The sequence below is a fragment of the Aulonocara stuartgranti genome, assembly GCF_965226115.1.
Source record: "Aulonocara stuartgranti genome assembly, chromosome: 7".
Lineage (NCBI taxonomy): Eukaryota > Metazoa > Chordata > Actinopteri > Cichliformes > Cichlidae > Aulonocara > Aulonocara stuartgranti.
In genome coordinates, this window is record NC_138945.1 from 62,649,572 (window position 1) to 62,721,660 (window position 72,089).

The 72,089-nt window shown below is 39.8% G+C and overlaps 3 protein-coding genes across 4 annotated transcripts in view; 2 read left to right on the top strand and 1 right to left on the bottom strand.

Annotated features, from left to right (window-relative positions):
- Positions 1 to 4,719, top strand: part of accs (1-aminocyclopropane-1-carboxylate synthase homolog (Arabidopsis)(non-functional)) — a 12,862-nt gene extending 8,143 nt beyond the window's left edge. Inside the window, exons 15-19 of one of the 2 annotated variants that reach the window (XM_082539337.1) lie at positions 1 to 723; positions 833 to 891; positions 1,035 to 1,237; positions 2,845 to 3,036; positions 3,376 to 4,719. The exon at positions 1 to 723 is cut by the window's left edge and continues 715 nt beyond it. The gene's annotated coding sequence lies outside the window, so the exon portion shown is untranslated. Of the gene's footprint in view, positions 892 to 1,034; positions 1,238 to 2,844; positions 3,037 to 3,375 lie in introns of both variants that reach the window. The other variant, XM_082539338.1, reaches the window with a different exon arrangement.
- Positions 4,720 to 18,830: 14,111 nt separating this feature from the next.
- Positions 18,831 to 22,106, top strand: rag1 (recombination activating 1; the record flags this gene model as incomplete). Its single annotated transcript, XM_082538107.1, has 2 exons — positions 18,831 to 19,552; positions 20,359 to 22,106. Exons 1-2 carry the CDS (start codon positions 19,543 to 19,545, stop codon positions 22,104 to 22,106), a joined length of 1,758 nt encoding a protein of 585 aa, XP_082394233.1. The 5' UTR covers positions 18,831 to 19,542.
- Positions 22,107 to 24,803: 2,697 nt separating this feature from the next.
- On the bottom strand, positions 24,804 to 27,546 carry rag2 (recombination activating gene 2). The gene is made up of 2 exons (XM_082542595.1): positions 27,411 to 27,546; positions 24,804 to 26,733 (listed from the first exon to the last, which is right to left on the bottom strand). Exon 2 carries the CDS (start codon positions 26,717 to 26,719, stop codon positions 25,118 to 25,120), a length of 1,602 nt encoding a protein of 533 aa, XP_082398721.1. The 5' UTR covers positions 26,720 to 26,733; positions 27,411 to 27,546; the 3' UTR covers positions 24,804 to 25,117.
- Positions 27,547 to 72,089: the final 44,543 nt, after the last annotated feature.

The window sequence follows — 72,089 nt, forward strand, 5'->3', positions numbered from 1 at the left end:
CTAACATCAAACACTACAAGTCTCTTTTCTTATGAATTGTAAATGTTTCTGATTTTCATCTTACGCGGTTTATTTTGTCAAAATGAATTGTACTTGCTGTAAAGTTAATAGTCCACAAATAAATACAGGACGTATTATTTATTTTCTTGACTGTTATTCATTTAGAGTTAGTAGCCTTTAGCTGGAGATGTGTTATTTTGTGTGCTCTTTGTTTGTTTCAGTGTGACATTATCTTTTGTTCTTTGGCATGGGTGGGCTGTGGGCTCTGTTCCGCTGCTGCAAAGGAAAGTGAAGGTGGTGAGAGTAGAGTGACGAACAGGGGGAGATATCTGATGCTGAAGACGCTATTGGCTGACAACACTTTGTAGCCCACTGTCTGTGACAGCGAGTGGGATTTCCTTAACCGTTTCGTGATGCGTAATGACCCGACGACACCCCCCACACACTTTCTACATGACAAGGGTCTGATTTGTTTATTGCAGTCGAACATAATCGCTGAACTGTTAAGGGACTTGTAGATCGAGCTTTTCGAACCTATTCAACTCTGTTTGCTTTTAGACACATAAACTTCTGCTTCCTCAAATATTGAATGGCTGTTGCTGGAGCTTTCACTTTCTCTATACAGCGATTCGGCAAGTCACAGTGGAGAATTCAAGGGGAAATTTCAGCCCTGATGGGTGGGAGTTTCCACTGCGACGGTGGAGGGTTTGATCTGTTGTGGTTGTAAGCATATTATCTCATATGTCAAATGAGTGCTGGAAGTGTTTGTACAGTAGTTTTGGCACAGCACTACTTTTACACTTTCTTCTACTTTTCGGCAAACTCAAATCAGAGTTTAACCTCACAGCTTGGTTCCTGACAGCTTTTTTCCCTTCAACAACAACAACAAAGGTAAGCCAGGGCTTTTATATTTGTAAAGCTCATTTAAATAATCTAAATGCCAAGGTTACTTTTAAGACAGATTATCCCTCTGTCGCTGAACTTCAGCACATCCTAATTACACTCTTGTTTATCCTCGCCCCTGTCTCTTTTAGCGGTGTCAAAATGAAGTTTCTTGAGCTGGATGACTCGATCGGTCGCTTCAGGTTTTCACAGTCCTGTTTGGGATTAGTGGGGTGTCTGTGTGTGTGCTATGCAGTCTGGACACCTTACTGGGTGAAGGACAGGGGACTGTGGACGGAGTGGAACGCCACTGAAAGCGACCAGACGAATCCTAAAGATGATATTGGCATCAACGGTGAGCCAAACGCTTCTCTGACACCACTCTGCAGTCAACAAATCTCGTATCTGTCTTAAGCTTTCACTCTGTGTTAGGTTAAAGGTTTGACTGACTAAAATGTGTTAGGAAAGGCAGCACATTTAATGAGACTTAAGCACATCTTTGCTGTGCTGTTTTGATAAGACTGCTTCTGCTTGCTTCAGCCTTAGGAGAATTTATTTTTCTCAAGAGAGGATCAATATCAAAAGGGAGATTTGACAAAACGCTGAGTTACAGAAGAGATTCTCTGCAGCAGTAAACAAGTTTGAGCTTGCTTCTGTCCGGGTGAATTGCATTCTTTGTTAAGGCTCAGTTCTGTACTGAATGTGCTTGCGAAATCTTTAGTGAGCTAAAACCCGGTCTTTATCATTCAAATCTCATTTCGTGTCATAAACTGACATAAACTGAGTTTATGCTCTTAACAATTAATCTAATATTGTATAAGTCCTCTGCTCTCATACACAAAGAAGGAAAGCAAATGAGAAGGGACTCAAGATAGTTGTTGTCTTTTTGCTTGACAATATATAAAAAAATAACAGTAATAATGGTGATTAGAAATGATTAATGATACAACGAAAAAATATCAGTTATGACAACAACAAAAAGTCTTTTCCTCATGCTGAAAAGAAACTCTAATGAATGAGTGATCAATATTAAGATTATTAAGAAGTACCACAAAATTATTAATTTACTAAAAAGATAAAAATATAGTAAATAGCTGTTAACTGCAATAGTTCAAAGTTGACTTAAAGAGATATATTATGCTGTGTCTGTTCTAAAATTAAAAAGAACGATACTAAATATTGAGTTTCAGGTAAGGAGATAAACATATAAAGGTTATCCCTGAACACTTGGTTTCCTGCAGTTTTCATCAGTGACATTAGCTAATGACATCATTTATACATCTGCTCCTGGCCGAAACCTTGTTTCTTCTCAGGAAATATTTATACACATTCTCGTCAAGCATCAAATCATCTGCCGGAGTAGCAGAATAATAGTCATTTGATGTACTTCATTTAAAAACCAACAGTGCTGGGAAATACAGTCATTTGGCAACAGCACAATATCATTTTTCTAGGTACTCTTTTAGCGCATCCCACATGTCTCCCCTGGGGGTATTTCTAGAAAAAAAAAAAGTATATAAGGCTTGTGACAAATTTGTGAAACTTGGCCAGACAGAAGAAAGTAGACATTTAAGAAACAGGGTTTTTTTTTTAAAAAAAAAAGCCCAGAGCTAATAGGTTATTACCTTTTTCCAGTGGACTCTTCAAGTGCTGCAAAACAGCTGGTATTAAATAAATAAGGACTTAATTGAATAGTGAAGTATGGACAGTTACTCTGGTGGAGTGCCAGAATAAAAGTGTAGAGGTGGAAAACAGCATAATCCTGTTTTCCAAACATTTAATCCTAAGTGCACTCACAGATCATTCTCTAGCAAAGGCATTCGAGGATAAAATAAGGGATATATTGTGGGAAATTTGACATTGTGTAGTGTTTATCATGCTCGTAGTGGAAATGAATGTGTAAAAATGAATATAAGTGTAGTTACCCATTCTAATTTTTGTCTGTTGTTTTTTGTCCTGCAGCTCTGGAAGCAGAGAGGGTCTTTGGAGTTCTCTCCTTCCTGATGGCCGTGAGCACGGCTGCTCTGTGTCTGGTGTTTGCCCTCTGCTGGACATCCCAGACGGTGCGCTCCTACTCAAACACTCGCGCTCTCCTCATTGTACAAAAGGCGCTCTACCCCACTACCCTGCTGCTGTTCACCATGGCCCCCACAGGTGTGTAACATATATTCATTTCCTATGACATCCACATATGTAAACACGGTGTTTCTTGGATTTCTGTTATTCTGTTTCTCCATTTCCAACTACCCTCCAAATGGCCTTTTGGTTTATGTCATTCATGTCAAGCTCTCACCTACAGAAGTTGTTTCATGTACTAGTCATTTATGTACCCCGCTGGGGAGCGCACAGAGACTTTATTTTCTTTGGAATTGCAGTTCATTATCATGCAAAGTCTTTCCTAAAGCTCCAGGCATGTAATAATTGTGCTTAATACCTTTTTTCTTTTAGCGGTAATCATACTAGAGTTGACTCATTTTCACCATCTGTCTACAGGTTTCTTCTTCCTCCTGAGCTGGTCTTTTTTCACATATCAGCACCGTGAAGAAATCCGTCAGGACTTCTCCAGTCTTGGCTCCTCCTATTGGCTGGGGGCTTTAGGTTGGACCCTGCTGCTCGTCGTGGAGCCGATCGTCTTTATCGTTGAACAGGCTGTCGTGCCAGACATTCTACCTGACTTGGAGAATGCTGTGGAGCCATGGCGGATTTCCTCTCCATCTGAGGCCGACGAACAATCTCTTAGTCAAAGTTCTCATCCTTTTAGCCCCAAAAGCAACAAGGGTGTGATGAAATATATGTCTGAATTTTGAATGGAGTTCAGAAACAATAAGGACATGAATATGAATATGACGCTAAAGGACTGTGCACTGAAAGAATCCTGAAGTCAGAAGAACTGAAGTTTCCTGCTGGGCTTACTGTGGAAGTCATTTTCTGGTTTGTTGACTGGTTCACTGGTTTGTTGATTGAAATGAAACCACAACACACTAAGGACTAATAACATACCAACTAGTGAAATACACAACTAATGATAGGTTTGTGCCTCAGCCAGGATCAGATCCAGGTATAAAGGGCTCTGAGTTCAATCTACGTAAACAAGACATTCAGTTAGTACATTTATCTAAATAGTGCTGCTGCGATATATCTTACCTGAAGTCATTGTTATGGCCATGTGACACTTCAAATAGTAATTGTCATGTAAAAGATGATAGGTACTGATTAATGTTGACAGATTTACACATTACAAGCATTTTTGGTCTGTTACATATGTTTTTCTTTTTTTGGAGATTTAACTTGGGTTTATTTATAAACAGATGAGTAGTTCTCAGATATATTCGTGAGCCCAAACTATAATTTCAACTACAGCATTGTTTTAATGCAGAGCTCCATGAGGGCCTGAAGATCATGGCCATTCAGTACTTGTTTTCAGCCGTGTCCCTTATGCACATTTCTTTTAATAGTAGATTGCACTGTAGTTAAGGAAATTCCCACTTGCAAATTCTTTGCAATTTTTACAGTAAGAAACATTGGTGCGCATCAACAGAATTCCAACTATTGTCAGCTAGCTGTCATTTGGCAGGACGTGGGGTACATCTTTGAGTGGTTGCCAGTCCGTTGTAGGACTAACAAGAAACAATGTTCTTGAACGGTCTGCCTGCACTACCTTTCACACTGGTGGACTCTTCTCCTTTAGACTTTTGAAACACTCTCTTTTCTTTTCTTTTTTTTATACCAAGTCTTTATTAATTGTGAATTTTGTTACTTTGTTGTTTTTTGTTGTTGTTGCCCATTTTGTATTTTTTTTAATGTTATCAAAAAACAATAAAACTTCTCGGTATAACACGTATCTTGTCTTTAAGTTATTTTCAGTAAATACAAGTTTTCATTTAGTTGCAAATGATTCGATTCTGTTTTATTTACACGTAGCAGCTTACATGTTTTTTTTAAAAGTTAAATAGCAGTTGTGTGTGTGTGTATACATTCCTGTGTATACCATAGAAAAGAGCAACAAAAAAGATCTAGGCACATATCCAAACTGTTTTTGTACTGTAACTGTTCAACAAAACTTCGTCTGCCTGTGGTAGACTCTAGCTTTTATCCTGACTAAGCAACCCTCAGCAACTCACAGTTTAAAAAGCGTTGTTCCTTTTAGAAAAGTATCTGGATGTTTTTAAGGGAAGCAGAAGCTTGTGTGGTTGAGCGCTATGGTTCTTTGTTTGGACAGTTGCCCACCAGCCCGTGGGTCTTGAATGTGTAGTGAAGCAGAGTTCTTCCCTTGCAAGTCCTACATCTGCTTCCTTTTTTGAAAAACTCTTTCATTTCTTGCATGCAGCTGCTGGTTCTGCAGAACATTTGGGGCACCAGACAGCAAACTGCCTCCCAAGTCGTTATTTACTTTCTTTCACACCTTCCCAAGAGGAAAGGAAGCGCTCAGATGCTGGACTGCTCATGTTTATGTTCTCAACCTGCCAAAGTGGGGGAGAATTAAGTGGCTCTGGCTTTGTTAATTGGGCGTTAATCAGGTGTTGCTCTAATTAAAAGGCAGTTCCGCCCTGTTGGGCCCTGGTAATGAGTTTGTTATTAAATCCAAAGAGGATTTTTGTCTCTTTTTCAATTTACCAACAGGGTAGTGGTTAATTGCTGTGTAAATGAGGGGAATGTCCTTGAAGGTCACGTTGCATCAGCGTGCGATCCATGAACAGAATTGTTCCAAAGAGCTTCCTCATTCTATCTTCAAATTATTTAAATTCACTACAACCTCTTGTATCCAGCTGTGCCTCTCTTGATTCAGTTGCTATTTTTGAAAGAACATTTTTTTTAAACATTATTTGTTAAAATGAGAGACTTAGTAACCCATTTTCTTTGTAAATAAAAGCACTTCTAAAATTGATTTTCTTTTAATCTTAAGTTGCTTTTATTTCCCTTCAGTAGATGCTGTCTGGGCACTTGAAAGAACACAGTCTTTCATGGCTGCCAGTGTCTCATAAACAAACCCTAGCCTTTTCACCTTCCACCACTACAAATGCTGCTCTTTTACCCTCCTGAAAGCATCAGACTAAAGGTTGCGAATGCCTTCAGAGAAAGGCAGGACAAATCAATATGGAGATAGAAAGAAAGAGATAGTGAGACAGTTAGGCACAAAGTAAGAAATGACAGATGAATAGCAGAAGATGTTACATACAGATAGACAGGTGGCCAGATAGTCACAGAAAGATTGCGGGTGTTGATTGTTGAAGGGCATCTGCTATAGAGACATCAATCAGAAGATGGCACCAAGATTGAGTGTTTCCTGCCTGTGGCTGGCAGCATGTGTACAACATAACCTGGGCTAAACCACTGCTCTTCATATCAATTAGAGTCCAATTATACAGCCATGTCCTACTAATTATGCTCCACCGCCACTATGCCAATCCTCAGCATAAAGTATGTGTTTCTCCATGCTGTGTGCCTGTGCTTGTGTTCATTGAGATAAATAAATATCGTCACAGAGTGCCAAGGCGCGCATTCTTAATCTGATTTTCAGAGCTATAAGTTTGAATTTTGCAGAGGAAGGAAAAAAACAAACAAAAAAACCCCCAAGAGAGCAAGAATCGCCAAAAACTGTTATTTTCTCTTGTACCTTTTGGTGGTGCTGGTGTAACACCTATCGTTTTGACTTTTGCAAAGAATTCTGGTGAAATGGGGGAGACACTGCTTTCATTTGATGAGTAATGTAATCACAAAAAGTCTGTGCATGTCTGCATGTGTGTGTGTGTGTTTGATTTTGATTTGCAAGGTATACAAAGTGTGATTAATATTCTCAAGCATATTTTGCAGGGTTTTGAGCCAGAATGTGCCGGACTACTTAATAAGTCAAGTTTTATTTGGCTCGATCTGGGAGCGTGGTGAATTATGAAATAAAGCTAGGACTCCATGCTTTTTGCAGTTTTATTTCTCCGTGGTTTGCATAATTCAGTCAGAACATTTGTAACTTTCCTGACAGGTTAATGCTGTTGGGTTCAAAGTGAAGACACTGAGGAAATACACAGAAAGACAAGACAGCAGGGAGAAACAGACATAAAGATCAGAGGAGGCGAGAACAAAGGGGGAGAGAGGATTTGAGATGTCACAAAATAGTTTCACACTGTCCTTGTATTCTGTGCGTGTCGTGTAGTGTCAGATTTAATGAACTTTGCACCTTTCTCTCCATCCCTCACCACCGCGCTCTTGCTATAGCTCTAAATCTGAGTTTGACCACTGCAGTGCTGTGCCCTCTACTGCATTGTCATCAGTATAAGTGGACAGTCTTTGAAAATGGAAAAGTCAGGAAATTTGATGTCTGCAGTCCTACAATCTCATAGTAAAGCAGGGAGCGAGTGGGAGTGAGAAAGAGAGAGGGTGCATGAGAGTGCACCTTGTGTCCTTCAGTTATTTTTCTCGCAGCCGCTCAGTACGTCTTGCCTGCAGAATCTGCAATGAGACATTGCTCTTTGTGACTGGACCAGACCACCTGGTTACAAGAAGACATACACAGTAGCAGAGCTTAGAAAAGGGAAAAAAGGGAGTTTCTTGATCATTCTGTGATCACTGAATTTAAGTGCAAGATGTGTGTTTGGGGTTTTCTTTTTGTATTGTCAGACTCTTTCTGCTGTCTCTGCCACCAAGTTTGCTTTTGTGTCTTTGAGTTTGGACTTGTGATGTCTGTGGGCTTACCCCTTTTGCCCAGCGGTACCCTTGTTCGTAAGTGGTGTCGCCTTGGACATTTCGGTCTAGACAATAAAGCCGTAGTCACATTCTCGTCACTCTAGTCATCCCTGGCCAGCTGTATCCTCTCTCTTCTCTTATCTCTATGTGATCAAGGAAATTAAATTACAAATATAATCACTTGGCTCCAGTTTCTTTAACAGTGTGTTTCTGCTTTGCATATAGAGTGAGCTTGCACACTCTATATGCTTGCGCACTCTATATTCTATCAGCCTCCAGGAGACGTTGTGTGAAGTTACTTACTGGCCTATTTACGATAATGGGCTCTGCTCTACTTGGGAGTCACACACCTTTTCACAATGACAATGAATGGCATGAGGTGGTAAAGGAGGTAGAGGAATGTAAGACATGGAAACCTTGTTGCTTTAATCTTTGCAAAAATTATTGTGCATAATTACAAGTCTAAAAGGCAGGCAGCGATGATAAAATAGACAAAAAAACTCACTATCTTGACACCTCATGGATTTTAATGCAGTATATGGAGCAATAACAAGAAAAATATGTCATGAACTTTACTTTTAACCTAGCAAATAATGTGCTATTAACCCATTTAATCCAGAATTTTTCAAAATTTTCAGTGACAGTTTTTTGTATTAAATGGAAAAGTAGGTGAAAAAGTGTAAATAATGTTTCAGCTGTGAGACTCGAGTGTGGGAATTAATATATTTAAACTAGAACACTATGACAACCCCTCAAACTCAAACTCAAAAATTTAAATTTATTTTTTAGTCCTGATATGAATACTGAGACAAAACAAGAAAAAACACAAAAAGCATTATTACATTTTAGTACTGAACATAAATATTGGTGGTGGATGGAGGATGCTGGACAGGCTTGGCATGGTGAAACACACAGTAAGGGTCCACTGATAACATCTAGCAGATGCACAACTTTGAAACATTCCAAGGAATGCTGGGGACATTAATGGACCATGAGCCATACATCTACTGATGTACAAAGTTACAGTTGTAAAGCGGTTAATGGCAGTCATGGAAATAGCATGGCAACCGGATGCTGGACGCCAGAGATGAAGGGAGCTGTCAAGCTTGAGAAGGAGTCCTATCGAGACTGAATAGCTTGAGGGAATTGGGAAGTAGCTGACAAATACAGAATGCAAATCTGACAATAACTGAAGCAAAACTTGTGTGGGAAGAGTTTGGTGAGGCCATGGAGTGGCCCTTAGTTGGCTTTAAGGTGATTCTACCAAACTATATAGCAACACAGGAAGGCATGTCTTCCAATTTCAGGGACATCACACTCCTCAGCTTGTTCAATAAGGTCTACGCGAGGGTGCTGGAGAGGTTTGTTATTTGAACCTTGGGTTCAGGAGCAAATGTGTGGACACATCTTAGTCACAGAACACTGGATGAACTCTATATCTTATCAACAATATTTGAGAGTGTTTGAGAGTTTTCTCAAACAGTCTACATGTAACTTGTGGATTTAAAGCAAAGAATTTGAACATGTCTCCTGGGGTGTCCAGGGCAGTGCTTCAGGTGGATGAAGTTTCAGGAAGGGTGTTGGTGTATCCAGTGCTCATAAGCCCCCATTAACCATGTACAAGTTTGGTTCACATTGCTGACTATAAGTCAGACTTGGTTGCTGGACTCAGTCAGAACTGCCTTTTGTCACCATTTCTGTTCATGGTTTTTATGGACAGATTTTCTAGGTGCAGGTTGCAGGTGCAGAAGGTTCAGCAGTTTCAGGGTTTCACCTCTGCTTTTTGCAGACGATGTACTTCTGCTTGCTTCGCTGACCAAAGACTTCTAGTTTGCACTAAGGTGTTTTGCAGCTGAGTGTGAAGTGGCTGGGATGGAAATTAATACCTTCAAGTGTGAGACCACAGTTCTCTGGTAGAAAAGGGTGGAGTGCCCCACTCCAGGTTGCGAACAAGCTGTTGTCTCAAGTGGAGGAATTTAAGTATCTCGGGGGCTACCTGCAGCTTTTGTGGTTGGTCCCTATGGTAGATAGAGGCTTTTGGCACTTCATCACTTACAGTGGAGAGGGATGGGGGAGAAGGTGTGGGGAGGGGGACGTCAATGTCACTGATAATGTTGTTCCTGTCATGATCTTTTCACACGAATTTGGCATATGCATTCAACAGCCTGGTTGGCAAATAGCCTGTCTCCCCTTCATACTCCATATTTGACCCAACACTATCACAATCGCTGTCCTTGGTGATTGTGATAGTAAGAAAAAGAATGATCAGTCTGTTTAAGTGTGTGTAGGGTGTGCTACATTATCCTGCCGGCCACTAATGATAGCCAATAAGATGTTTAGTCATTCTACAACCACACAGAACAAAGTCAAACATGATGTGCACAAAAACAAATGGTCCCATCTTTATGTAACGTGCTCTAATAAACTTTTGCTTTGGGGGCTTTGATGGAGACTTTTTCTCATCGTTCAGACGGCGAACAAACAACTCTGGTCGTGGGAGAATATATGCTAAACATGTGACACTGCATATATTTCACGGAGACACTTTATTATTTCAATATTTGCTTAAAATGCATCAGTGCATAATTCAGAAACATCTTTACGACTTTTTAACTGCTTAAGTGTTTTTCTGGGTCACTATTGTTGATAACCTGTTTAGCCATTCTGTGACCACACTGAACGAAGATGAATCACTGTAACTATAAACATCAGTACTAGATTTGATGTGTACCAAAACAAATGCCCCTATCTTTATGTTAACATACTTTAATAAAGTTTTGTTTGGTGGCTTTGATGGAGATATTTTCCTTTCGTGGCACTGTCAGGGAATAAACATTTATTATTTCAATATTTGCTTAAAAGGTGTTGATGCATAATTCAGAAACAATTTTTAAAACTTTCCAAGTGCTGAGGTTTTTTGGGGGTCGCTATTGTGACCGATGGGATTAGTGTCTGCTTGTCAGTTTTCTGCCCACCCAACATTTTTGCTAGGATAAAAATACCTGGTTTGCCATAAAAATTTTAGACAGTCAAAGCCCACAGATTCCTTACATTAGTGATGCCCTGACTTGCTCTCTAGAGAGAGCATGTGGAAGTTTTCACACTTGTAGATCTGAGTATCTCATCAGCTACACATTTGAACACATATTCCACAGACATGGATCATTTCTCTCCATATCTGCATACTGGAACTATTACACAGCATGGCTTCATAGTGGCAGAGTGTCCAGACTTTTCACCAGTTAAAAACATTTGGTGCATCATGACACAAAAAACATGACAAAGATGACCCAGGACTGTTGAACAGCTAAAATCGTCAGACAACAATGTGACGATATTTCCTCTCCCAAACGCCACACGAATGGTCTCCTCAGTTCCCAGGTGCTTGCACATAAAAGAAGATGAGAGAGTGGTAAACATAGCCCTGTCCCAGCTATTCTGAGATGTGTTTCTGGCATCAAAATTATAATTATTTTTAAATAAAATGGTACATTTTCTCAGTTTAACTGTTTTATATGAAACATTTAACATAAGAAATATGAATATTATTGCATTCTATTGTTATTTACATTTTACACAGAGCCCCAGCATTTTTCAAAATGGGGCTGTGTACAGTATGTTTCACCATAATAGATGTGCTATCATTACGAAACACTCTACCTATCAGTGATGAGGATTATTCATAAGCATCTAAATTGTCGGTTTTTAATCTCCGCAAGTTAAGCATGACGTTAATGTTGAAGCTATTTATGAATGAGGGAGTAACTTCCGAGACAGCATTGTTCATTAAATCATTCAGTCATCATCCTGCATTATTTCCTGGTGGCAGCTGCCACCGTGTAGATGGCCTCTTCTTCAGCTCAAATCTGTTCTGCACACGTTAGATGATCTGACTAAATAAACAGTCACAATCGCTCTCTGTCCCTGCCTATCCCGCAGGTCTTTCACAGAAAAGGGACAAAATGAAAATCTGTGTATATTACAATGATGTGCATCCCAGAGGAGTCAAAAGGGAACGCACGTTAAGGAAAAGTGAGGGGAAAATGAATAGAAGAATTGCATTTTTATCATCCTTATTATGAGGAGCCTTCCAGAGGTCTGCCTTGCTTCTTTCTGTTATTCCCTATTCACTTAGGAATTTATTTGCTTATGCAGAGATTGTTATACTTGCTTGTACCTGCCAGGCCAGCAAATGAAAAACTGTATCAATACCTTCTACAAGGTCCCAAAACAGTTGCTGAGCAGGTGGATGGTCTGTTTATTTGTGATCTTTATGTATTCAGTGCAAGTTACTCTCCCCCGCAACTACAGGGACCACATGTTTGTCAGTCCCTACCTGAGGCATCTCTGTGTTCTGCTACAGTGAAATGCCATATGCCCCCAAGTTGGGCTTAACTGCTCATTTTTCCCCACTCAGTCTAGTCCAATCCACAGACTACATATGAGTCTTTGAAAAGAGATAGGACTTTCTAAACTATTGTTCTCAAACAATTACTCTATATGTCTGTTCCTGTGCTTATAAAGCCCATAGCTGTCATCATCCTTGCCACTAGCAGGTTGCCTTGAGAGACTGGACTGGTGAAATAATGGCTCCCCACTGGATCATGTGAATCATTCTGATGACTGTTTGATAAATGTTCCACCACCCAGGCTCTGGCTCGAATAGTAATTTCTCTCTCCAAGTGGACTGGCTGCCAAATGACAACAGCCTCCATACACATGCCCCCACCTAACCACAGCATCTTTAACAGCCCCTCCCTTCAACTCCTATAATTACTGTACTCTATAAGTCAGGTTTAAGACCAGTCACTCTAAATCAGCCCTGAATCAGCGTGTGTTACTGTGTCCATTGTTCCCTTGTCTGAGCTCTGCCAGAGCTGGTGCAGAAAAGGGCATGGCTGTCCTGGCATTTTCTATAATGGACTTTTTAGTTAAAAGACGGGGAAATAATAAGCAGATCTACGTGTGGGAAAAGACCTCTTTGTGTTTGGTTGGAAGTTAAGACCAGGGACAGCTGGGGGTTAGAGTTGACAGACAACAGCGCTGCTCTTTTCACACAGCTTGACACATAATGGGACCAATTTTTCTCTCTACATCTCTCCCTAGTGGCCATGATTTGCTCATTACATTGATGTAGGGGGACTGAGGGAGGGAGGTAGTGAGGAAGAGAAACAGGGAGAATGACCAGGAAAGAGAGAAATGGTGTGAAATTTAGAAGCGGAGAATTCACCACTACTCTCATTTCTTTTAAAAAGTGTCTGGATGTAACCCACTTATGAAGGTGTTTAACAATTTGCCAAGAAATCCTCCCTTTGAGGATGCAGAACGTTTGAAATCTTGAGGAGTTGTTTGCGAGATACTATCCTTCAGCTGACAGACCTTCTGTGTAAACCAGCACCAGACAGTTTGGGAAAAGAGAACTAATGCATGGTTAAACAAGACAAATTCAGTGAGTAGATATTTATGTGACTGGAGGTCCCCTGGCATCAGCAGCACTGCTCTTCAATCAGGGAAATCTACATTTAATTAACAAAGAATTAAAGAGCATTGTTATTCTGATTAAAGGCACTGGTCTTGATTTTCCACTCGTCTCTACTCCTCCTGAATCTGGCTTAGGGTTTCTTTTGATTTTCTGCAAGTGGATCAACATCCATTTGGATTGTCTACTCAGGTCTCACTTTTCAGATTGCTATACTATATTCACACTGCAATCTCTGCATATTATTGACCCCTCTCTCTATCCAATATTGGGTTGGTAATAGGATTAGCTTCCCCTCCTTTGAAAAATGGTTCTTAAATGTGACTCTCAATTGTTTCAGCTTAAGTTCTTCTTCACATTGTTTTTACTTACCAGAACAAAAGAGACGAATGGAACTGGTCCAAAACCAAAATAACTGCAGTGCCTCAGGGTACTGCAAGACTTGGAATGAACTAATATGGTCCCAAGACTAGACTATCCAATAAAATGAATATTTGGAAAGCAGGACATGGAAGATATTGGGGTGTCAGGTTGTCAGCAGCTTGTGGGGGATGTTATTTGTAGAAGCTGTGATGTTGTTGTGTTTCTCTGCTCTCTGTTAAAGCTCCAGTAGTCGGGATGAGCCAACAACAAATGCAGGCGAGCAATATGAGGTCACATGAGGCCTTGAGGGAGATCATTCAGATGGCTGTCACTCTGTGATTGCAAGCACGTTAACCTGTGGAACAGAGGGAAGGGTGGGTGGTAATTAATCACCTCATTGGAATAATAACACATTTGATTATTAACAAAACCTGAAAAGAGAGGGCCAAGCAGAGGAAAACAAGACATTGAGTGGGAGAGACAGCGGAGATGAACGAGGGGGAATATGAGTAGTGGGGAAAAGGGTTTGTTCTGGCAGGTAGCTTTGACGAATAGCTCCGTACTGAAGTCTACCTCTTTGAGTATTAATCTACCCAATCATGTCTCCGGATGAGGAATGGAAAAAATGGACAGTAGGAGGTGACTTACTGAGAATCGGCTTGAAGAAGTTGTTGAACGTGCTTTGAAATTTCAGATAAGAATTTGCATACTAAACGCTTAATATTCCATAACACAGTGGGAATATGGGAGTGAAATGCCCCCTTTACCTCGATGCAGTCACAAAGATGCACACATTCTTCATGACATTTTGAAATATCATGCAGTAATTTTGGTTTAGTCTATTCAAATGTGGACATTGCTGACATTTTATTCCCAGTGAGGAAAGTAGGCTACCAGTGCTTCTGCGGAATTCATCTATTGTCCATCTTTGCTATTGACACTTTTCTTTAAGCTGCTATGTGGCTTGGGCTGTCAGGGGATCTTTTTTGGACTTTTGGCTTATATAGTTCTCCTGGAAGGTTTGATCTCTTTCCCCCTTTCCTTGTCACAGCATGCAATCAGCCCTAAGCCCTTTTGTGTTCTCCATTCTGAGCTAAGCCTGTTATCCTGTGCAGCTCCTTTACACAAGATCACTACTATATCCCCTTTCTCTGTCTTTCACCCAGTACACGTTCCCTCTTGTTCTTTTGTCCGTCTAGTTCTCTGTGTGTTCTTGTGCTTTGTACACATAGATCCATAAGTAACGATTCTGATTCTGATCATTCTGAAGTTTCTCAGGATGGATTAGTAGGAAGTACTTTATATTTATTTGAACTGTTCTTCGGCATAATCCCCCAAACACCAGAGCAAACTCACAAACAGACGCACAGCAGCCCCTCCCACCCATCTTCCCCCACCACCTCCCCTTCTCTCAAATATAGAGTATATAGCGGCCCAGCCATATTTCTGCTCACCCCTCCCTCAGCACACACCTGCTTTATGGTCATTCAACTGCACACACACACACACACACACACACACACACACACACACACACACACACACACACACACACACACACACACACACACACGCTGTTGTTGCATTCTGGAAAAAATGAAAAACAAACAAACAAACAAACACCCCCACCAACTGCAAGGTGTCAGTTCAGTGGTGCATTGCAAACTCCTGTATGTCCTCCTAAACTGCAGCCTCTATGTCTCCCAGGGTTTGCTCCTCACATTCATAACACTCTGCTCCATGCCAGGTGGCTGTCTCCACAAGTCCTCTTTCCCATAAATCAGACTGTCTTTGAATTGATCAATAACAAGTCAATTAGCAGGCGTAGAGAGATGAGGGTCTCAGGGGGTGACTGCTTGTTTGTCAGGCAGACATCTGCAGCTCTGTCCCTGTCTGCCACAGAGTTAGGTGTGGCGTTTACCTTGGAAACATGTGGCTACTTGGCTATCATAAATCTAAATATCAACTATAAATAGGTCTGGAACATCTTGCTACAATCCATCATTTGCTTGTTCTTGGATATATAATGAATCAAGCATTGTGCACCTCGGATCTCTCAGGTGTGTCTGATAGATATGAGCAGGCCTAGAAAACAGCACTTTTGTCGCCAGCTTCGGTCTGCGTAGTGGCTCTTCAGCATTTGCAGTAAGTAGGTGTACTCATCAAACAGAAAGAAAGAGACGGACGAACAAAAACTGCTACTGCTCTCTGAGGTCACACTTGGACATATGCGCCAAATATAAGCTGCAAAGCCTGCCAGTATTCATCCTGCTCCCCTGTTAAGCTGACAAGAGTGGGAGAGACCCAACTGTTGTTTGGTGCCCACTGACTGTGTATCTAATGACTTGGCTGGCAAAGCCAATGCAACAGCAACAGGCTCCTGTGGTGAATACACCAGATTAATCCCCTGGATAATTACAAACAAGAATGATCTTGGGCAAATACTCCCCATACCTGCTGAGAAATTACATCAAATGATGCTGTCTAATTAAAACTCATTTTGAATGGTGACAGACACTGAATATTTGAAAAGATGAATAAAATGTGCTGCTTTGATGCTGACAAGTTATAGGTAAATGAGGTGCTGATCAAAAGAATTTGTGGACAAAAACCATGAAGCACAATGCAGTTTAATGCACAAACAAACCAACCGACAGACAGACAGATCAACACTTGTTGGTTTGGGTGTGTGCAGTTTCTATAAGTCATCATTTGAAGCATTATTTTTAAAATAGTAACCACCACAGTGAGTGAGCACCCACACTCCAATATGACACACACACGTTTGCGCACAAATTGATATTCAACCTAATATGACTCACTTGTGTCACTGGCTTTGTCATTTGGTTTGTCACAGCAGCCCCCATTTGGACTGCTGAGGCAGAAGTCACAAACACTTAGACATGCCAGGGGAAAAGAAAGATGATTAGAATGAAGATTACAACAACAAGTCTTTGTTATTGTTATAGTTCCTCCCGTTTCTTGATTATTCAGATATTTATGCTGTTAAAATCCCCCACCATTATTCAGTTTTGTTTTTAATCTTGACCACTTATCCTGTGATCTGCTACGTCTCTGCACTTTCAGCCTTTTCAAAGGTTTAACAGTATTGCTCTTTCTGTCACAGTGAGGCCACCTGGATGAAGATAGCTAGACATGCAAGTGTGTCTAGCTGAGGATAAGTGTGGTGTGGTAAAAAGTTGTTTGTTTTGGGGGTATGCTGTTGGATTCTCAGCATGCACATGTTACAACTGTTCTTTGGGGTTGACCTTGTTTTTTTTTTCTTTCCTCAGCTGCCTCGATCAGGTGGCAGTGGTTGACTGTTGGGATTCCACCAAAGGATGGGTATAAATATGAGGCCCAATGAGACAGTCAGGAGCATTCCCACTTTATGGAGCCACGACTCCTGGTAACAGAAGCTTCAAGCTGTGACTGGCTCAAACGTATACAGTATATGTAGGGTGTAAGGGCCTAGCTCCAGGGCTTTCCTTGTGCTCCCATGCAGAGAGGAGCCCCCAAGGGAGCTGACGCCAGCTGAGACTGAAAAACAAGGTAAGAGCCCAGCTGACACACATGCACACAGGCTCAGCTGTTTGTCTCAAAGGGGAGTTCAGCATGAGAAGTACACAGAGAGAGAGCTGAGAAAATAAGGAGACTGACAGATTTGAGCCTCCAAGGATGAAAATGTAGTGAGATCATTGAAAGATGGATAGACAGAAGATTCAACTGTGTGAATGCTGTAGGTGTGAAATGGTAAGAGCAAAGATTGAACTATTAGTTTCTAAGATTGTTTGACTGCTTTATTGTCAGAACTGGTAATAGAACCTAGATAGTATGGGAGAAGATGAAATAGGGCCCATCAGTGTAGCACCGTCATTGATCTTACCTGTGCTGTATCATAAGAGCATTTGGCTGCTGAAATTGAACAATCTTGTGTTTGGAATAATTCTTTATGATGTTTATTCAATATGATGGTTTCTCATCTTCTTTTGCATCTGGTTTGGTCAATATCTATGTAATATGTAATAAGTTTGCTGTGTTTCCGATTTTTCCTTGCATTAAAAGTGCCAGTTGGAAGCTTTCAGGGCTCCAGCTCTCCTGCCAGCCAAGAAAACAACTAATATAAATGATTGACAACCTTGCTGGGATAAGGTTTCCCATTTAGCAAACTTGCTGTGTCAAAGAAAAAAAAAGTCACAGTAGCTTACTGAGTGATGGGCTTGAAGATGAGTGAAATGAGGATTTTGGTGTTGTATCGATCCCCTAGTGCTTGTCTCATGCATTTTACACAAGATCTAAATGCCACTTATGGTATAATACAGCAGTCTAGGTCAAGGTTTGCTCTTCTCTATTCAGTGGGAATTTCAGGGTGTTATGAGCATAAATTCAGCAGGAATCAAGTAAAGCTTTTGGATTGTGTCATGGTCTCAATACTGAGAAGACACTACTGGCTCAACCATCCCTGTGAGGATTTTTAACCTTCAAACCTTTTCTCAATATCTATCATCTTATACTACAGATGGCTGAAATTGTTTTTCATGCTTTTGCAGTATATCAAATGACCTCCTCATCTCTTCTCTCCTCTCCTTGCCTCTCCAGCACCTAAGCTCTACATCTCATCATGGCAGCAGAAAGCCTGGAGACAGATGGTCCCAGATCATCCATGCCGCCAGAGCTCCACCATCCCCACTCTGAGTATTCTCAGTGGAAGTTCAAACTCTTCAGGGTGAAGTCCATGGAGAAAGCCCCTCTGCCCAGTGAAACACGGCCTGAGATTTCACCTACGGCAGCTCCAAATATAGAAATAGATCATGCTGCGGGTCCAGGGAGTGTTATGAAATTATGCCTAGGAGGGAAAAGCAAGGAAAATGTGGAGGGCCCTGGCAGGAGAGTAGATGTGAAGCTACAGGAGATGGAAACCCACATGGACCACCTCAGGTAATCAAATTGTTACATTTTGTGAATGATGCTATGTTATATTCATTTGTTTCTAAGGATCTGACACTATTTCCCTGGCTCTTTATAGGGGTTTGTGTCGTGTCTGTGGAATGGTTCTGAGGAAAGTCAAAGGACCAGTGCACGATGTTCATGGAGATCTGGATGAGGTGAGCAAGTGTGCCTTGCGTAAAATGGGCTGCAAGTTCCCAAGCTGGCCAGAAGTCATCCTTAAAGTCTTCAAAGTGGACGTGACAGAGGACACAGAATCTGTCCACCCCCTTTCCTTCTGCCACCGCTGCTGGATGGTTGCCATTCGAGGTGGGGGGGTCTGCAGCTTCACCAGAACAAGAGTGCCTGAGTGGAAACCTCACTCTTCCCTGTGCCACCTCTGCTACCCCAAAAAAACATCATTCCAGAGGACTGGAAGGAAGAGGAGGAAAGTCCTTCCAAGAGCACAGAGCCTGGCAAAAAGGACCAGATGGGACTGCGACGCCATCGCTGTTGGTGAGAGGAGAGTTCTGAGACCATTTGGAGACCGTCATGGTCCTGCTCTCAGGGCCTGGAAGAAGTTCAGCATCCAGAGAGAGCAGTGGGTGAGGAACATTACACGCTGCCAGAAAGATCACCTGAGCACCAAGCTGCTCTCTGAGAAGCTCCCTGTGGACTTTGTTGCATCGTTCACCTGCCTAGTGTGTGACCACCTGCTCTCTGATCCAGTTCAGTCCACCTGTGGGCACCTCTTCTGCCGTGGCTGCATTGTAAAATTTACCCACGTTCTAGGACCTCACTGCCCTGCCTGCAACTCGCCCTGTACACCCGATAATCTCACCTCACCTGCCAAAGTCTTTTCATCTGCCCTCCATTCCCTACCTCTGCTCTGCCCCAGTGAGGGATGTCGTGAGCAAGTGAGGCTGGACTCATTTAAGGCTCACTGTCTGAGCCACGAGCTGAAGGAAAATGAAAACCTGAGTCTGTCAGAACTTGATAACTTCCTACTAACCAATAAAGGGGGAAGACCTCGCCAGCACTTGCTCTCGCTAACCCGTCGTGCCCAGAAGCATCGACTGAGGGATCTGAAGAACCAGGTGAAGGTGTTTGCAGACAAAGAGGAAGGTGGTGATCTGAAGTCTGTGTGTTTGACGCTGTTTCTGCTTGCACTGAGATCTGGGAATGAACACCGTCAGGCAGATGAGCTAGAGGCCATGATGCAAGGTAAGAGGCTATTATAAGGGTTTATGTTCAATCAACACAGCCCTCCGTGGCAAAGAAAGGGGGATACAAACAAATGAAAATCATGATAGTGTTTGCTCATTAATATTTCCACCTACCCCCGAGGAATACAGTCGTCTCATGAATAACAATGAAGAAAAGTCCAATATTTCTGTGATTTTGATTGAAAAGCATTTAATTATTGTCCATTTCTGTCTATTGAACCACTGCTGCTGCACATTCAACCCCTCCCTGATTTTCTCCCACTTTCACTCATCTTGTCTGTCAGTCTCTCATTCTCACACTCCCTTTAATGCACAATAACAACTCTTGTGAAGGGGCTGTTAGAATCAAAACAACATCAGCAGCTCTTGTATCTGCAAATTACACAGACAGCACCATCCTCCTCTCTGGGGAATAGAAGGCAGCTGGTGTCTGTTTTCATCTACAGCCAATACATCACTATTGCCAGCTTCACTGATTCACCCTCTGTCCCCTTATAACATTTGAAATTTAGGAAATATTGGATTTTGTAATCAGCGGCTTGTGGGCTTTTGACAATGAGGCATTCACATTTGGGTGTGAAATTTACGCTTCTGTCTGTCTCATTGTAGAAATTACTCCAAATGTGGGATATCAAATGAGGAAATTTTAGATACTGCAGTATTTTCAAAGCACTAGAAATAGGCTTCTGTGGGTTGGTATTAAATAATTCTCTTCATGTGTCAATCCTTTCTTTTTATGTTGAGACTGTGCCTCTTTCTGTCTCTCTCTGAAACTTTATCTCCTCTCATTTTCTCTCTCTGCAGGCAGAGGCTTTGGGTTGAGTCCTGCTGTGTGCCTGGCCATTCGGGTCAACACATTCCTGAGCTGCAGTCAATATCATAAGATGTATCGGACTGTCAAAGCCACAAGTGGCCGCCAGATCTTTCAGCCCTTGCACACTCTTCGAGCTGCAGAGAAGGAGCTTCTCCCTGGTTTTCACCAGTTTGAATGGCAGCCAGCTCTCAAAAACGTGTCCCCATCCTATAATGTTGGCATTATTAATGGGCTCTCTGGATGGTCTTCCTCAGTGGATGACGTCCCAGCTGACACTATCACTCGGCGCTTTCGGTACGATGTGGCACTTGTGTCTGCCTTAAAGGATCTGGAGGAGGACATCATGGAGGGGCTGAGGGAGAGTGGGATGGAAGACAGTGCCTGCACATCAGGTTTTAGTGTCATGATCAAGGAATGTTGCGATGGCATGGGTGATGTCAGCGAGAAGCATGGCGGGGGACCAGTTGTTCCTGAGAAGGCTGTTCGTTTTTCTTTCACTGTTATGTCTGTCTCTGTCCTGGCAGACGATGAGGAGGAGGAGGTTACCATTTTTACCGAGCCAAAGCCAAATTCAGAATTGTCCTGTAAGCCTCTGTGCCTGATGTTTGTGGATGAGTCAGACCATGAGACACTCACAGCTGTCCTGGGGCCTATAGTTGCAGAACGTAATGCAATGAAAGAAAGCAGACTTATCCTGTCCATGGGTGGTCTGCCTCGATCCTTTCGCTTCCACTTCAGGGGCACGGGATATGATGAGAAGATGGTGCGTGAGATGGAGGGGCTGGAGGCCTCTGGGTCCACGTACGTCTGCACTCTATGTGACTCCAGTCGTGCAGAGGCCTCTCAAAACATGGTGCTGCACTCCATCACCCGCAGTCACGAAGAGAACCTAGAACGCTATGAAATATGGAGAACCAACCCCTTTTCTGAGTCAGTAGATGAGCTGCGTGATAGAGTCAAAGGTGTGTCTGCAAAGCCCTTCTTGGAGACGCAGCCAACGCTAGATGCATTGCACTGTGACATCGGCAATGCTACTGAATTCTACAAGATCTTCCAGGATGAGATCGGAGAGGTGTATAAAAAGGCCAACCCCAGCCGGGAGGAACGGCGCAGCTGGAGGGCGGCCTTAGATAAACAGCTGAGGAAGCAGATGAAGCTTAAACCAGTAATGAGGATGAATGGGAACTACGCCCGCAGACTAATGACCCAGGAGGCTGTGGACGTGGTGTGTGAGCTGGTGCCCTCAGAAGAGAGAAGAGAGGCCCTGAGGGAGCTTATCAAACTCTACCTCCAAATGAAACCTGTGTGGCGTGCCACCTGCCCAGCCAAGGAATGCCCTGACCAGCTATGCCGCTACAGTTTTAACTCTCAGCGCTTTGCTGACCTCCTCTCCACTACCTTCAAATATAGGTACAATGGAAAGATAACAAATTATCTGCACAAGACCCTAGCCCACGTACCTGAAATTATAGAGAGAGACGGATCCATAGGAGCCTGGGCCAGCGAGGGGAACGAGTCAGCAAACAAGCTCTTCAGGCGTTTTCGCAAGATGAATGCACGCCAGTCTAAGACCTTTGAACTGGAGGACGTGCTGAAACACCACTGGCTGTACACGTCCAAGTACTTGCAGAAGTTTATGGAAGCTCACAAGGACTCTGCAAAGGCTCTACAGGCTACCATTGACCCAGTAGAGATCCAGGATGATGATGAAATGTCTTTGGAAGTTCCTGATTTTTGAATTTTCCATAACTATTAACATTTGATTGATTTCTAGAGAATTGTACCATTGGTCAGTTATCTCTACATGGAAGTATTTTGACTTTCCAGAAAGCGAAGTCAGTCTCATTCTGCTTTGGGCAAGAGGCCAAACACATTTTATGTTGTTTTTAGTTTTTATATTTTGGAACTCAGATGCTTGTGTGTTGTTAGATATTACAAACAGATTTTGCTTGAATAGCCAGTGTTTTGCACCTGAACCCATAAATGAAGATTATTTTATGGAAAACAATGCTATTTTACACTTTTGATGTTTGTTTTTCTTTCTTTAAACATTTATTTGACTTCAAATTGCTTTGTTAACTGTTAGTTACTACACCACAAAGATGTGACGGCAGAGGCAACACATTTTTTTTCATACTCCTTTTCCTTTTTTTGGTTTATAAATCGACACCATCTGTGAAAAATGGTGCATTTTATTGTATTGCAAGGATATGACACATTTATGCATTTATATAGAGGGGATATTTATGGAAACAGATGAAAGCGCTGTAAGTCATAGAGAGAAATCGTGTTAAAAAGACCACATTTGTGGCCACTGTATTAATATATCATTTTAGCAGGAGCAAAATGCAATCACAGAGACCCAAATGTTCTTTGTTTCATGAGTGCCCTCTGAAAAAGATGACTTTAGTGCTTTATCGTGGGATCCCTGTGGGGCAGAATAGATGCCAGGTCACTTTGAACCAATTTTTATCTCGTTTACTTTTTGCACAGTGGAGGATAGATGATACTTATTTGAATTCTTCTCATAAAATAAAACATATACTGACCTTTTTGTTGATATCATAAAAATACAGTATGGTCCATTACGGTGCCTAATACCCCATGGACTCTCTAGCAGGCAGGGATTTTTCTTAAGTTCTATATATAAACTGGCTCTTTTTCTCAGCTGATATATCTTCACAGCTTCAGTCGTCAGGGGAGAGCGATGGGTGAGAGCCAGAGAGACCTGATGTAAACTGAATTGTTGGCAACTTTATTTGTTTGATTGATTGATTATATTGTCTTTTTCTGCCCTCACCATTTTGAATTGTGACAGGCAATTTTGTTTTCTTACTTGATTGAATGTTTGATTTTATTTTACTGTCATAAATGTAACCATATGACAGCTATGAAATATCCACATTTCATTGGATACTTGTCACAGTGCTACCATAACGCCATGTTTTGGAGTGCATTATATAGCAACTTGTCTCATATTTGTTTTTGCCGTAATGAATTGCATTTCCAAAGTAATGGATGATGGATGATTCATAAAATTCTACTTCTGTCATGTTTCACAGTGTATCTCCTCATTTTGGGCTCACATGCATAGACTAAATGTACAGTTTACTGGGACCGCACAATACTTTCTCTGTTCATTCATTTTGCATACACTAAAGTTCCACTACCTACCACTACCTTCAAATTATGTTATGCTGTATTTACTTATTTCTTATGTATTGTCATTGAATCAGACAACTTACCATCCTTTTGTGAAGTTTGTACTTTTTGTCTCTGTTTACATCAGATAATAAATAAAAACTGAAGAATTGTGATTCTTGTTTGCTTAAATTATTATTATTTTTGTATTTAATTTAATTTTGCATTAGTAACACAGAATTCAGCTGTAAAGTGTTAATAAAAAAACAAAACAAAATAACAATGATCTTTTAGAAAACATTACAACAAACTAGATGCAGACCTGAATGCAGAGAATATGGAAGCACTTTAAAAACTAAAGAAATTCAGTTGATTCAATATATATATATAGCTTAGACCATTTAACTGTTCACAGTTCTGATTACGTATTGTTTATCAATATCATATTTATGCTCATGTTTATATAACTCTGAAATCAATTTAGTATACTTACTTAATACCTACTTAATACTGAAAGCTGGAGTTAGTAGTCAGTATATTCCTCAAGAGAATGACAAATAACTGAAACTCACATATAACTGGATCATTTGATATAAAATGTACCAGGACAACAGTTCACATTTGATCCCTCAAAATTAGCTAGTATGCTTTGTACAGTAACTTTGTGTGTTTAATAAGATATTTAAAATTTTTACCTTCATACTATGAATATTTTAAGAGTTACAGGGCCTTAAAGTACCAAAAGGTGGGCTAAAATTTTGAGCTTTTTAATTCCCATTATGTTTTCTATAATTGATAAGACCTTGTAAACCTGTCAAGTACAAGAATTCGGATTGAGAAACATTAAATTGGTACAATAGCTCAAATATGCTGGAGAATATAATGCAGTAATTCAAAAAATAATAAGTAAAATTTTAGACTCATACCTCCATAGTGTGACTACCTGTAACTGTGAAAATTTGCATGCCTTCATTAAACATGCTAAATTTATTGTATAGGAAATTTAAAACAGGGTCATTAATAACAGCATCAGGTGGGAGACACCGACTGTTTTAAACTGATAGGCTAATTAGAGTATGTCTTTTTAAGATAACAATACACCACTGTGAGGACACAAAATTACAGACTGAAAATCACAAATTTTATTAAGGATTTATCAGTTTTATTGTACAAAACACTGCAATAACAATTCAGTTCCATCTGCATCAGAAAGTGGGTCTGTGGTACTTAAAACGTACGTATGAAAGAAAGAAACAAACAGAATGAACCTTTTCACAGCTGATAAAGAGTAAAACTGCATTTTTGTTGCACAATGTGAAATAACAACAGAAACATTCAATAATAAAAGGAAATGTTGCAAATCTTCACAAACTGTAAACTGTTAATTTAACTCAAAATAAATCAAGTAGGTGTGAGTGTTTGTCTGTTAGTTCAATAGTCATGTGATCTAACTTAAACTTGGCTTGTGACTCTATTACGTTCAGTGAGCACTTCAAGGTAGTTTGAGGGATTTTCTCGATTTGGTTTATTAGATTACTGTTAGGGTGGAAAAAACATCCTAAGCATACAAAGTTTTCTTAACAGGCACACATCATATGAAAATCTGAGTCAGTCAAACAGCCGTCTGAAAAAGCTTTTTTTGGCAGGGGACATCTTGATTGTCAGAGGTCTTTTTTTGTCTTTAGCTTTCATGGTGATGCGCTTCAGTGGTATAATATGTCGAGGTGGGGTCATCTCCTGGTAGGGCAGGCCTCCGTGGTCCAAGCAGAAGTACTTCTTGTTGCCTTGAGAGAGTTTCAGCAGCAGGGTCTCAGACAGCTCCATGCACTTGGCGTGCACCCAGTGGCCCCCTTCCCCTCTGGAGCAAAAGATCATGGCTGGTCGGTGGAGCTCTGTGGAGTAGTATGGCTCCCATGTGTTGGGATCCAACTGACAGCCAAGGCAGCATTTTATCCAGTAACCTGTTTGTGATTCATCCTCTTCATCCTCTTCATTGTAAGCCTCCCCTTCTCCGTCGCTGCTGCCATCCAACTCATGTGGTTCACGGCCGAAGTAGAGCTCCTCAGAATCTTCAAGAGGAGTGGAGTCATCATAATCCGTTGACTCCTGGCTGCAGGCAAGGGTTCCATCTTCCTCTCTGGTCTCTCCCTCTGTCTGGAAGTTCACCTGGTAGAAGTAATGCATATCTTGTTGGGATGGCCTTCCCTCTGTGGGCACAGCTAGTAGGATGCCTCCCTCTCCAGAGCTGCCACCAAACCAAGTGCGACTATGGATGATATCTGGGGTCCACTTGGGTGTTTCTACGGGGTCAAAGTGGATTCCTTTCTCATCTAGAATCACAGTAGTGCACTCCATCCGCTTTTGTGAGTCTGACTGATATCCACCTAAGATGATGTATCTATGAGTGGGTCCCGTACGTGTAAAGATGGCACTAGAGATAGATAAACCATTGTCTAGGGTTTCACAGGAAAGCAACGGGCTGCCTTGCAAAAGCTCAACATGCAGGCAAAACAGACGCGGTGGACGTGAGTCTGAGGCTAGTGAGTGGCCTCCAATGAAGTAGACACAGTCTTCTCTAGCAAGGGCCAGATGGAAAGACTGTCCATCACTAAGCTCAGGTAAAGTGTGAGCAGAGCAGCAGCCAAACTCCAGGTCAAAGAGGAACACCTGAGGTGGACAGTCTACAACACTGTTCCAGCTCTCCGTGGTCCTCTCTCCTGAGGGCATGTAGGACCTACCCCCAAACAACACACAAGCTGTCTTCCCACGACTTTGGACCATGCTCATTGTGTGGCCATATCGAGGTCCTGGCACTTCTGCCACTAGCTCTTTCTCTTTGCAGCAGAGCGTTAATTTACGATTGCAGCCACGACTATCCATGGTCAACAGGTACAAGCTTGATGAGATCTCATTATTTGGAGTGCGACCACCGTGGATGAGGTAACTCTCTGGAAGCCCATCATAGGGGTCGAGGCGGCAAACAGCTGGGCAGCGTAATGGGGGCAGGTAGCACGAGTCATTAGAGAACGAGATGGCTCTCAGCTTCATCTCGCCATGTTTAAACCGTACACCAAATACTCCTGTTGGACACGAGCGCTTAGGCCAACCCTTCTGGCCAAACAGCAGAACTTCACCATCCAGCTGCAGCAGAGAGCAGCCGGGCTGCAGAAGGCCTGCACAGTTCACTGGAGTTAATGGCTGCAGGGTCATTTTCTGGCAGGTGTCTGTGTCAAAACAGCAATGAAAGACACAAACACAATGTGTAAGTCAGCTGTTGTTTGTGTTCATTCAGATGGTTGTAATTGTTCTTCCTGTTTATGAAAGTAACGTGTAGACGAGCACAGCTTAGGTAATCATAATATGCACTACAGGCACTAAAATGTAGCATAGGGTCAATTATTTAGCCTTTTTACGAAAATCATGGCATATTTAATAGCTACCAACACTTAAATAGTGACCAGATACATAAAACAAAAGATATTATTGGAGTAATAATTATAAAAGATAAGTTGTAAGAGGACTCATAATATCAGTATTATACAGTTGCAGTGTAAATTATTACCATTAAAAGTGCTACTACATTTGATGTCTTCTAAGCCACTACCAATTTTAGCTCGCAAACTAAAGCAGCACTGCATTTTCTACAATCCTTTAACCATCTGCAAAAAATAGTAAAGGAAAAAAAATTCCTCATGCATCAAGTTCACATTTAAGTTTGAAAAAGTGAGAAGGTGATTTACTGAGAATGTTTCTAAGAATCTTTTTAAAGTGTTGTCTGTAGTGTGAACATGATGAGCAAAGAGACCTTGAGTTTGGCATTGCAAGAGCACAGCTTTACTCAAAGAGAGAGAGAGAACTTGTTATTCTTCCATTAATGTAGAATGGATTTTAGTTTGCTTACCTTTGAGCCAGTGGCAGGATGCAGTGCTTGAATTTTCAGTGAATCTTATGATCACCAAGATGAAGTTAAAGTACTCTTTATGTAGCTGAACCTTGACAAAGGCAGACAGTGGTAGCGTTTGTGAAGCTTCGTTGACTCACAGACACTTCCAGATCTTGAGGTTAACAGTCTGTGACTGCTGCACACTGGCAGGTGTGATGCCTGAATGCTTTTAGTGAGACACTTCAGTGATATCAATGTAAAATCACCTTTGCAAAACCTTGGAAAATGCATAACTGTCTGCTATATGCAATTTGTGTCGCTTTCTTAATACATTTTTCACATTTTAGATCCAAAAGAATGGGGAACTCCTTCATTTGCTCTTTTTTTCACCATTTTCTTTAAGGAGATTTTTACACTAATTAAGAAGTTGTGTTGCAAACCTTGCTTTAATTAAGTGATAAAGACAAGATAAATCTTTAAACCTAGAATGGGCAACCTGACCTATACTGAGGAAATAAATGAATAAATAAATAAATAAATTCGATTTGCTCTCCACTAGCTGGAAAACAAGCATCATTATATGTTTGAATTTTACTATCTTGACAAGACACGCCTCATTTTTTTTTCTTTTTTAATTTGGAGGATCGAAGTAGGCATCGCAAATATATGGAAAACCACTACATGTGTGCCATCTGTGGTGTAACATCTGTGACACACCCATCTGAGAAGAGACTCCCTAAAGAAACACACTGACCGACATGTGAAATAAAAGTTTAAATAACACAGTTTGAAATAATAGAGCTTGCCACCATGTTATCTTAATTACTGTAATTACTGAAGCAGATGCAAGCATTCAGTTAATTGCACTTAGACAAATCAAAAGTTTATTAATATGCTTCCAAGATTAACTAGGAAATTAATCCAGGAAATTGCAGATTACTTAAAATTTTATGATTATTGAACTGTGCAGTCCTAAAATAACGTATTACAATAACCAAAGTAATTGAAATAGTCAGATAGTTAACTTGACATACGTGACTGAAAATAGCAGTTTTCTCACTTGTTTGTTCTACCAAAGCTTGAAAAACAGATCAAAGAACACTGTTAAACCCTTTACTTATTTATTATTTTAACTACAGAGAAGGTTGCTTAAAAAATGTTGTTGGCAGATATGTGTGCTTTTGTTACACTGGTATAGCATTTACAGCTCGACAACCAACATAATTAAAGCTTGTCCCCTGTGTTTTTCTTACACTTGTTACACACCAAACCTCTTAATTTTGTTATGGTTATGGCAAACCTTATTTACTACATAAAAAATGATAGAATCCTTCAAATATTAAGAGACTGCTGCAGGTTTGTTTACACACTCACCTTGCATATTTGAACATTTTGCTATACGTTTCTGTCTGCCTTGCACACATGCCATATAAATCAAGAGCTTCACTGGACACGTAACAAAATAACTCCTAAACCATGACCTTAAAAATCATTTCATGGCAAAGCTATTCATTTCACTGAACTTCTTGACATTTCCATTCACTGGTGAATGACATGCCAAGAATATGAGCCATTGTTTCACACAGTAGAATGAACCTGATGCATTAGCCTGCTATGAGACTGCTTCATGAGTGGGAGGTTAAGGAAAAGAGAAACAAAACATTCATCCTTCAGCAATGTTGAAGCATCATAGCATCTGGTTCAGTATAAAATTCTTTGCACATGCCTCTGTTTTAAAAATTTGACCTACTGTAGGTAAAAGCAGATTCTTTATGTGAGTGACAAACACATGCCTAAACGCCTAGAGAAAAACCGAGCTGGAAGCAGATGTCTCCTCCTCTCATTAGCATAATGTTTTTGTGCACCGAGTGGCTGAGAGAAAACTTGAGGAGTGTGCAAAACAAAGGCAGAAACCACAAGTGCCTGGAAGACCGTTACAGCTTGAAAACACAACACAGCAGAGCACCTGTGTGTCTAAACTGATGCTTACAGGGCTGAGTGGAAGCGAAAAGAATCTACTTTCATAACTAGAGACGATATAATACAATCAAATGTCAGTGGGATATGCAAATTGTTTTTTCCCCTCTTTTTTTTTCAGAACTGTTCCATCTGTATGAATCCAGCCTTGGAAAAATAAACTTCTTTTTTTTTGTTACCTGAAGGCATTCACACATACCAGTGTTGAAAAGCCTGCCTGCTATGTAACCACAGCTGGGATGGTGCAGAGAGTGTGTAGGAGGCACAGCAGTGTGTGGCAGACCCCAGGCCATGCAAGGATTTTGTGCATAATTGATAGAACAAAGTAATTAGAATCTATGCTAGCACCTGTTTTTGTCCCTTGTAATGTATCACTACCTGACTGTTGCTACCCTGAAGTGCGGTTTTGATGGATGGCGCGGTGACAGCTCTGATGTTCTGATGATCACTGTGCAGTGGTGTTTATCACTATTTAATGTTACAGTAATTGCTCCCCTTGTGGTGATTGGTGGGCTACTGAGTGCTGGCGGTACTTCCACTTGAGTCTGTGGTATGGTGGTTATCATCTTGCGTTAGGTAAAGCGTAAACATCACAGATCAATCTTGAAATTCGAAACTTTTGTTTTCACACAGCCGGCTTCTGCTCAGTTTCAAGTGGCAGCCTCAGGGGCTGAAAAATAAAGCCTATATGCAAGTGCCAAAAGTGAGTCAGTCCGCACATACTGCCACGTCAAAATGTCTAACTGTGCAGCCGAAATAAGCAGCTTTACAGGCTGGTACAGAAAAATACTACCTACTCCATAGGGGACATTTTCCCTTTCCATGGGGTGATTTTTTTTTTCAAAAATTCAAATGTTTTAAAGAGTATTAAAACGTCGTTGTGCAGCTGTGTGTGAAACCTGGGAGAAGGTTGTTTTTTTTATGAGAGTGCGCAGTTTCATTAGTTCAGTAAGTGCATTTTGTTTTGAGTCTCATTTTTTGCTCAAAATCAAAAGTTTGCATCCACTTTTGATATCACGGTGATGTGATTTTAGTGACAGTGAAAGACTTCCCAGGTCTAACCAGTGAAATATAATCATGTCAGACTTAAAAGATACTTACTGCAAAAATGACATGGGGGATTCCATGATTTCTGGAAAAGAAAGAAAGAATGAAGGAAAGAAAGAAAACAAAAGAAAACTGAAAAAAACAAAACAAAACAAAAAACAAAAACACAAGTCAGTACCATACTGGTCTGATATACCCTGAAGTCTGTAGTCCTGTCAGTTTAACATTTATGAACTATAACTAATCAAGTTCAGGACTTGAAATGATATGCAAATATATTCAAAAAATTCAATTAATGTGCACAGCATTCCATTTTTCACATTTTCCTCTTCAGACACTCACAACCAATTCAAAAAATTCAAATGGTTTTACATGCCAGAATTACATCCCCCTTCCACTCAGTGCCATTTGGCCGGCCATTTAACTTCAATATTTATACATTTTTAAAATGCTGTCAGTTTAAATAAAGAATTAATAAGAATTAATTCCACTACAATAGATTTCTAAGGAAACAGTCTGATTGACGGCAGAGTTTTTCTGGTTTATGCAGAGCATGATCTACAAGGTTTCACTGTCTTTTACCCACATATGAATTTACTGAGATCAACAGTGTGAAAATCCTGACCTCTGTAATCTATTTTATGGCATCATGGACTGTAAGTTTTTAGAATGGTGCATCATTCATCATTTAAGAATGATAGAGTGCAAAGTGGTCAGGTTAGGGATGACTTTTTCACCTTATGTATGGTTTGTCCACTCTATCTGCCCATCACAACAGCTGCTCAATCACTTGCAAAGACAACAAACCATGCACGCAAGATTTCTTCAGAGACTCTTTCATAGCAAACCTTTCTAAATGTAGAATGTGGGAGACAGAAGCCCTGGCCCTTACATGCAGTTCATCAAGTTGAAATAAGAAACTTCAGAACTCCTATTTGTAGGGAATTCTAATGTAGATGATCAGGTTTGTGTTTTACAATTTACTGTGAGTCATAGGAAAAGTCTGAATCAGAATCCTTTTCATTTCTCCTTTATTTAGATTATTTAGATTTCACATGGAAACAACAGTGGTGTAATGGTGGATTAATTTAAAGTTGATTAACATTTAGTATTAATTTACAACCTGCATTAGAAACGCTTGTGTTGTAATATTAGGGTAAGTCCTGATTAAAAGGGCAAATCATAGTCTTTCCCTAACCTTAAAAACATATGATTGTGAAAGAGGTAAGTTGTGACAAGAGCACCGATTAGTATTTTCAGTCTCTTTCTTCTTACATATATGTTAACCATGTACATTGCTTTTGGTTATATTGTGTTTAAAGGTTATTGCACTACTAACTCAAAAGATCAGTTGATGCAAATCTAAATGCTGTTAAAAGTTACAGATGACTTACTGCATAAGGCTGATGTTTTTAGCCTAATGTGTGGGTCAAAGAACATAAGCCCTGCCTCTTGTCTGGGTATAGTGTACAAGGCACAGTACTTTGACAACAGAGGAGATAGAGCATTGCTTTTAGCATCCTCATACTCTGCCTTTTGCACTGGAAGACCACAATCAATCCCAATCTTGCTATTTCTGGCTACACTTTTCTAATTCGATGAATTAATGCAATCTCAGCTACATACATTTTTCTAGAAAACATGTTTGATTAAGCAAATGATGACAATATGAGTTAATTTTGCAAGTGATAATGCGAGTCTCTTTCATGCTTAATGTTCCTTTCCTCCAAATCCTTCTTCTTTTGGAATCATGTTCTTGTTATTCTTGGTTCACCAAATGTGCCATTCTTCTGCTGTCCTCTTTCTAAGTGAGTAGCATATTACTGCCTTGGTACACAGTAGAAGGCAAACTCAGGGTCTTTATGTAGCCCCTCTGAGCATTTTTAGGTTTGCTTCATTTAGTTGTTTATGGGATGTGACTGTTGAATATGCTGAACAGGCATCCTAAAGCCATGTTTTAAATTGATAAGCTATCTTCTCCTGTTTCTCCCATCCCCCAGGAGGTAAGTGAGTAGACACAAAACTGTTGCCCTGCAACTTAACTTGTTCCCAGATGTGGAGGGATCAAATGACAAAGAAAGAATAGAGCGGTCAGAGCAGAGAAGGGGCTTGATGTGACAGCAGCCAGACAGTTCTGTGGCTGGAACTTGTTGGTGGATCAGGGGGAGATCAATGGCTTGTTGATCCTATGCTGCACCCTCCAACTTGATGGATTGAAGCTTTGAGTAAGAAAACCTCCATAACAGTTTTCGATCACACCAAACCCCCTCATGGATTATCGCCTATTCTCATTCACCAGTCCCTATATCTCTGTCTGTCTCTTCTGGTTTATCTCCACATTCCTCGCAATTGCACTGAGTCTCGATTTTCTTTAAGCAAATGACCAGACTGTTTCAGCACAGGGGAGTTCACTTCAGATGTGTACACTGAAGCATGAACAGGACCTCAGGCAATGCCAGCTATTGATTTTGCCATGATTCTGATTAGAGGGCTCCCTGTTGCAATCAATACCATATATCAGTGGACTCCACAGTAAAACTGATGGCCTTAGATAGTATCCCATATTTGGTTTCCAATTAATTAGGCTGTTGATTATTTTTAGGATTAAAAGGCAGTTGAGTGAGCACAAGATCCCTTAGCATAAAAACAGTTCGGCATGAGAGACTCTCGACTGCCCAAACAAATCAGACACTGGATGTAACGACTACAGTCAATAACACCACTTGATCATCAGGATTAAATTTTATGGGCTGCTAGACGCTGTACACTGGATGATATGAGTAGGGTGAAAAAGGCCTCTCTCATACAGCTTTCACTGAGTGTCTTATTATCTTATATTTTAATGAATAATGGTTCAGCAGGTGACATGTACCAGCTGCAGGAGTCAATGCTACAGAGCTCTCATGCTCTCAATGTATTCATATATATGAAAATTGTGTTAAGGCTTTGTTGTTGCCATAGATTGGCCAGACAACTTCAAACTGATAGCAAGGCAACAGTAACTCAAATAACCACTCATTACAAGCAAAGGTGTGCAGAGGGGCACATCTTGGTTACCTCTGAACACACAACCCATTGAACCTTAAAGCAGATGGGATACAGCAACATAAGATCAACAAGTACCACTCCTGTCAGCTAAGAACACGGCTACATTTCACTCAGGTCACATAAAATTGAACAAAAGATGCACAAAAATGTTGGCTATGTTGATGAGTCCCAGTTTCCTTTGCAACATTTTCAGGCTGTGGTCAGAATATAGCAACATGAGACAAAAAACAACAACATGAGAGCATGGATGCATCCTGCCCTGTACCCATCAGTGGCGGTGTAATTATGTGGAGTATATTTTCTTGCCACACTTTGGGCCCCTTAGCTTCAATTGTGAATCATCTAAATGCCACAGCCTACCTGGATATTATAGCTGACCATATTCATCACTTTTAGCTCTCTTCACTTTTAATTCATGACAGAGGTGTCAAACATGAGGCCTGGGGGCCAGACTTGGCCCACAGGTCAGCTTTGGAAAATGTGAAGGAGAATGTAAATTTAGGCCTTTCTTGAAATGTATTTTAATAACTTTCAGAGATTTTCCAGCGTCACTGCTTCAATGGTCATTTATAACACACCAAAGTAATTAAGTAGCAGATAAACAATTAAATAACAGAACAAGTTCTTATTTTTTCCACTGTCTGTTATAGAAATTTATTTTGATTGACAGGATAGTCTGGACAATGACCATCATTTTAGAACTTCTTCTGTAATTGTAATCTGACTCATGATGTATGGGTTTGACATCTATGTTTTATGTACCTGCAAGCAGCCATCTTCCAAAAGTCTCTTCTAGTAGGATAATGTCACAAAGCTAAAAACATCTCATTGCAGAGTTCATAACGTGTGTGATGTCAACATAATCTCAGAGGAATTTGTCCAGCACCTTGTTCAATCTATTCCATAAAGAATTAAGGCACCATAAGAAACGGTAAAGTAACTGTAAATTACCCTAAATTTAGTTGCAGATATTTTTCATCTTCAGAGAATAAACTGGAATAATTTGGATTTTGTCACATTTCATGTTTTACCCCAGCAATCTTTTAAAAACATGTTAGCATGCTGCTACTGAACATCCTTTGTCTTGTGAAAGACTGGGACTATTAGCGTTTTTGTACAAGACTTTATTTAGAGAATTTAAAGAAGTTCTAGAGTTTGTCCTCTTTGTTGTCACAATTCAAGAGGACCGCTGTAAACAGATTCTCTTTTTACACCAGTGTGTTTATTCAAGAACAGAAAGTATTTATGTCTAGACATTTAACACATATTTTTGAAAATGTTATTAAGCAAAGCATTTTATTTAAATAGCACTGTACCATTTTATGCATAATTGAACTAAAGATTGTGTCGATGTCCTGTTGTTAGTGTTAAAGGTACTGCACCACCTATTTTCCATTCTCTCTTCATGTTCTGTCAAAACCTGGCAAAAATCACTGCTTTGAAAGTACATTTTGCTCATACATATTCAGTATAATGAGCATATATGTGGTTTGATAGTCACGATTTGACACTGCAAATTGGCTGCCAAAGATTGATGAGAGGTGGGATTCGTCTTTCTGCCAAATGGTACAGATGTGATTTGGCTATTGACTCCATTGCCACCCAGAGATGCTGACATAATGAAATGGCTCACTGTGAACTCCCACCTTGATTAGAACGAGTAATTATGAATATGCTGCTGTAAGCGTAAAATTGGACTGAAAGGAGGCGTTCTGGAAAGTGACTGTTCCTCTTTGACTCTGAGTGGCTTGTAATTGCCTCTACCACACGATCAATGACTCCTCAGAATTTTGCACTTGAATGGATCAGCTTGTCTGGATTATCTGTGGAGCTTTAAAGCCAACATTTCACAGAAATATTGAAAAATTTTTGTTAGTTACTCATATTTTAGCAAGCTTTTTAGCTATGTCAGCACAGTAACAATATTAGAAAACATTGTCAGTTTGGAAATCAAAACTAGTCTCTGATAGTTAATTCAGCACGACCTTGGTTGATGAAAGCTACTAAGAGTTGAATTTGGATGCCCCATGATACTCTGTCATAGACTAGCATGCTACAGTTTGCCAAACATGGCACTTTTCCCTCCTCCTTGACACTTTGAATTCCTCCCAATTCCTCCTCTTGTCAAATTCCCTCCTCCCCATCTGTGTTTCTATCAAACATTTACTGTAACTGCCTGTAGACAAAAACATGTCAAGAGATTTTTGTCTGACTCAACAATCTCATATGATTAAACTTGCAATATTATTTAGAGGGGCTTACACTGTGTAGTATTACCTGTACTGTTCAGGTCACAATACATGGAGTATTTTACCAGGGGTGGGATGAGTACATGGTTGCAATCCTTAGCTGAAAAATGCTATATAAACATCAGCTTCTGTCTGCCAGGCTACAACTTGGAAGCCATTTTTAAGTTACACAGTTAATCAAGAGGAAGGACACGACAGACAAGCTCTATTTTCCCTTCCTCAAGGTGAAATGGTACATATAGTCCGAGATTATCAAGACACATTTCACCCATGCATCCCTGCATCTGTCAGTCTAAGCCCAGGAGGCCAAATGTCCTTTTCTGCACACATTTAGTTCTTCCAGCAGGAATATGCAGTGCTGTGTTCCTTTGGTGTGATCCCACGAAGCACTTCTTCCATGTTTGCAGTCAGTATTTACTGAGTTACTAAATAAAACCTTATTTATTGTTTTTGTATTGCTTCTGAGTCTGGAAAATTGATGTTCGTGTGTCTTGCCTACATCTATACGTACACAGCTATTCTTTTTAAATTAGAAAATTAGGAAAATATCTCCATCCACATGGGAACTCAGAGTAACAGGTGATAACATAATCCTGACCATTATAGAAATTTGGTCAAGCAAAAGCTCACAACAACACAGCACACAGTCTGACATCTTGATGCCAAGAGATAAAATCTCTGTTTTCTTCTTCCACCTGTCAACGCGGAACTGAGATTCTGAAACTATTCACCCCGGAAGGAGTTTTTCAAAAGCTCAGTTTTCAGTGATCTAAAGTGTAATTTATGTGTGGATGAAGGGCGCCCAAATTCTATAGAAAAAGCTAAGTCTACCAAAATACCTGTATACATGTGGACAAGGCCTTAGTCCTATTGCTTGGAAGTGTATTAGAAAATAGCTCATCTGCTGCCTTCAAGTGTGACACATGGTGGCCATGTTGATATTTATATACAGTTCATTTTGCTTGGCTAAAATAATCTCCTCAAAATACTTCAACCTTAAGCCTCTGGTATGGTATGTTAACAAGTTAAACTACTAAAGCTGAAATGGGTTGAGGACATGTTTTGACTGAACTTTCTCTCCCGCTGACATCGTAGGGATGCAACATTGGCTTCATTTGTTACTAGACATAAACCTCTAGAGGTTAAAATGAAATGAATGCAAACATATTAAAAGTGCAGTTCCCTTAGTGTCCACCTGAAGCTGGCTTTGAAAGTGAATCAATTCATGACAAACCCGTCCGACTTTAGAGCTACACTAAACATGTTTACCAGCTTATGCACGGTAACCTCATCCATCTACTGTCTGGAGAGACAGTTCTTAGCAGTTTAATTAATAGTACAAAGAGGAAAGGAGGGCTGGCTGTTTAATTATGACAAGCATCTTGTCTGTGATTGCTAAACCAGGGAGAGGGAAGGGTTAGCCTGAAAGTCGGAGGATAGTGTCAATATTTAATAGCACTGGCTCCTTAAAATTGATTGAAACTCCCTTTTATGAACACAGGGGGGTCCATAATTGTACACCCTCATCTGTCTTTGACACTTACCTTCTGTTCTCCTTTCAGTGTACTCTGGGCTTTTGCAAGAGCTGTCGTATTTTGCCATTGCTATTATCAGGATTGCTATTCTTTTTTCTTCTTCCCCCTGTTACACTGTTTTTCACCCCTCCTTTGCCTCTCGTGTCCGTTATCTGCTTTTCGATTCCATTAGCACAGTGACAGAGAGGTGATTACAGCCAGCCCATGTCTTTTAATACAGATTAGACGTCATCTGTGATGCCTTTCATATGCCTGCCGTCACACCATCCCAAGTCATTGTCTGGGGCCCTTTGGCTTGAGCTGTTGATATGGCCTGCTGTGTGCTCCTGTAATGCTGTCTGTTTTCTCTGCACTTTGCCATGGTGAATATCAGTATTTGACACAACTAATAAGGCCTTTCATTTTGATGGAATTCACTCTTGTGTTTTTTCTCACTGAGGCAGAGCTCTGTGCCTGGGCTGTGGGTGGAGCTGAGAGACAGATTGCGTCAAACAATAAAAGTTGTGTTTGGCAGGCCTGGCTAGCCCTCTCTGCCACCTTTCACTCCTAAAATATACTGCAAGCAATGTCCGCTGGTTTAGTCTATGAGAAGGCAGAATAATTACTTTGCAAAATTATCATTTCCATGCATGATTTCCTGGTGATACAATTCAATTACATTGACAAGAAACCCTTTCAGAAACAACTGGAGCTTGATTTTAATTGAACGGCGAGTCAGCTCTCATTTCCTCTAATTTCATTGTCACACTCCTGAATTGTGTTGGATGATCACACCCAACAAAGGCGATGAGATAATCATTGCCAGTGTAATGCTGCTCTTATTTTAATTTTGAAGAATACAACAGATTTGCCATGCAGGTAAGAGAGGCTGTCATTTCAAATCAGGGCGAGCCACTGGAGCATCCAACATGAAGATGGGAAAAGCTGTAAAAGGACTTAACGGTTTTGTCTTTCCGCATCTCACCATGTGTCTGCTTGAATGCAATTAAATGTCCTCAGGTGGGAGTGTTCATGTGCCAGTGTACCTGGAGTGACTTCAAGTAAGAGCATTTACCTTTCTGTGTGCACATTTAGTATCAATAATGCTTTCGTGTGCCCTGTCAACTTGTCCTTTGTTTTTCACTTGATCATGTTCTAGTTTCTGGTTTCCTATCACAAAGGTGAAGACAATGATGCACCCAGTCACCTGCGTCTGCCACCTGACACTGCTGTAACCGACCCTCGCATCCAAAAGCATGGCAACAAGGACAAAATATCACCATTACGAAATTTGGTAAAGTCTTTTAATAAAATTATGTGTCGGTTTATTTAGACAGTTTTTTTTATATATTAAAAAAACTGACATAATTACATATGACACTGAAAAAACAAAACAAATGCACACACAAACAACACAAAAAAGGGTGTTGACAAACATCATGTTGTTGCAGAAGCTAATTTTGACAATTTTTAGTTCCTGGTGAAAAGAAATGTCAACAATCTGACTCACATATAATCCTGCTTTTGATTATGCTTACACACACCATCCGTCCATCAAACTCTGTCAAGAATTTTACTATTGAATAAATCAGTTGATTACAGATGAGTCAGTGATAGTTGAGGACTAAATGCATTTAAAGGTGGGGTACAACAGGCCTTTGAGAAGTTGTACACGAGCAAAAGAGAGAAAGAGCACCCTGTATGTGTGTGTGTGTGGTTCAAGGGAAAGTGTTTGCTGGGTACAATTGTCAGCTTTTCAGTGTTTGTAGCCCACTGGGTGAACATGCAGCACTGTAATTAATTTCATGTTGCTACAGTCTGTGTCTCAGTGCTTCTCTGTCAAAACAAATGGGTTACAAAGGATGGAAAGATGGGAGGTACTGGCAAATTTAAGTGTAAGCTAATTTAATGTAGGTTACATACAGTAACTCCCTACTTATGTGACTTTTTTGAATATTGTTATTATTAAGAGAACATGAGTTTAGTCCTCTTTGCTTGCTATTGTTCACCATGGCTCTGTCACTGAAGCTTTCCCTGGTTATGTTTTTGCCAGCACTGTAGTATATATACTACACTATATATAATGGGCAAAATAAATATAACTAGAAATTAAGTATGCACGACATATTTTGCAACAGTTCCTACAGCAAAAAATTGAAACATGTTACCCAGCATGTATGTTGGTTTACTTTAAAATGTTTGCCTTTCTTACACTGCAACACAAGCTCTCTTAAAGGTTATGTTAAACTTTCTAAGCAGCAGAAGCATTACACCAGGATCTACATTACACAATTATAAACCTTGATTAACCATACCTTTTGTTTTATTAAAATTAGCCCATGAGTGTTAGTGCTCTCTTGTTCTTTATGTATGGATAGAGAAAAGTGATTCTACAGGGATAAATAGGTACTGCAGGGGTCCTAGAGCACAGACTCATCCTCCCCCAGGTGGTGCCACAACCTGTGGTGGCACAGAGGCAGGGGCCGTGACCACAGCCTTTCAGTTGGTGCTACCCCAACAGGAGAGATGAGGATTGTGATAAAAGGGTACCCCCGAGGCCTAGCCTGCTTCTACTGTTGTTTGCAGGTGCACTGTTAGTGGGGCACCAACAGTAACACACAGGTGATAAAGCTGGAAAAGAGCAAATCAACAGAAGAATGAAACAGGGCCTCCATCTGGCACAGCTGTTCATTGTAAAACACTCTCTGTTGCTTTACTATTAGGATTTACTGAGTTTTAAAAAAAAATACTATACTGGGCATTTATCCCTCAGGATGACTGTCAGATAAAATGCAAAGCAAGAAAACTAATAAATTTGCAACAAACATGATATAATCAAAATTATAAATCATAATGTTTTGCAACTGTGCCGGGTAACAGAAAAACAGGTGCACTAGGTACATAAAACATATTTAGATGTTTTGAAGTCGTTAACTTTCTGGTAATATAGAAGGGTTTGGGGATACTTGGCATAATTTCCATAATGGACCAAAACTGGAATGCTTTTTCTCCCCTTTTTCTAAGAAGCACAGCAGCTAAATTTCCTACCTCTGGAAAACACTCCGTCTTGGCTTATCGCAATATGATATTTACCACCCAGATTCAACAAGCAACACAGCCATTTAGCCTGTTAAGCTCAATGTACTGCCAGGCAGACAGCAGCTGGAGTACACACAGATGAAATTGTACAGGCAACATTTGGCATTCATAGGACATTCCCAACAAAATAAGTTTTTGCTTGGCCAGATGGGTAATTGATGACAACCACGGCAATGGTTGAAAGCAATGATTTTGATGCCATAGAGAATGTGTACACTGAGGACAGAAGAGGTGACTGCATGCTACCTGCCCGGTGTTATTTCAGACCTGGATGGAAGGCAGAGTAATTTGTTCCTTTCATGGACAGATGGAAAGCAGAGTGACAGATGATTCACTTTACTTCATCTTCTCTTCGCTGTTATGTGTCTAATCCTACTGCTGCTCCCTTGTTAATGTCTATAGTGACACAAACAAACAAGTACAAATTCTGTCCCCCGCTGTAGTACTCTTGTGGTGATGAGTATTCAGCTCATTTAAGCAAAAAAAACTGTGAGAGAATGAGAGAAAATCAAGTCTCAATTTTGCACCTAGAGGCAAAATTGAAAATACTGCTATTTTCTGTCAAGCATATGAAACAACAAGCAGTGTTGTATTTAAGATTGTGTATTGTAATGTATTATGATAAGGGTAGTGATACTGATATGTTAATTTGCAAGAGGCGGTTAAACATTGTGGTTGTTTGCAATGTAGTCAGTTTGCCCAATATGCTGTAGGGTAGTTTGTTTGTGTAATATCTTAATATCTTAACATGCAATGTTATCCAGTGAATATACTGAAATAAAAATACTTCATAGTCCACTGTGATGTACAATAAGGGGGGATAAATCACCTGGGAAAAAGAAATATTTAAAAAGTAATTATGTTATAATCTATGCTCCCTGGCTTATCAGCTTCTTTTGTTGCAAAATAGAACAAAAAATAACATGAATGCATAAACAAAACACAAAAAAGGAAAGAAAAGAAAATCATCAGTGGCATCTAAACCACAACAAACCCCAACAAAAAGACTGGCACAACATAATGATGATGGTAATCTGTGTGCTCTGATTGAAGGAAGATGATGTCTTAGTTAACAGGGTTTGATGTGCACACTAAAACAGGTCAAAAGATGAATCTGTACTGAGCATATGGTGTAGTGAAATCACATTCTTAGAGGAACACGTTTTTTTTAAACTTCTTTGGGCCAATCACAGAGACTCTTGCGTTTGAGGATCAGGTTTGTTTACATCCTTGAGCTCCTGCTTACATTAGCAAACACAGTTCTCATACACTACAGTCCCACTTGCTCGCCCATGATTCAAGTATTTTATAGCTGATGATCATTTTAATAGTTCCCAAGATAATGTGTCTGATACATAATGATAACATCTCAAGGGATCACAAGAATAATCCTCTGGGAATTTTCTCCTCAACAGTTATCCTGCCAAATGAGAGAAAGCACAGATTTGCTTTGTGCAGAGAGAGAGAGGGAGACAGACTACTGTGAAGCACGAAGCCACCAGTCAAAGCATATCATGTCACTTGCAATATTCTTGCTGAGAAAGTTTCCTCCTGTCCTATTTAAGATAGAGATAAAAAATTGGTGCCATTATTATTTTATTATTTTGCCCTTGCCCACTATGTCTCCACGAACTGCTTGCACCAGGGTATAATCAGTGAAGGTATTGGGGATTAGTCCCTCTTTGCCACGAAGGTCGGTATATTTCTTCTCCTGTGGGGGTCACTGTTACCACATCTGAGGCAATGAGCCTCATCCGATGTTCCCACTGCACTAATGAGTTATGGTGGCGACTGCACACAGACCACCAAATTTCTGCAACGCTGAACACACGCTCACATCCAGACGCATGGACTGGACACAGATAGATGCTCCCTGTACATGAGTGAGCATACATACTCCCAACAGTGAGGACTGAGAGGAAAAGCAAGGGGCTCTGCACTCAGACAATAGTCTGATAAGGGACAACGTCAGCTTTGCTTTCACCTGCTAGTCAAACAGGGAGGGAAAGAGTTGGTCTAAAATAGCTGCAATACTAAGTACATTTCAAAGCTCGGAGGATATAAAGAAACCCTGCTGGTAATTGAGCGTTTTATTATGGACATAATGGACCTTTCTGACCTGTCATGTCACTTAGAGATCTAGACAAATGGATTGTGTTGGCTGTGATTCATGGATATAGAATTTTTGTTCTTGTACGCATGTATGCAAACAGTTGCTGCTCTTATTCATTTTGTAGTAAAATTAAGCAGTGATAGTGATGCATCAGGTCTGAGAATGTTCAAAGAAATGTAGACAGAGAAACAGGGTCCAGTATACATATCTATTTTTCAACATTTGTCAAGTTACCCCCACTGTTCCTTTGTGGCAGACATTCACCTTGCCAGTACTCAGGATGGCACCACCTGTCAAGGCTTGCCTTGGGCCTCAGACAGAGCCCTCTGTGGTGGAGACTGGATTTTGCGGCGGATCAGTGGGATTTATGTGGACAAACAGACTGCCACTGTATACTTCCACGTATGCTGCCCAAAACTCAATTTGGTTGTACTGCGACTCATCTCTACCTGCTTGAATCCTGATGAGGACAGGGACAGTGGGGGGATGAAAGGAAAGCAACGGGGACAGGGTATTTCAAGTTCAAGTCTGCAGTGATTTTATTCAGCTCTTTCTAGGTACTTTAAAAGGACTGTTTCTACTTGAGGGTTTCACTGATATATGAACTTTCTTTTTTAAATTATTACTGCAGCTCAAATTATTAGCTTGACCTTTACATAAGAACATGAGGTTTGGTCATTAATGTGGACCAGTATGCATTAGCTGACAGTCGTTGGAATGGCAGATGACATAAACTTGTTTTGACCTTGTGCAGCCATGCGTGACTGGATCTTTCAGAGTAAGTACACTTGAAGTCAGGGGTATGAAGCAGAGCCACAATCAGCATCTGCATCTGCTATATCTGAAAAAAAAAAAAAAAAGAATACTGAGGCGGTGTAAGTGGGTGACTTTTTTGTCCCCTTTGTCCATTAAATCCGTGCAATGTTTGTTGAGATATTTCTGTGTGTATTAAAGTGGTCGATAGAGCCACACTGCTAACACTGCATCAGAAATGTACAAATAATCATATAAAACCGTCTGGAACTATTTTAGCCATATAAAATGCAGTTCACAGTTGGATTAAAAAGTCAGTGAATGGAATATAAATGCAACTGATGACTCATGGGAAAGCAGAACTGCAGAACAAGATTCAGTGAAGTCCTGAGATCAAATTCAACTTGTAAAAAAATAGACTTTAGCTACATGACATGTAACAGCAGATTCGTAATCATGACTTTTTTTTTTTACACCAACAATGCTGATTAAGCAATGTCTTATTTGTAGTTGACAGTGATTTATTGAACTGCTTCTGTGTTAAGAGGGATAGTGATGGACAGTGACAGGGCTATGGGTGAGTGTGTGTATGTGAATGTGTGTGTGCTCGAGCAAAGCCCGCATAATGCCTGACCAAAGGCTCTGACACACACATCCACACACAACCTCTTCCTCAAGATAACAGAAACACTTTAAGTTGGTTATGGAATAGAGAAAGCTCTACTGGAACTTAAATTCAAAAGTTTCTGCTTGAAGTCGAGTTGAAATTGTGCGGCAGGTCCACATAGAAACCAAAGAAACAACAACAACAACAACAAAAGAATATTGCTGCTATAATTTGGATGCAATTCGCATCATTTTGAAGAACATAATATGTTTGTATTGTTACATCCCCGCAGTATCCAGTAACTATCCCCTGTGCTATTGTGCCACTGTGAGATAACACCTATATATACACCTAGATTGAATGTTAGAGGAAAAGGGTGAGAGGAGGTAATTCACTGAGGTAATAAAGTAGACAGATCCCATCACAGAATTGAATTAGGCTCACAACAAAACTTCCAGCTTGCTGTTACTACCTGCCTCACACCTACTTTAAACTGTAAACAGTTTCATGTGTTCTGTACAAAGACAGACTTAGTTCATTCGCAGTGGTAGTGGTAGTGCAAACCTGTTCTATCAGCTATGTGTTAACATTGAGATGCTTTTTTACCTTCTAAAGGTTCGTAGCCATGTCTGAAACTCCATTGATGTTATCTAGTCAGGATTTTAGCTGATCGCCTTGTGCTATCAACTGCTGGAGCTGGAGAAAAAGTGCTTAGTTCCAAGGCGAAGCTGGTGTAGAGAGAACTGGAGAGACTTTATCAAGGAAAGCACAGCGGACAGGATAGGATAAACCCAGCTATGTTCAGCACTCCATCGCCTTTTCAACATTAGTATTTACCTTCAGAGAGTTCCCATCCTGTGTAAAAGCCTGGTGCCAGTACCGATGTATGGATGACCCAAGGGCGATGATGATCTTTTGCATTATGAAGATCACATGAAGACTTGTCTTAGCAAACGTTCTTCTTTTCATCCTTCCTTCTTTGCTGTTGATCACAGGAAAGAAGGAATAAAAATATAGCTTGGTGTACTCTTATATGAAAATATGAAAATGTTGTAAGAGACAAGATGTCTGTGAAGGTTCTCAGTCATCTATAATCTAGTTTTGAGATCCCTTCCCAGACGCCTTAACACCCACTCACACCCTGGGCCATCTGACCTCAGGAAATCACATGATAGGGTGGGGCTAGGTTTCACAATGAGCTCACCCGAAACCCTGACTGATTGTGACCCACACCCATTTTCACACCTTGGCTCATGTGATTAGGTAGAGGATCATCAGGGGTTCCTTTTGTCCCTCTTTGGGGGGATACTCCCACGGGGTTTAAATCTGGGACTCTCCACCATTTGACCCTAGAACTGAAGAAGCTTCTCGGATGAGAGGTGAAACATCTTCAAGAAGTCCAGACGCTTTTCTTTCCAAGCTCCTTAGACTAAGAGCAAAGATCTGTGTGTCATTTTGTCTTTGTTGTCTTTGTTTAGTCTGCTTGTAGTTCTAATTCTGTTGACCAATATGTTTGGAGATGCAGGTGAACATCCATCCATCCATTGTCTTCTCTTTATCCAATTCAGGGTCGTGGAGGGGCTGGATCCTATCCCAGGGAGGCAGGGTACACCATGGACATGTCGCCAGTCTATCACAGGGCTAACAGAAAGAGACAAATAGTCATAATCACAATTTAGAATCATCAATTAACATAACCCCATTAACTTTAAATCTTTGGACTGTGGTAGGAAGCCGAAAGAACCCACGCGAACACGGGGAGAATATGCAAACTCTACACAGAAAGGCCACAGTCAAATGGTGAAGTTGAATTTAGGACCTTCTTGCTGTGAAGCAACAGTGCTAACCACAACGGCACCGTGCTGCCCTGCAGGTAAACAGTCCGTGTTTAGTGGAAAAGAATGCATTTGCTGAAATGCACTGCAATAACTAAATAAATATCATCTTACAATGAGTAAATTTTTATTATGTTTTTAAAAGTTATCTACATTGGTAGTGTTCACCCTTGTTATATTAAAAAGCCTTAAATTTTGGACCTATCATCATATGACCTTAATGAAAAAAATTCAATTATTACATCTTGGTGAACAAAACCCAATTCAGGTTAATGTCCTGTATTTCACATTTTGCCCATTGAATTTCATTTTTTGTATGACTCTATTTCATTTACACTGCCATTCACTGGCAATGAAATAACAAGACTCTCCTCACCCAACACAATAGTCCTCATTGGTTAATATTAAGACCTATAATACGTTTGAAATTAAGTGACCCCTAGTGGCCATTTAATTAAGTGCTTGTGAAATGTTTTGTTAAAATACTTGGATGAAACTCAGCACATGGGGGACCTAAAATGTGTGTAGTGATAATCTAGATACTTCTCCAAAACAAGCAGTTTGAAACCTTGGCTTTTGAGTGTAAAACCAGTCAAAATGCAGGGATGTGTTTGTGCAACCACTATCCAAATAACCCTCTGCTGCACACTTTTTGTCCCCTTTAGAGCAGAAGCAATCCTTTATGTTATTTAAAATACACTTATATGTGTTTCAAATTGAAAAAATGTAATATGATTGCTTAGTTGCTGGAAAAAACTGGCTGTGTACAAGTGTGACACTGCTGTGTTTCAAACAAAAACAGAGACACCCAGTAAGCTGCTGCAATACAAAAGAGCAGCAACATTAAAATTCAGCAATTCAGCCATTGTCTTTTTACACGCTGGGGAGTTGGTCTAATGTGACACTGTTGTATGTGTGTAACATGTTTCCTCTCACAAGTGGAGGCTAACTTGTCAGCCCTAATCTCTGGGCTTTCTCCCCAGTGGCTCTCTGCAGGCTCAGGACAATCAACACTTGTTTCTGTCGGAGCAAAATAAGTAGTGGGGACACAATGCTGAGGCACCTCTAGGTTCAGTCATCCGTCTCTTCCCTAGGATACCCCATGCAGGCACAGTGCAAGGAACAATTAGATGGAATACATGGTATGTTTGGTGGCCAACTATTCCTTTAATTTTTAGTAACTGTCTTTCGTCTGGGTAGCTTCTTGCAATATTTATGAAGCCAGCGTTTGCTGCAAACAAGATATATATCCTCTAGACTAATTGGGCTTTAATGACAGTCAAGGATGACCCAGGTAAATGACAGTTCCAGGCTTTGCCGATGTACTGTTAGATGAACTGCTGCAAGTTTTGAGCCTGTATAAAAGTCAGCACAAGTTTCAGTTTCAGCAAACTGACACAGATAATCCAAATGTTTTAAATTAAACCAAATGCACGAGTAAAGGAAAGGTCACAATTACATGATACATAGAGTTATTTAGTAAAACAAAAGGCAGTGTTATTTGAAGATTATATCCTGGTATATCTTGAGGACACAACAAGCCAACACTTCAGAGTCAAATGTGGCATTATTGATACAGATAATCTAAGAAGTCAGAGCTTCGATAGTTATGGCCCATTGCTTTCCAGTTTTGGAAAAGTTAGACGTATGCTGTATTTCTTGGTACATATTTTCATAGAACATGTCAGATTAAAAAAATAAAAAAGAAGAAGCAGAAGAGAACAGTTTGATTTCCTGTGTCCTGTTCATTGCATCACAGATTAGAGTCTTGGGAACTATATGCAACCTTGATTATGTGTAGGTCAACTGAATGGGTGAGTATAACTTATTCAGGGTGATTACTGTGGAAAACAAAGCAAAAGCTTTAAAGCATGTTTTTTGGGACCAAGGAGCTCTACTCAGTGATGTACTGGTGACTTATGATCCAAATTGTGCTCTTAAAGTGATTGATGCAAATTAGAAGAAAAAGGAGAGAAGGGGAGGCTGAATATCTATCTGGATTACTTTAAAAAAATACTCAGTATAATACTTTCAAGAGTTGGGGAAACAATATGGCTCTCCAGCCCAGATTTTTCTTCTTCAGATTGGAACAGCTGAAGCATGACATTGATAAAACATTTAATAATACAGTGAGGAAGTAAAGGAGACTTTGTAATGTCAGTGGAAGAGCGGGGAAACTTGAATGATATTCACTGTCATTGAACATATAAACTATAGTCTCTTGGAGGGAGAATAGACTTTATAACAAGGAGGGAAAGATAGAGTGCCAGAGAAGTTGTGGGGCTGAAACCACAAATCTTTTGCACATATTGTGGAAATGCTATTGCATTTTTAACTATGCTGGATGACAACCAGACACAGCATGGACCACGTTTTGGAAATTTTAAATGATTTTTTGTTTTCAAGTCTTCTTGTCTGTTAAGTTTAGAACAACACTGGCCACAAGAAAAAAGAAATGAAAAAACAAAACAAAAGCCAAGTTTGCTCATCATGTGATGCATTTTGAAAATCGAACAAATTTCATGTGAAAGAGTACTAGTTGTAAAGTAACCCCCTGGATCCTTGCAACACAGGAAATAATGTTTTTTTTTCGTTGTTTTGTTCCTCTGTGTTCCACATTTGTTTTTGCGTGATATGTTTTGACTTGCATGATCTGAAACTGTGGAATAAAAATATGCTTTATGCCAGCTGGTTTTCCTTTTTAATTCAAAAAAGTGGCCCCCAATGGAAAAGAAATGCTTGAATCCTCGCATAATGGGCCCCCTCACAAGGTCTTCTCAGCAATGGCCTTCAGGGTGGCTGGCCTACAGAAAAAAAGGGGGGGAAAAGCAATTTTGTGTTTGGTTTAGTGTTGGAGTCCAGGGGCTGAGCGATATCTATCACCACAAGAACATTTTGTGCTTTGAAACCTCATAGTGGCTGTAGCCGACAGGAAATGAGAGAGGGTTTTTCATTTCCCTGTTGCTATCTCCACTCACAAACTAAATAAGGACCCCTTTGCCACGGGACCCTGATTACATCTACCTACTATTCGCATTGCAAAAGGAAGATGGCAGTTCTGTAATCATGAATGTAATCTACATCATGAATTTCATATTCATGGTAGATGCTAAAATACAACAGGGTCAAGAGATTGAGAGAAGAAAAAAAGAGGCCTGGTAAGATAATTGATTTCACTTTGGGGACAGTCTTGGTTCTGGTGGGATGTGAAAAGGATGGAGTGATTGACACATTGGTAAGCTGTGAAGATGTATGCTGAATGATGGATAGATGTCATCACTAAAGTAACAAGCAAGCTGTCTGATTTTTATCACCTTATTATGTTGTCATGGCCGGTGGAAGCACAAATTGCACATCTCTTGCCCTCATGTAATTTCCTGTTTCTCTCCTTGTACCTTCTCTGTTTTCTGTTTCATTTTCTTAATCGATACATGCGTGTGCTCTTTTTTCACAATTGTCTCTGATTATTATTATTAGATACGTTTAGTATGCAAGCAGCAGAAGGAGGTGTTTTTAGGTGGGGGGTATACCTTCTCTGCAGTTATTTAATATTTACTCCTACTCTTTGTTCCTTATTTTTTGGCCTGCTTTTCCATCCACTCGCTGTTTATTACTGCAGGATTTCTCTCCCAAGACACCTCCCACATGCCCTGTCCCATTTGTCTCTCTGATTAATATAAAATCTTCTCCCACTAGGCTCACTATTCCAGTGAAAAACCAAAACAATTGGTGGCTATTTGATTGGCCTTGGCCTTCATGGGTGCAAAGGGATTTAAGGAGAAAAAGCAAAAGCACTTGATCTATTCATCCATCCGCATGGAAATCAATGTGCTCTGTCTTTTAGACACACCCCCAGTGGATGCTCACTTTTTTTTTTTTTTACCACAGGATTCCTGCCTATTGTCTGAGTCAGCTGCGCAAGTTTAAAGTGGAGACCTGCGGGGACCTAGAGTCCCACAGATCCACTGAACACTGTCATCTGCGTAAATCCAAATGAAAACATTTGAAGATAAAAGACTATTATTCCTGAGAAAATTCCTAGTCTCAGAACTATTGCTGTTCAACGAGATTAGAGTGATTTGCTTATTCAGAAGTGGGGGGGCTGATTGACATCCGTGAAGTTGGTGGCTGATAAAGAACATTTTGGCTGGAGTGGCCAGGATGGAGCAGCGGTGTCATGAAGCTGTGACATAGCAAACCAGATAATCAAAGCAGCCAAACGTGAGTACAGGGACAGGGTGGAACAACAGTTTGACAACCCTCGGAGTATGTGGCAGGGACTAAACACGATCACAGACTTTAGAGGGAAAACCAGCACACCGCAGACCACGGCCTCTCTGTGTGAGGATCTAAACGTATTCTATGCTAGATTCGACACAGCGAACACCATGAGACCGGACAGTGTGCGCACCGCGGATGACGTCAGTGCGCACACTGTGTCTGAGGAGGATGTGCGGAAGTGCTTCAGGAAGGTGAACGCACGCAAAGCTACTGGTCCGGACGGGATTCCCGGCCGCGTCCTCAGGTCATGCGCGGCTCAGCTGGCTGGAGTGTTCACGCACATCTTCAACCTTTCCCTCTCTCTGTCTGTAGTCCCAGCCTGCTTCAAAATGGCCACCATCGTCCCTGTACCCAAATCCTCCACCATCTCCTCATTGAACGACTGGCGACCTGTAGCCCTGACCCCCATCGTAAGCAAATGCTTCGAGAAGCTGGTCAGGGACTTCATCTGCTCTGCACTACCCGACTCACTGGACCCTCTACAGTTTGCATACCGCCACAACAGGTCCACTGATGATGCCATAGCCCTGACACTACACACTGCCCTGTCACACCTGGAGAAGAGAGACACGTATGTGAGGATGCTGTTTGTAGATTACAGCTCAACATTCAATACCATCGTTCCCTCGAAGCTGGACAGGAAACTGCAGGATCTAGGACTGAGCAGCTCCCTCTGCAGCTGGATCCTTAACTTCCTGTCTGACAGACGCCAGGTGGTCAGACTGGGCAGCATCACCTCATCCCCCATCACACTGAACACTGGTGCTCCACAGGGGTGTGTACTGAGCCCTCTCCTATACTCACTCTACACCTACGACTGCACAGCCACTAACAACTCCAACATCATTGTGAAGTTTGCGGACGACACTACAGTGGTGGGTCTTATCACCAACGGTGATGAGACGGCTTACAGGGAGGAGGTCAGCGCCCTGACCCACTGGTGTCAAGACAACCATCTCACCCTCAACGTCGCAAAGACAAAGGAGTTGATAGTGGACTTCCGGAGGTGCAGAGAAGTACACACCCCCATCACCATCAACGGCGCTGCTGTGGAGAGAGTGAGCAGCTTCCGGTTCCTTGGCGTACACCTGGCTGAGGATCTTACGTGGTCAGTACACACAAACAAAACAGTGAAGAAGGCGCAGCAGCGCCTCTTCTTTCTCAGGAGACTGAAAAGATTCGGCATGAGCCCCCGCATCCTCAGGACCTTCTATCGCTGTGCCATTGAGAGCATCCTCACTGGATGCATCACCACCTGGTATGGCAACAGCACCGCCTACAACTGTAAAGCTCTCCAGCGAGTAGTGCGGTGCTCTGAACGGATAATTGGAGGTGAGCTTCCCTCCCTCCAAGACATCTACAGGAAGCGGTGCCTGAGGAAAGCGGGGAGGATCATCAAGGACTCCAGTCACCCCAGCCATAAACTGTTCAGACTACTTCCATCAGGAAGGAGGTTCTGCAGCATCCGGTCCCGTACCAGCAGACTGAGAGACAGCTTTTTCCACCAGGCCATCAGACTGCTGAACACGTCATAGACACCTCAGCTTCACTGCTGGAACTTCAACATTATGCACTCCACACTGTATATAAATGCCACTTGTTTTGCACATATTCAACTCTGTATATTTTATATATTTTATTATTATTATTATTATTATTTTATTTTATTTTTTTACTATTTAATTTGTAAAAATGTGTATACACACACACACACACACACACACACACACACACACACACACACACACACACACACACGTAGGAAAATATTTAGTATACACATCCAGAAATGCATACACTATTATATATTGTACATATATTTATTAGTTTCAAGTTGGCCATTCTTGTATTTTGCTCGTTTGTGTTGTTGTGTTTGCACATTTCTGTTGCTTGTGGGGCTCGCACACAAGAATTTCACTCGCATGTGCTGTGCCAGTGTGCCTGCACATGTGATGTGACAATAAAAAGTGATTTGATTTGATTTGATTTAATCAGGCAACAACTCAACCAATACACAGATCAATCACAACTGAATTTTAAAGCTCATAATAGCTTTGATTGTAATCTTAGTATTCAAGGCCATGTTGCATTTAAATGCTATTAAACAGCATCAAAGTAAGTGTGCAGCAGCATTTATTCTCTCTCTTTATTTTGTTTAAATCACAGTGTCACGGAAGCTGGTGTTATTTTAAAGTGTTTTTAATTATGTTAAGGACGTACTGCACATTTTGTAAAAGCCTATCTGTGTCGTAGAATAAAGCTCTTTCCAAGTTAGATGAGGGCAGCAAAATGTAACAGGTGTATACACTGTATAATCACTAGTGTTGGGTGAAAACTAATCACATTACACTCATCTGTAATTCAGTAACATAGCACATTACTGTTCCCTAATTTGGAAATCAGATTTCAGTTGCTAATAAAGCAATCATGTTATTACCTTAATGGGTGAATAGAGAGGTTGAAATGATCACTGCTAGCTATTTATTTAAACGGGCAATAGTATGATATAAAATGAAAACTGTCAAATCATCCACTGGTGTGAGTAATCACGCCTCTCCAAACTCCTGAAAAGGTTACATGCAAAAAGAAAACTTTAAGAGACCCCTGTGTACCTTTATTAAAAAACAAAACAAAAACAAAAACAGGAATGTAATGTATTAATTGTTTACTTTTCTTAAAAGTAATGCAGTATGTGACTTAATTACTCGCTAGAAAAAGAAATTTGTTACAGTACTTGTTACATTACTCATGCATTGTCACACATTAACCAGTTAAGCAGATACCTTCCAAACAACAACACAAATGCTAATACTAAAGTGGATTCACTTAGAATTCTTCTTTCAGCTTTTATGTATGAATACAAAGCAAAGTTGAAAACCAGCCCAAATAGACTGTGAACCTGTTTACCTGTTTAAGTTCAGGGTCTGGCTGCTGGGTTGGGGTTGGCATCTGCTCAGCTTTGTTGTCAATAGCAAAAGTCCACCCTGCAGGTACTTTTTCATTCATGACTTGGTTACTCCAACAAATGTTAGTTAAGTTACATATGGATGATGCACACTGAATGCAATACGTGAAACAAAGGCAAATGGAGAATGTAATTGGATTCACAGGAGGATGACGAATATGAAAATCAAAAGAATTACGATTTATAATAAATATTTTTTAAACATATAAATGCTAGCAGTCTCTGCATGTGTGATGTTTGTGATATTTGTGATATGTTTGTGAAAAGTTGGTAGTTTGTACACAAATTTATTTATAGATTCATGGCCTCTTGGCTAGCTTTGTGTTATATTCTTGCAAATAGCAGATGTTGGGTAAGCATCATGATGCAGCTGTTGCTGTCCTGAACACAATCTGGCATTTCACCATCAGCTCTTGTCCTGTTTGTGCATTAAAAGTAAAACTAATGCCCATGTTTCCACTTCTCAAACAACCGCTCCACCATTTTCCTCCTCCCAACATACAAAGTAAAATTAGCTCAAAACGGATGCTGATGCCAGCTAAACAGCCGAAGCAAAACTTTCCACAGGTAACGAAAGTAGGCTTGTTTTAGACGAAATGCCGTCTTTTTCAGCAGAACTGCTGTCACCGTAATCACTGTTAAGTAAAGTGCTCTTTGGGCTTTTAGTTTTCACCAACTGGTGTGAGTTTGGGGTAATATTACTAAATGCTACAAAACTGTATGTATTATTGTCTTATCATATAAATGCCTTGACGCGATTGTTGTTGTGATTTGGCGCTGTATAAATAAAATTGAAAAATTGAATTGAATTAAAACAATGATTTTGTTTATGCTCTCCTAATAAGTCTAGAAACTGACAAGGGATTATGAAGATTTAATGTTTATTTTTAACTGTAATGTAATAATTTAAAACAAGGAGGAAGGCAGCGCGCAGGCTCGGCTGTTTCATTAACTTTTGTTGACAACCTTGAACAGAAGGGTAGTTCTGATTCAGTCTTTCCCTGAAGTTGTAAAACTTCAATCCTGCTTTGATTGAGGGGATGGCTGGGCCCAACATAATTTGTTGATGTACTTGACCAACTCACTATCAATGTGGGGTGACCAGAGTGGTGTCCACTGAGACTTGAATTGCAGCCATGGCCAAACACTAAAACTGTAGCAGGGTGAAGTTTATTTACGTGTAAATGTACAACACAGTTCTTCCTTTTGTTCCTTTCAAAATGAGACTAGTGGCTTTGGCCCAAGCTTTATTGGCTGCTTGTTAACCTTTTAGATGACAATGAAAAGGTTCCTCTGCTCATTGTTTTTCCCTTCTCTGATTTATAAGTGTACCCTCCTTCGTGTTTATTTGAGAAGACAAAGCTGGTGTGTTCACTGTGCATAAAATCTTTTTATGCTATAAGCTATCAAACAGAGGTGAATTATTTATCTTGTCAAAGCAGAACATAATGCAACACTGCTCCAAAGTGTTATGTGATACTATGTGATACAAATGTAGCTTGCAATACACTAAAAATGTTCTGTATGAATTATTGCTTAATAAGTTCATTATATTTCCTTACATAAGTTGCCACCTAGAATAATCATATCATTAAAAAAAATCCAATAATGTAATAATAACATGCTGCATGATGGTGACAGGAAAAAATATACTGTCTGTGGGCATATTATTGAAATATTTCTAATAATCACACATATATAAAGAACGTTTCCTTACTGTGTAAGGAGAACATTTAACCCAGTTAAAATCATGTTTCACTTACACATATATGTGTGCTGTACCTTTGAAAGAGAAGGTTGCACAGAGATACTTTGGTTCTTGAATTTATTATAGTTGCGCTCCTCTGAGGGGATTGTGCTTTTAATATCCCATTACAGTATTTCTAACACATCCTACGTAAAAATATTAGCTTTCATTTCCACTGGGCATTTGTAAAGTGGTGACATAAGCATATTTTTAATTCCTCGTCTAATATGTTGATTGCTTGCTGTTTTAGGACAGTCGATGTGACAGTGACTGTTTGGTCCTGACGTGCAGCATAAAGAATGTATAAAGGGAAAAAAAACCCACTGGAAGTTGGCATCAGGGCACATTCTGAAGGGAGAGAGGGACGTGTAGTGAAATGCTGATTGAAAAGAGGAGAAAATCAATCAAGCAAGCCTGTCTGATTGACAGCTTGCCAAGGTGTTTTCTGTGGAGGTGTCAAGAACAGCACAATTGCTCTCCCTCGTCCTCCCTCTCTTTCAGTTCTCCCCCCACCCCACCTCTGTCTCATCCATCACTTGCCTCCTCACCCATCATCACACTGTCGTCTCCTCCTAAACGTCTCACCAAGCTCCGCCAGTATCTCTGACTTTTCAGGCCATTGTTCCTTCTCTTCCACTACCTCTCGCGCAACCTCCCATTTTCTCTCCTAGTTGTTCCCTCATTTTCTGATGGTGGGCAGAGATGCATCCATCGGCAGCCATTTAAGGCTGCAGACTGACACTCCTTTAATCTTGTCGTTCTGTAACCTTCAGAGGAAAAGACAGAGCTGCTCCACTTGCGTTACCTTTACACTTCTACACCAATCCATCGGTTATTTTCATGCATTCTCATTTCTCATCTCCAGTGAAGTGAAGTTGCTTTGTGTTATTTGTTTTCATTATGCTCTCAGATATATTACATTGGCAAGATGGACAAAACAGTAGCGGGAGAAGGTAATGGACCAACAGCTATACGCCGAGTCCCATCAAAGCACCAAGAGGGCACGGAGTGTAGGCACGATGGCTAAAATGTGAAGGGTGTGGCCACTAATGGAAATATTTCTACAAATAATTCTGTCACTAGTAGTGGCACTGAGGCAAGTGTGAGAGGCATGTGGCTCATTCATCTCTTAAAGGACAAAGTGTTCAGTTTCAATCAATTCTAACATTTCACTTCTAACTTTCTGAGTGATTCTCAAAACTCTTCATCTTTGTAAAGGTAGTGAGGAAACAGGGTTTAGAATTTCCTATCAGTTTTGCAGAGCGTAATCTGTTCTTTGGTAATAGGTTACATTGTCACTTGGCTACTTGTGCTGCATAGACAATGTATGCAAAATAAGAGAGGATGAAGCTTTGCACTGCCATAAAGTAATTTCTGTTTTTGACTGTTTAAAATGTACTGCAGCCAGGGTGACCTTTTTTTAAACATAAGGAAAGGAAGAAAGACATTCCTCCAAATTAAACACAGAAAGGCAGGAGATTGATTAGAGACAGAAGCACTTGAAACAAAATTGCAACCTTAGGATTTTAACATATTTGCCATGATAATGTTTAGCTGTCACAACAATGCTTTTCATTGTACTCACACCTACATGCTATTGTGACTTAACCAACACTAAGTCAGTGGATCATTCACCAGCTTCACAATGTTCTCCTTTGTATACAATAACAAACTAGATTTTTACAGGGACTAGATTATTTTCTTTAGCTAATCCCACTGGCTATAAAAAACACATGGATGCTCCAGGTTTCAAATTTAACTTGAATATCTTCTGTTTAATAGAACCATCTGAGTAATTTAGCCCCAAAGATTAAAACGTTCTTGAACACATACTGTAGACTGGAGAGCTGCTATTTAGCTCCATGTAGATTTATCTGTCAGTGTGAGGCGTATGCTCCAATATGGTTCTGTGGCGGTCCTATGCACACCCTATTGGACATTTGTCAGGTATTTACAGTCTCCAGGCCATTGTCACCAACAACCAGTCTGTGGGCTATTTTGCTTGTGGTCCTTGCAGTCATGGAGAAGAGTAAAGTTGTAACATGCAAAGAGCTGAAATGACACTGGATATTACAAACAATGTCCCACTGGACTATTTCTGCTTCTCATGCTATTGTGTTTGTGTTGCTTGCATACCTTCTTACAGTAGGTAGGCTCTGCATAGGCAAATGGACATGAACCATACCATAAAACAACCATCATGAGGTGTGTAAGTGAATAAGATAATGCCAGGTTTGAAGAAGCATCGTGCTATTAAGCTTTTTCATTTTTGTCCAAATATTACATATTAACTCACTGTCAGCATGTTAGATGTCTGCTATTTTTCTGCTCTTTCCATTCTAACTGAAGTCACTGAAACTGAAGCAATCTGATTCTTTTTTCTATCCACCCATCATGCAGTTAATTAAAGACCTTGTGTGGCACAAGTAATGACACAATTAACATTAGCATGGCTTTAGTAGGGTTAAGTCATTACATTATTGCATTACAGAAAAATATAATGCAATTACAGTAATGTTGTTTATCAGTGAGTCTATTCTCAATCCTGGGGCACTGAATGCTGCTCTTGTAACGAAAGTTGCATTTTGACAGTGGCTGGAAGCTGGAGTACTGAAAGAGAACCAATACAGATAAAGGGAAGACATGTAGACTTCCTGCAAAAGCCCACAGTGGTGTGTCCCAGGGCATATCCAAAATATGATTAAATTCATTAACACCTTCAATATTAGAGGTATACAAATCAATTAATCAGTAATTATGATCTGTTAATATCATGTATATGATTGTGAAAATTTTCATTACCTATAATGCGTACATTTACTTTGGTGACCTTAAATCTATTTGGATTATATAACCTGTCCACTATTAAGCTACTTCAACAAGATTATAACTTTATAACTTTAAAAAGCCTAAACACTCATTTTCATGTTGCACAACAATGCAAAACACATATAAAACATTTATTTAAAGGTAGTGGTATTACTTAAAAATTTGCTTAAATTTGTTTTCCAGTGCAGCTTCACTTTTCATATAATAAATCTGCGACTGGACACAGGGTTGCACGAGCCTGAAAATTGTGTTTTCCATGGCAGTTTGCTACACTAAACCTATTTCCATTTAAACACTCTGATTTCCTGTGGGCCCCTCAGTTGTGTTTTTGCGCTCCTTTATGCCACTCAATTTTAAAAAAAAAAAATCATGAAAACAACCATGTTGTTGGTGAATCAAAATCCAGAACCTTCTTGCAACATTGCTAATGAATGGCACCACCATGCTGCTGATTGTTTACATCAATCAGTTTATAACCATGAAACACTGAACAAGCAATTTTCATTTTGTTGTTTGTTAACAATGCTTTTTACTATATTAAAATTAACTATTAACTATCAATTTACTATTTGCTAATGATGGTTATTTTGTATAAACTGTTACAGCACATTTTTCCAAGAGAAATGGCTGGAAGTTTTCCCCGTCAGTTTTCTAAGTTTTTCTCTCAGTCCTTGAAAATGTGTTGAGGTAGGTTGAATGAGTCACTTACCTCCATAAGAGACTGCACTGTAAGAAGAGATGGGGATCTGGGAATCACACCCTGTTGAGATGGCTTGTCAGTCAGTCTGCTCCTCAACATTAAAAGTGTAAAGACATACTGACTCAACCATCCCTGAGTGCCCTGGCTGGCTGGCTTTTAGACAGAGAGAGCCTTGATGCTAATTATAATGGGAAGACAAAGTCTCCCCAGCGGGCAAGCAAAGAGAAATATGGTAGGATCACTAAAATGATGAATCGTGACTTTTACTTCTGCACCTATATTTCAGTTCATTATTTTATTGCTCACTGAGCTCTCTCCATATTTAGTCATTTGCAAGTAAAATGAAAAATGGTGTTTGTTTAACAATACCAACTCAAAGTTTTTTTGCAGGGTGGAGGTTTAAACCACAATCATGACACATAAGTCCATTTCAAGAAACCTTTTTTTTTTTTTATTTATGCAGAAGATTGACCCCCCATCATCAGAGTCTTATAGGTAAGACTAATCTTAATATCTCTTGTTTGAACAGACCAGAAGTTGGATTTAGATGTGCTGGGTAGCTTTTTCTTTGATCGTCCCATCTCGCTTACTGTAAGAAAGCAGATAAGCAAGTTGTACGTTTATGAAATTAGATTAAAAAACAAAAAGAACAAACAACAGCTCAGCTCTCAATTTTGACGAGTTTTCACAAAAACAATTCCTTGCTGACCTCTGAGACTTTCAGCACAAGTTTTTCAAATTAAATGAACCAAACAATGTTTTTTCATTTAATCATACAAAAGTGTTTCAGATGCAAAATAATAATGCAAAAACAATGATCCATTCATTATAGAAATTCCATCCTCCATTACAACTCAATTACCCCTTAATGATAATCGTACCTGGGTGATTTCTTAAAATTTTGTTTTTTATAACTCACTGTCAACAACTGCTTCATGGCATGTGACACAAGAGATTTGCTTAAATGAAAGGTAATGCATTTCATATATACTTAACAAACACAAACACCATTCCAAGTGAAATGGAAGACAGAATTCTGAAAAAAATCATCTTGGCCAGCTTTTACCATCCGAAAGGCCCACATTAACTGCATCAACTGACCACCCCTCCTTGTTATCCAGGAGAAATAGTTCAGTGATGCTTAAAGTAGGAAAAACTTTGATTTCATGATTTAAACTAGTGCTGTACTCATGTCCCAATAAGGTGATTAAGTCTAATCTTCCCTAATTCTGGCCATGGTATGAAAATTAACATTGGATGAATGCTGTGTGGTTAACATGCTAGAAGTCTGTGCTCTTGTTATGAGTGCAATTCTTGTATTTTATTTGTTTGTTATTATGTTATTAGCAGCTATTTGTTTTAGCTGTACCAATGTACCAATACAGTCTATGGATGTGTCTTACTAACCATGTTTGCTAGCATTACCTCATAACTCTACCCTGTCTAAATATGGACACAGCCCAGTAGGAGATTGTATGTTTAGGCATTAATAACTCCTGGGTCAGATTTATCAGAAGATCGTGGTTTGGGTTAAAATACGAAAGTTGCCCCGTCTTTGACAGTTACCAATACATGCACATGCTACGATAATGTTTGCTCTGTTCATGCTGTTGATTAGCTAATATACTTAATCATACTGAGAAAAGTAAAAAGTAGAGATGGTAGATGTTGTTTATATGATAACTGAGCATTATTCACAGTGAAAAGGATGACTCAGGTTTATGCTCATGTTATGCTTTTATTTCCCACTTCCGGTTTACGCGTCATAATCCTAAGTGCTTTTCCACAGCTTTTCCAACACCCTTGCACCCACCGTTTAACAGTCTGCTGATATTCCTGCCCCGTCACCAACATGAAAACCAATATGTTGCTACTAAAATACTAAGTAATGCTGATGTTTCAAAACAGGGCTTTAAAGATAAATTGGTGATATTAAAAATGTATTAAGAATACGAGGGTTGAACAATTTCATCATTTTTAATTTCACTTTCCCACAGAGTTTTTATCTCCCTTCTTTGTTTGCTCCTCCTTTCTGATTATGGAACATAGTGAGGTATTTTATTGTCACTCACAAAAGAAGAAGAAGAAGAAGAAGAAGAAGAAGAAGAAGAAGAAGAAGAAGCCTAGCTCTAATCTAGGCCTGGAAGAAAGACAAAAAGATACCAGACCACAGCTCCTGCTTCAGAAAGAAAGGGGGTGGGGGGATGTGAAAAAATAGGGTGAGACCAGTTCTGAAAATAAATTCATAAGTAAAAACAAAACAAAACAAAACCCAAACATCCCATTTACTATTAAATGTGCAATATTACTAGGAATGATAATTTTTAATGACATCATTACAACATCATGCTGCAAAATGAAACTAAAAAAAAGAAGAACAGTAAGAAATAGGGTAAAGCTGAAGTTGGATGCCTGCTAGAAAATAAGTACAATGAAAGAATAAAGGAATAATCAATGAAAAGATGGGAATTGAAGACTTGACAAGAGATGTGTGAGATAAAAGTAGGAAAAGAAAATCAATAAAACTCTTCTGATTCCAGACTCCCATCTTAAACGTGATAGTATAGTTCTCCTGTGGATTGTAGTATTTTAGTGATTGCCTGTGCCTATGATAGATGAGTTGAATTGTTTGATTCTTGCAGGTTCGATTATTGTCAGACTCTAAAAGGCTTTCATTTAGAAAGTTTTTTCCTGGCCAAATCCTGGCTGGATCCAAGTAATGTAAGTAATTATTTGGTGAGAGTCATTCAGTGCAGCTTAACACAGTGGTGAAAAATGGTTTAAAAAGATATGATTGTTGAAACAGAAGATTAGAAGAAAAATGTTGAGTGTGAATGAAACGAGTGCAAAGATGAGAGCACAGGCAAGGCAGAAGAAGGGTTGCAGTAAGAAGAAAGGAAGAAAGCTGTAATAGAAATGAAAGGGCACTCCTGCTGTTGATAATTGGAGCAGTGATGTGCCAACACCATCTGAGAGGTTTTCCACCTGAGGGTACTCTACCACAGGGGCTCAGACAGTGAAACCACATTACAGCTCTTCTGTGTGCACCAGACAGTCTCCTCCAATAGCTGGAGCTCAAAAAGGTGGAGACTTTTTCTGCTCTTTTCTGTCCATTTTCTGCAAAACACATTTATCTGTAGTCCAGTGGAGAGATTTTTTGACCAATGTTGAGCCTGAGATGTCATCAATGTTACCAAAAGAACTTTTTTACTGCAGATATCTACTGTAGGTTGTCATATAGCCAGAGAAGTACAGGTATTGCTGATAACATTCAAATGACGAAATTCCATTTAAGAATGCCAAATAACATTTGACAACCCATATTCTTCAGTTTCCATTTGTGTTTTATTTGTTCAATTATTAGTTTTCATCCCTCTTCTGCAGCGTACCATCTTTTACTTCGAAAATGGCTCTCCCAGCTCTAAATTAATTGAATTTGGGATTTAGCATTAAAGCTGAAGTGTGGGATTTTTACAAATAAATAAAAATCTTTTACACTCATGCCTCATATTGATTAAGCCAGTCGGTGACAGCTAAATCTCTCTGTACTTTGTATTATAGTGTTGTTTTAATCTGGTGTTTGCATATGAGCACACTAGAGTAACAAGGAGCAAGCATCCGAGAAAAAGTTCTGATCCTTCAGTAAAAAAGAAACAGAATAAGGGGATTATAGCCTAAAGAAGACAGCAATCGATAATGAGAACAACTGTGTCAAATAAGTCACAAGCATGCACTCACAGTGCTTCTCCAAGTGTCATAAGGGGGAGACGAAATGTGTTTTTAATTGAATGTATTGTCAAAGTTAGGTCATGACATATTGTGTGATTGACCGTTTAAAAAAAAGGGTCAATCACACAATATGAGACGTGCAAATTTAAAGGCTTTAAAATGTGAGAAAGTTGTTCATTGACTGATTTGTTGTGTGTCACCCTCGGCAGGTTGTGTGTTACTGAGTTTTCTTATCACCATAATGACTCACTGTCAATTCTGGTGAATAATTTTCCGAAGTCACTGTCAGCAATTATGTTATGTGTGATGACAGAAGATGTTCAGAACATAGCACACAAGTGGGTAAGAAATGACATCTGTATAATTAACTTATTGTTGTTCATTTGTGGGAGGCACAAATGGTGACATCATTATGTAACTGCACAGTGTTCCATAGGAGTCACAAAATAATTGATAGCATGTACTATTCAGGGACATTTTGACAGCTTTATTTACAGATTTTTTTAATGTTGCAAAATCTAACATAATGTTATCTAATTATCTGGCTTGAACGCTGCTAATTAAAAATTTAAAGTCTACTATTTTAGATGTTTGAGACTGAACCAGAGGCAAGAATGAAGACTGATTTGTGCTCCCCCCCCCCCCCCCCCCTTTTTAAATGCTAATAGTGTAAATATACATATTCAGGCATCCAGTAATTGCATAAAAATATTACCACCGGCAACAATGTTGCCATGATGGTAAGTAAAATATTGCTGTAAAGTAAAATAATGTCTTCATAACTTGAATAACTGTTACTCTTTCTAGAAATACTAACTTTAGTTTATAAACCACTGGTTTCCTTTAATAACAACATCATAATAACTTCTGTTCCATGGTTCCCTTTGTTGTCTTAAGATAATAAAGACAAAATGTGACAGGAAGTTATCAGTTTTAAAAATCAAACCAGTGTGCAGTGTGTGAAATTTGTGTGTGTGTTTTTTTTACCTTTATGTTTTCACACTTCAGAGCTCGCAAATATGTAATTTGATTGCTATGTGTTGTTTTTTACGATAGTGTATATTCAGAGAAATGGGTTACAAAAAAATCAACAATAGGACAAAGGATCTATGTTTATACACCTGATATGAATCTATGAAAAACACGAGATGCTAGTTTTTCACACCGACTTGCATCTCCCTTTGAATTTCACTTACTGAGGTAAACAAGAAGAAAACAAAACTAAAATAAATAAATGAATACATAAATGAACAATACACATTTGTGACTATAGAAGAAAGGAGATGTATTTTCCAGTATGAAAGTATTTTACCCTCAGTATATGAAACCCAAAAGGTTGTATCAATATTGGTATAATTTCTATATATAATTTATATAGGAACATGTGTTCCTGGGGCCATTTATTTAGACTTGTTTACCACAGTTGCTTCTTCAAGAGAAAACATTTTGCTTCTGATCCAATGGTCAAGAAATATCAAAGAACCCAAGGCTACATGTCACAAATTTCTTGAAATTACCCTTTTCCCAAACGGGTGTTTTCATTGGTTTGGTCCCAGCTGATATGTTTTGCTCTGATAACCTATTGCTGAAAGGTTTGACATCAGTTATAATCCTTCGAGAGCTTCTTTTGAGTTTTACATTTACACTATATTTTTTTAATGGGTAGATGACTTTTCTGATCTTGTTTGGTTGAAAGAAACCATCCTCCAGTACAGACAGGAAGGAAAGGTTTAAGACTAGTTTAAACTTTTTGCTTGTTTGTTTCTAGTACCTCTTATGGGCCTGAAATATAACTTTGGTACTTTGATATTGCCCAAGTGTGCAGTAGACTGATTGCCAATTTAATTTTTCTGCAAATGTAGCTGATTTTTATCCCTTTATGCACTACATCAGTCTGTAAAAACTGATTATTTTTTTAAATTGTTCTTGCAGCTTACATGGTTGTAGCTATCGAGAAAACAGGCATGTGCATCATTCTCGTATTCATTTATAGGGCAGTTTTAATTAAGCAGAGAAATTTACCATTTACAGTATAATTTCAGAAATTACTAAAAAGATCAGCCATAACAGGGTGAAGTGAAAAGCCTTGATAATCTTGTTGTAATTTGTTCTTATATTTCGGCATTCATGTGTGTGAAACATGCACCACCATCTAAATGTTCTTGCACATCAAGCACAACGGCAGCATCCTACCTCAGCAGTTCCAGCCATCAAACTCCAGAGATCCTGATCTAGTTTAGCATCTGCAATGCAACTGGAGAACTTTGATCCACAAGAGGACTCAAAGTTACTACAAACTTAAATTCACATGTGAGGTAAATGGTATGTAAAATCAGCATTGGGTATTAGGTATCAGTATTAGGTATACTTATGGTATATAGTAGAGCATTTCTACACCTTGTTGCACATTGTTATATTTGCTATGCACCATTTAATAATGGTAATGTAGCATTGTATCACTGCATGTTGCAAAACACAGATGTTAGAGATTACATCTGTTTTGGTGCTTTTGTTGGCTGCATGCATACTAATCAAATTATATTTACAACAATTTTAGTTTCAGTAAAACAAAAGGCACAAACACACTTGGTGTGTTGAGTTATATCCACACTCTGGAATAATTTAAAATGTGTGCATAAACAATCAACCCCAAATTACCCCTAACACCCTGCTCTGACAGATGGGGTAGTGATCAGTGTCTTAATAAATGTCAGGCCAAACACTAAAGGCCATTAGCAGCTGCTATTAGGTCTGCTTGCTAAAAATTAGAATATATTTTTCCCACCAACGACTTCAAGACAGCACATTATGGCTGCATGGTTATATATGAGTCTTTTGGTGTATCATTTTGCTGTCAGGAGACGTCTACGCAGTCCTCACAGAAACAGTCGAAAAAACCAAGCAAAATGATAGAATACCCAGAGATGAACAAATCTCAATCCATTTTCACTGAAAGGTAGCGAGACGACAAGGTTTCAACAGACTGGTGAAATTGCTCATGATTTAATCTTTTTCATTCTATTTCAAGAAGACACTACACTCACTCCTTTCCTTGTGCCACTCATTCAACCTCATGCTTTGCTGAGCAATTCTCTGACCCTTATTTTTGTGTCCCTGTAATACCTCATTAATAGCCCTTTTAGTAGCAAATTAAGTCAGAATTGAAAAAAAGAGACTCTTTCAGGGTTTCTCAAAGAGGATTTTGAGGATAAGCAGCCTACCATTGTCACTTTACTTCATGTCTCTGGCAAAAGAGAAACAGAGTGGCGAAATTGTGTACACTAATAAGTTTGAAACTGTCTAAAGGGCTGATCCATCCAAGAATCACTGACATTAAGATCACATTGGGGGATATAATGTAATTTACCTGCCTCATCAGCTAATGCAGCACAAATCCATTTTTGCTCAAACAGGAAAAGCCACATACATTACCTTGATGACTATGCAGAGTCAAGAGGGGAAAACTAATGAGACTAAATGTAATTACTGTCCACCTCTGATTTGAAAACAAAATAAACTCTCCTGCTCTCCCATTCGAGAATAAACCTTCTTTACTTTAGCATTCACCACTACAATTGGCTTTCTTGTCATTATTTAGACAGGTGTTCACTCTCTTCATTAGGATTCCCATTAGCTGATGGCTAAGCCCCCGTACTTTCCCTGACATCCATGAACTGATTAAGCAGAGAATTACAGGAGGTGTCGAGCTATTGCGATTCTAACAATATCTCACAGAAACATTCCACCCGGTTTGCTGAAGTGCTGCGTCAGAGGATATCTCAACCAATAACATAAATGTCTCCCCCCCTTCAAACCTCCTTCAAACCCTGTCAATCTAATTCCCTGAAAAAAAAAGTATAATGCTTCTTAGGTCCATTGAAAACAGAAAACACCAATGTTGTCTCAACCTCTTTTCTCCCACACTCTCTCAGCCTTCGTGTCATTTCCATTCGCCTCATACAAGGTGACTTCCACACTTATCTGGGATTATAATTGTTAGGTTGAAATTGTTAAATGTTGCCACTGAGTTACTTAAATTAAGTCTTGGTTGAAACTGTATGATCAAAGACATTCCTCTGTTCCTGATTCCCTCCCCAGGCTGTTGAATGGTGGAGGAGGCTGTAGTGTTTTATTATAGGCACATCCTATGTGAGGGTTCAGTTTTCTTGTTTAGTAAACTTCCTTCCTTTATGAACCTTTTGTGAGCAGGAGGTCCCACAAATGCCCCCCCCCCCCCCCCCACACACACACACACACACACACAAACACATTCTCGCACATGCATACACACATATACAGTGCCTGACACCATAGGGTTTTTTTTTTACAATGGGTGTTTGTGTAAACTGTGTCACAGAATAAAAGGCTGCAGGGGAAGCTCTTTCTTCGAAGTGGTCTGAGACTGAGGGCAGAAGGGCTGCTCTGAGATTCTTCCCATGCTAGCACGTGAAAAACCGGTTGAGCTGTTCGTCTTGCTTTGCTAACAGGAATAAGTCTCTAAACCAGCGGGGCCTGTGGAAGCTCAGACCCAACAATAATGTGCCATGGAGGTTAAAGTGTAACATGAGTGAGCCCTGATTTTTTTCGCTCCGTTTTCCTGCCGCTGCCTTTTTCTTTCGATCGAAACCCTTGGTAAAATTAGGCCTCGGATATAGGTGAGTAGCTCCGAGTTGCCTCATGCAATGTGCACAAAGTAAGATGAAAAATTTAAAAACATTAAAGTTGTTAAGTAAGGTGATCAAGATCCTGAAGGAACTAACATGTAAAACCTTTTTTCAGTCGCAGACAAACCAGACAACAGTCTAATTTCCAGGGAGATGAGTTTAGCCTCTAGCTTTTCACTGAGAATGTTGATACCAAATATATTTTATTTATTATCATTTTGATTTATTTATGTTATACCCCATTTAATGTATTGAGGAGGAGAAAGTGGAGTCGTTGATCGCGTGGGGGTATGAATAATTAACAGGAAATAAACAAATAAAAGAACAAATATGGTAAATAATCTTATCGTATCCAACAGCTGCGTCGATACCCCCACACCCTTGCCTGGTAAAGAAAAACCCCTGTCCATGCAGTTAAGCTGCTTATAAATATTTGTAATTAAAATCGGAGAGGGAAAGCAGGGAGAGTGGCATCTTTATCACTGGAGACACTGCTGCTGCAGGTGTCTTTGATGCCCAGAAAGGCGTTTTGATCTGACAGTGCAGGAGCGCAGAGACTCCAATCGGCTTGTCCCACTCAGCAGCTCCCTCCCTTCTCTTACCTCACCACCCCACCCCCCACACTCTCACATGTTCAAGAGTTCATTACGCATTTGTTTTGCATTTTCATCTATTTCTACCACAACTTTGAAATCTCCTCAGCCCAAGCCTTTAAATTATTCATCAACTCTATTTTAGGGATGGACAAAACTTTGGGATCCTGCAGAGATGTGCAAAATACTGTGTCCGGGTTTATGTAATCGCACTCATCATTAAATATAAGACATCTTGAATTTTATATTTGCACTTGTAGATATTATGAAAGCAATTGATACAAGTATTTACAAACTGACAGACTTGTTACCACTTTGGTTCTATGGAGTTTTTTGGCCTTTATAAGCCCATTGTTTTGTTTTCCCTCTTTTGTTTCAGAATTTTTTAGAAACAGCTGACAGCTGTTTGCAGTGAAAAAGTTCTAAAAACCTTCAGCACGATACCTGTCTAGCATCAAATTATTGACAGACAGAAGTCACTCCCAGCTGGTGAACATATTGGAGTGTTGAGCTGCTGAAGAGCCTGAGATCTCCCTAAGGGGTTTGTGGAAAGTGAAGATGAAGTATGACTCCAAATGAATGCTACTTTTTGATAACTTCCAACAACTTTATAATGTTATAATAATAATGTTATATATAGTCCTCTTTCCACAGGTCCAAACTTGTCAAGTAAAGTTAAGAAATGATTGCTGCCTAAGCCTAAATGAGCTATGAAAAGAAACTATTCTGTGCCTATACTAGTAACTTTCTGTCAGGACAAGCACGGCAGCTGTGACATCAAAAAATTCCCCAACTAAAATATGCCAAAATAAAAACTTCCTCTATTCTATAATCTTAAACTGTGCTCTGTCCTTAAGCTTCTCTCCTGTTTGCATTCATCCTTTAAATTACTGCCATCTTGTGTCTGCTGTTAGCTATTGTCTCTGGAAGCAGACTTAAATCTGCTTGACTGTCCCGTTAACAAAGGCTGAATTTGGGCAAGCTGACAGGCCGGCCACTTCTTCTGGGTGTTTGTGCATTATGGGAAACAGATGGAAGACCAGCATGCTAGACAATATATTGCTGGCTCTATTTTCACTGCTATGAGATCAGTTACAGTGTATACTGTGTGTGGAAACAGAGCTAACATTAGCAAGCAAATGAGCTTCTGTGCTTTAAAATCTTATCAACTGATAGGTTTTCTCTTGTACACCAACTTGGCCAACATGTGTGATGCTGAGGACATAGACTACAGTGTTAAAAGTTTTTTTGGAAACAGAATTTCCAAAAACAGTTTCCAAGCTAATCTTTTCTTCTTTTTTGTTTTAACTGACAAGAATACTCTAAGCAGGACACAGCACGAACTGCAGAATAAAATAAATGCATCCTCTTAATCTATGATTTACCTGATACGTCCACTGACTTTTTACAGTAAGGAAATAAGACTGTACAGCTTTCAGTGGTTAACTGAAATACAGATAGCGGCAGAATAATGTCCAACAATATGGTGGAACAATAGCGAAAGCTTACACAGCAACAGAGTTTCATTGAACTTCTCAGCAAAAAAACAGTCCGCAACTCACATCCTCTCGCGAAATAAACGATGTGAATGAAGTAAACGTTAACAGTAACACATGCTGCTAAGTGGGTGTAGAGAGGTGTGAATCCGCCAACTAGAGCCATAAGACATTACCAATGGATCAACACACGATTAACCAAGGAAAAACTCATTATCCTCAAACTACTCATTTGTCTTTACAGTCCCACTGCATATTGCCTACAGCAACAGTCAAAACAACAATTAAAGCAACAATTAAGTTATGTTATAATGAACAGAAGTGAACAACAGAATTTTTGATCCACCACAAAGCAAAGTAAAACCTGATGATGGAGAGGGGAACTCGTCTTTAATAAAACACACGAGTTGAACAGGTGGTGATTGCTCCACCATGATTTTCAGATTAAAATCTTGGAAAATTCACTCAAGCATTGTCAGCTAATAGTACATATTTAAATGATAACTGCAATATTTTTTAGGAAGGAGTGCAGAAAGGTGACAACATCTTGCAGAGTGCTGAAGTTGCAGCCAGCTGTCATCAACATAAATAAAAGACAGACAGCACAAAATGGTATGTTTTATTTTGGTATAATTTATCTGGTTAAACAGTGAAGAAAGATTTTGCTATTTTGGGGGGAGCTGGGTGCGAGGTAGGGGTCATCATCACTGCAAGCCTTTCTATAAAACTCAAACTCATGTCACACACATTCATATTCCACACGTCACATTTAGCTGTTTACAGTATTTCACAGAACTGTGCCAACAAAACACCAGCTTCAAAATTTAGCTTCTTCCTGGCAGTGATAATAGTTGTTGTGGTGCTCTTCGTAACAGGGTGGGCGTTACTATAGAAGGAAAAACGAATGAGTAAGACATCGAAGGCATAAATAAAAGTGTTCCAGAGTCTGTAGCTCTGCTACCAGAATCTCACCTGCAACAATAATTTTTTGGAATGAGAAAATCATACCTTAACCAGGGCAGCTATTCCTATTTTTCGACATACTTACAAGAGTTGACCTCCTGTTTACGCCTGTTGTTTGACTGGATATTTTTGCCTTGATACATCCCATTTTTGCAGTGTTAGAAAGCATGCTCCAGTGCAGATTCTAAGCTTCAAACAGATTAATAGCTAATAAATAAATGAATGCTTTGCATTCGACCACGTGTTCGTCAGTTATCAAGTAAGCTTGATGTGAATGACATGATTGTACACATGTAATTTTGCCAGCACAAATGCAATATGCCTGTAGGCACAGTGCACATTTGAAACACTGCTGTCAACGCTGCCTTGCTGCTGCTTGTCAACCATGATTAATGTGAAGTCCCTCAAAAACAGCAAAATACATCAGAGAAACTTTCATGAAAAAGGTTACAGAAAACACAATTCCAGTGAATGAGGACCTTGCTGAATTTCATACAGTTTTGCCCATCTGTCCCCAATCATACCAGATGCTTCGCTTCACAAGAATTATGAGACCTTTCTCTTATAAAGAAATTGCTTTAACAGCAACCTCATACCACTCCTTGGGCTTCTTAGCAGCCATCCAGAGTGCATGGATCTGTGTGTGTCAGCTATACAAGTGCTGACACAACTAAATACAGTGCCACTCCTCCTGGATCTAACACAAGGTGACCACATGTCCTGCCACACAATCCTTCTCTTCCAATTTATTTGTGTCATCCTGCTGCACCTCTTCATGTCATTTTATTTTGGAGATTTTAGTGCAAGAAGCTGTTTGTTCTTTTTATTTTCCCTTATCTGATCGGGTTGTTAATAACAAACGTTCAGCCAGCATCATTTGCCTGTGACATTGGTGTAATTAATATTGTGTCAAGGCGATGAGAAAGTTTCTCAGTGCCAAGGGAAATGGTGACTCCAGAATAAAGAGAATGGGAGATGAGAATCAGGACCTATTATGATAGGGAACATTAGCAGAACAGCACAGAGCTGCCATCTTTCTATGAAGTGACCTTTCATGAAAAATGTGGCTACTGTCTATCACTGACCCTCATCTTTCTTTCTCTCTCCCACTCTCCTTTCTACCACCTTACTTCTTGTTTTTTTAAGGATGATGGGTCTTTTTCCACTCAAGTGTAAATTTCGTGGCACAGTAACAAATCGAGGATTTGGAAGTAAAGAAAATGACTGAAAGACATTTGTCTGGGAGAGGCACAAAATCAAATAAAGACCTGAGCTGACCACTGGTGTAGGGAGTGAGCTGGGACATTCAAAAATCCACTATCCAGACTAAAGGGCAGCAGTACAGCAAGCAGAAGGATGCAATTGTATTGGTGTATGAAATAAAGTAAAGGATGCAGTCATGTGCAACTTGCTGAATTTTTTAAAAATAATTTATTTTCCTTGGCCAGATTAAATGGCTTAGATCTGTTTGTGATATGATTCCTAAAATTCAATTTTCAGTGGACAAAGTGGAATAAAATCAGAATAATCAGAGATTTATTTTTTCAGTCAACAACAACAACAACAACAGATTATAATTTTACATAAAAGTACTCAAACAGATATTCCTTTTCACAATAAAAGCCTGATGAAGACACTACCAACTATGTATCTAAGCTATTAGATACATAGTTGGTAGTGTCTTCATCAGTTCAGTCTGTGATTCGAGTATATAATATATAGTATATATAAGTAGTGGCAAATATAGCCTTAAGCTGGTTCGCTGAGCAGAAAAGAGGACTTACCTACAGAGATCTGGTAAGCTCACTTTATCCTGAGCTCAAAACCTCAGATTTTTATACTTGTATAGCCCTATCAGCCCTATCTGACACTGACTCATATGACCTCACTTGAAATAATCACAGACTTTATTAACGACGGACATGGTGCAGGGTCTGAAAAGCAACGTCAGTGTGGAATTAATGCCTTAAAAATGCTATTCCTGTAATGGCCAGCAGGGGCAGACTGCAAATAGACGTCCATGAGAAAATGAACCTACTTCTCTATTTATTTATAAACCTAAATCTTACTTAATACAAATGGTTATTTTGTAAATCTTGGACAACATGATGATGAGAAATCAGGATTTATGTTGATGATGATGATGATGATGATAGCCAAAATGCATCACATGCTTTTTCAAACGGAACAAATTGAGTTTGTGATGAGAAACAAACCTTGACACAGAAGTCGGATTCAAGCATTACTGTTTCAAAGCTGCTGTAATCGATATTTTAATATCAAGAATGGATTAAGTGTGAGAGGTATTGTCTTAATAACAAAGTGAGAAAAATGACTCTGCAGCTCCTCTGCTGTTGTTTCAGCTTTGGTTAGAGCTCTTAGAGTTTTCATGAACTTTCAGAAAGCAGCGGTCTTTAGTAAAATTCATAAAATAACTCACTTGCACATTAGTATAAATGACCTAGTGACTCAGAATTAATGTTTATAT

What these genes read in the sequence shown, in the direction of transcription:
- rag2 (XM_082542595.1), bottom strand. Translation starts at nt 26,719, where the DNA reads ATGACCCTGCAGCCATTAACTCCAGTGAACTGTGCAGGCCTTCTGCAG.